Genomic DNA, 72,089 nt, shown 5'->3' with positions numbered 1-72,089 from the left:
CGATACTTTATGGGTTATTATCACTGTCGTTAAATTCACCCCTGGACCACATCGTCGATACTTTATGGGTTATTATCACTGTCGTTAAATTCACCCCTGGACCACATCGATACTTTATGGGTTATTATCACTGTCGTTAAATTCACCCCTGGACCACATCGTCGATACTTTATGGGTTATTATCACTGTCGTTTAATTCACCCCTGGACCACATCGTCGATACTTTATGGGTTATTATCACTGTCGTTAATTTCTCCCCCTGGACCACATCGTCGATACTTTATGGGTTATTATCACTGTCGTTAAATTCACCCCTGGACCACATCGTCGATACTTTATGGGTTATTATCACTGTCGTTAATTTCTCCCCTGGACCACATCGATACTTTATGGGTTATTATCACTGTCGTTAAATTCACCCCTGGACCACATCCTCGATACTTTATGGGTTATTATCACTGTCGTTAAATTCATCTCTGGACCACATCGATACTTTATGGGTTATTATCACTGTCGTTAAATTCACCCCTGGACTACATCCTCGATACTTTATGGGTTAGTATCACTGTTGTTACATTCATCCCTGGACCACATCCTCGATACTTCAATTAGCTATAGGGGTTACTATCACTGTCGTTATATCCACCTTAAACTATGTCATGGCCAAATTGAAGGTTCTGTGATTGACAATAAATGAGAAAGTAGTTTAAATGTTCAGCCATCGATCTAATCAATAAATTAATCTGTTAATCAATCTACTAATTAATTTATCACTCAATCTATTAACTAATCTACCAATCAATCTATTAATTCACCTACTAATCAATACCTTAATAATTCGATCTAAATTGATTTATCTACTAATCAATATCTTAATCAATCGATCTAAATTGATTTATCTACTAATCAATATCTTAAACAATCGATCTTAATTGATTGATCTACTAATCAATATCTTAATCAATCGATTTAAATTGATTTATCTACTAATCAATATCTTAAACAATCTTTCTAAATTGATTTATCTACTAATCAATATCTTAAACAATCGATTTAAATTGATTTATCTATTAATCCATCACTAAGTTGTTGTAGGGATGATCAATACTGTACATGACTTTAGATAATTTCGTGAGTAAGACTATTTAAAGTTATCCCATGACACAATGATTACAGGAACTCGATTCATTAAAACAACACATTCGTTGAATGTAAACCAGATACTTAAGTATCGGACATAGCTCTATATAACAACAAGGAAATCAACTGTTTTCATAAAAAAATCTGTTTTCATAAAAAAAAGCTATTTTCATAGATAATGAACATTTCATACAGAAATAGTTCGATCAGTCCATTCAACCATCTGATAACCACCATTAGTTCATCAATCAAATAAACAATTAATGGCCATCAATTAATTCGTAAATCAATTAATCCATCGAACAACAAATATACATACCTTTCATGAAGATGAACAGCTGATTGCATCGGTGTTCTGAAATACATGAACCTTTACTAAATTATTGCGTTTGATTATATAATGATTTCCCAGAATTGATCAACTTATCTTTAAGCTTATCAGGGTTTATTTGTGTAATGTTGACATGAAGTGGTGTACATATTACGGCATAAAATTGTTTTACGATATACAACATATACTGCACTATGACACGATTGTGTCATTCAATGTGCTCTAATTAGTTATAGCAAATGACTTCACCACTTTAAAACAACATTTGATAGACTTATATAGATAACGTCCTATAGTTTTTATAAAACTTTTATCTTGCATTGTCAGATTTAGCCATTTATCTAGTTTGTCAATACACATAATATCACAAAGTAATGTATGTAATCCAAGTGTTTTGTCAATGAGAGGCTTTACTTATAAACAGTACCGAGGTATCACAATCCATATTATCGTTATTGTAAACCCGGAAACACATTTCTCCATTTATCATTGCTTCGATATATCTCATATCTTCTATTTCTTCGTCATTGTACAACTCTTCTTAAACATTGTTATTCTGTCTGAGGGATTTCAGCCATCTTTTAACGATAGGCTCGCCTTCTTCCTGGTCTGATAATAAATCCTTTCCTATCCAAGATTTGTCTTAGACACAAAAAGAGGTTAGCTTTGAAAAAATAGCTGAAAATTGTGCATTTTGTAGCTCAAAATGTAGGGGTAGGGGTAGCATATGTTGTTATTCAGAGAAAAATTATGATAAATCATAACTATTAAATTTTTACTAAGAAGAGCACTGGAAAATAATTCTGCAAACATTGTATATATTAAACACCTCATTAGGAATGTATGGCTTTAATCTCCCGCGTAGATATCTATATGGTCAAAACGACAAAATTCCCATAAAAATCCTATTCTTTGTCAATTAGGCATGTTTGAGTGACAATTGCTCAAAAACTATGATGCTATGAACTCCTATAAAGGACCTCTTTCACGAACAATGGAAATTTGCCCACGAACCGATTTTATCAAAACTAAATGTTATATGTAGCAACATGTAAACCCTTGAAATACGTTTAAAAAGTTCAAAAGGTCTCAGGGGTCTGTGCTGTGGCCAAATTAAAGTTGCCCAGTAGAGGTGCATGACAGGGTTCCCTTTTTTATCCTAAAAGGTATCAAATGTCGTCAAACTGTATTATATTCTCAAGAGTATAAATATTTACATGTTATGATCACAAATATGAAGGCAAAATGTAACAAATAAAATTTTGGCTACATTTTTAAGACAGAAAATGGCGAAATTTTGAGTTTTCTTTTCGGCCATGTCAATTAATAGCAAAGGTGATTCACCCACTTCCAGTTTGAGTGCACCAAAAATATTTCTAAAAAGTTGGATCATTACCTGAAGAAGATATTGTGAAAATTTCAGAAAAATCGTGGACCGGTATTTGTCGTTTAAAGGTCCTAGTGAGGCAAGGTCTATTTTTAGCAATATAATTACACCATGGTCGCACCACGGACCTTTTCAATCATAAAGAAACTAATTCTTAATCTTATTTAATTCTCATTAGTTACATTAAATATAAAGTAACAAATGTTTTTATAACCTATATATTGTAGAATAATCAAAATATTGAATCACAATTATACGGTATTTCAGAATTTTAGGGCATTATCCTTCACTTTTCAAGCTAGATGATTATTGCAACTGCATTTTCAGAAATATTTTTATTACAGCCGAAGGCATATAAAGTAAATAATAACAAAATTTAGAAAAAAAATGGGTTGGAGAAGATTATTATGTAAGAGAATAAAGATTTTACCAATTTTCACACATCCGGTATATTAGTACATATATGTATAATGTTGTTTTTCAAAATATTGTGCTTTTAAAATGTTGGCAATGGCACCAAATTACACCATGTCAAGTTTTTGTGAGAAAAAAAAAACAAAGACAAATTGATATATATTTTTTTCGTTCAAAATTGTATTAATTTTTATGTATTTAATATTTCTTAGCAGTTTAAGATTTAGATTGTTCAGAACATTTTGTGATCAATCAACTGAAGTTTGATTTCGAGTTGTTGTTTTTTTATTTTCTTCAAAATTCTTCATTAATTCTATAAAGGTTAACTAAACAATTTTCAGTTTAAAAACTAACAGCACCTTTATGCTTAATGAAATAGTCAAAAGATTTCGAGGTCAACAGTTTTATTTTTTTTCATAATTAGCTTTGTGTATCGTAAAAACATCATGCTATAAATCAAAATGGCCTGAAGTTTTTTTGTTTTTTTTTGTAATTTTATTTTTTTCAATCAATTTTATAAATGCATGGACATATATTGACATGTAACTCACTCACTCACTATCATTCGTCATTATTTTTATAGGAAGATATATATACCTTATATACATACATACTTGGTACACAACACATACACCTTTTCACAGACCATCACACACTTGCACACCCACATACACACATGAACATATAAACATATGATACAAATACAGACAGAAAGACATACAATAGAGACAGACACAGAGATATAGATATATATAGACACAACACATACACCTTTTCACACACCATCACACACTTGCACACCCACATACACATATGAACATATAAACATATGATACAAATACAGACAGAAAGACATACAATAGAGACAGGCACAGAGATATAGATAGACACAACACATACACCTTCAGTGGCGTAGGAAGATGAAACGTCATGGGGGGGCAAAGGTCCTCAATATTTTGTAAACCCTGGACCACATCGATACTTTATGGGTTATTATCACTGTTGTTACATTCATCCCTGGACCACATCCTCGATACTTCATGGGTTATTATCACTATCGTTAAATTCATCCCTGGACCACATCCTCGGTACTTTATGGGTTATTATCATTGTCGTTAAATTCATCCCTGGACCACATCGATACTTTATGGGTTATTATCACTGTCGTTAAATTCATCCCTGGACCACATCGGTACTTTATGTGTAATTATCACTGTCGTTAAATTCATCCCTGGACCACATCCTCGATACTTTATGGGTTATTATCACTGTTGTTACATTCATCCCTGGACCACATCCTCGATACTTTATAGGTTATTATCACTGTCGTTAAAGTCATCCCTGCACCACATCGGTACTTTATGGGTTATTATCACTGTCGTTAAATTCACCCCTGGACCACATCGATACTTTATGGGTTATTATCACTGTCGTTAAATTCACCCCTGGACCACATCCTCTGTACTTTATGGGTTATTATCACTGTCGTTAAATTTACCCCTGGACCACATCGATACTTTATGGGTTATTATCACTGTCGTTAAATTCATCCCCTGGACCACATCGGTACTTTATGGGTTATTATCACTTCGTTAAATTCACCCCTGGACCACATCCTCGATACTTTATGGGTTATTATCACTGTCGTTAAATTCACCCCTGGACCACATCTCGATACTTTATGGGTTATTATCACTGTCGTTAAATTCACCCCTGGACCACATCGATACTTTATGGGTTATTATCACTATCGTTAAAGTCATCCCTGGACCACATCGATACTTTATGGGTTATTATCACTGTCGTTAAATTCATCCCTGGACCACATCAATACTTTATGGGTTATTATCACTGTTGTTACATTCATCCCTGGACCACATCCTCGGTACTTTATGGGTTATTATCATTGTCGTTAAATTCATCCCTGGACCACATCGATACTTTATGGGTTATTATCACTGTCGTTAAATTCATCCCTGGACCACATCGGTACTTTATGTGTAATTATCACTGTCGTTAAATTCATCCCTGGACCACATCCTCGATACTTTATGGGTTATTATCACTGTTGTTACATTCATCCCTGGACCACATCCTCGATACTTTATAGGTTATTATCACTGTCGTTAAAGTCATCCCTGCACCAACATCGGTACTTTATGGGTTATTATCACTGTCGTTAAATTCACCCCTGGACCACATCGATACTTTATGGGTTATTATCACTGTCGTTAAATTCACCCCTGGACCACATCCTCTGTACTTTATGGGTTATTATCACTGTCGTTAAATTTATCCCTGGACCACATCGATACTTTATGGGTTATTATCACTGTCGTTAAATTCATCCCTGGACCACACATCGGTACTTTATGGGTTATTATCACTTCGTTAAATTCACCCCTGGACCACATCGATACTTTATGGGTTATTATCACTGTCGTTAAATTCATCCCTGGACCACATCGATACTTTATGGGTTATTATCACTGTCGTTAAATTCACCCCTGGACCACATCATCATCGTTATCCTGACCACATCGATACTTTATGGGTTATTATCACTGTCGTTAAATTCATCCCTGGACCACATCATACTTTATGGGTTATTATCACTGTCGTTAAATTCATCCTGGACCACATCCTCGATACTTTATGGGTTATTATCACTGTCGTTAAATTCATCCCCTGGACCACATCGATACTTTATGGGTTATTATCACTGTCGTTAAAGTCATCCCTGGACCACATCGATACTTTATGGGTTATTATCACTGTCGTTAAATTCATCCCTGGACCACATCGATACTTTATGGGTTATTATCACTGTCGTTAAATTCATTCTTCATCGTATCCTGGACCACATCCTTGATACTTTATGGGTTATTATCACTGTTGTTACATTCATCCCTGGACTACATCCTCGATATTTTATGGGTTATTATCACTGTCGTTAAATTCACCCTGGACCACATCCTCGATACTTCATGGGTTATTATCATTGTCGTTAAATTCACCCCTGGACCCTATCCTCGATACTTTATGGGTTATTATCACTGTCGTTAAATTCACCCTGGACCACATCCTCGATACTTTATGGGTTATTATCTGTCGTTAAATTCACCCTGGACCACATCCTCGATACGATATTTTATGGACACATCGGTTATTATTATCACTGTCGTTAAATTCACCCTGGACCACATCGATACTTTATGGGTTATTATCACTGTTGTTAAATTCATCCCTGGACCACATCCGATACTTTATGGTTATTATCACTGTTTAAATTCATCCCTGGGTTATATTTTATGGGTTATTATCACTGTCGTTAAATTCACCCCTGGACCACATCCGATACTTTATGGGTTATTATCACTGTTGTTACATTCATCCCTGGACCACATCCTCGATATTTTATGGGTTATTATCACTGTCGTTAAATTCACCCTGGACCACATCCTCGATACTTTATGGGTTATTATCACTGTCGTTAAATTCACCCCTGGACCACATCGGTACTTTATGGGTTATTATCACTGTTGTTAAATTCACCCCTGGACCACATCTCGATACTTTATGGGTTATTATCACTGTCGTTAAATTCACCCCTGGACCACATCCGATACTTTATGGGTTATTATCACTGTTGTTACATTCATCCCTGGACCACATCCTCGATATTTTATGGGTTTTATCATCGTTAATCACGTCGTTAATGGGTTATATCACCATCCCTGGACCACATCGTCGATACTTTATGGGTTATTATCACTGTCGTTAAATTCATCCCTGGACCACATCGATACTTTATGGGTTATTATCACTGTCGTTAAATTCACCCCTGGACCCACTCGATACTTTATGGGTTATTATCACTGTCGTTAAATCATCCCTGGACCACATCGATACTTTATGGGTTATTATCACTGTCGTTAAATTCACCCCTGGACCACATCCGATACTTTATGGGTTATTATCACTGTTGTTACATTCACCCCTGGACCACATCGTCGATACTTTATGGGTTATTATCACTGTCGTTAATTTCTCCCCTGGACCACATCGATACTTTATGGGTTATTATCACTGTCGTTAAATTCACCCCTGGACCACATCGTCGATACTTTATGGGTTATTATCACTGTCGTTAAATTCACCCCTGGACCACATCGTCGATACTTTATGGGTTATTATCACTGTCGTTAAATTCACCCCTGGACCACATCGTATACTTTATGGGTTATTATCACTGTCGTTAAATTCACCCCTGGACCACATCGTCGATACTTTATGGGTTATTATCACTGTCGTTAAATTCACCCCTGGACCACATCGTCGATACTTTATGGGTTATTATCAATGTCGTTAAATTCACCCCTGGACCACATCGATACTTTATGGGTTATTATCACTGTCGTTAAATTCACCCCTGGACCACATCGTCGATACTTTATGGGTTATTATCACTGTCGTTTAAATTCACCCCTGGACCACATCGTCGATACTTTATGGGTTATTATCACTGTCGTTAAATTCTCCCCTGGACCACATCGTCGATACTTTATGGGTTATTATCACTGTCGTTAAATTCACCCCTGGACCACATCGTCGATACTTTATGGGTTATTATCACTGTCGTTAATTTCTCCCCTGGACCACATCGATACTTTATGGGTTATTATCACTGTCGTTAAATTCACCCCTGGACCACATCCTCGATACTTTATGGGTTATTATCACTGTCGTTAAATTCATCTCTGGACCACATCGATACTTTATGGGTTATTATCACTGTCGTTAAATTCACCCCTGGACTACATCCTCGATACTTTATGGGTTAGTATCACTGTTGTTACATTCATCCCTGGACCACATCCTCGATACTTCAATTAGCTATAGGGGTTACTATCACTGTCGTTATATCCACCTTAAACTATGTCATGGCCAAATTGAAGGTTCTGTGATTGACAATAAATGAGAAAGTAGTTTAAATGTTCAGCCATCGATCTAATCAATAAATTAATCTGTTAATCAATCTACTAATTAATTTATCACTCAATCTATTAACTAATCTACCAATCAATCTATTAATTCACCTACTAATCAATACCTTAATAATTCGATCTAAATTGATTTATCTACTAATCAATATCTTAATCAATCGATCTAAATTGATTTATCTACTAATCAATATCTTAAACAATCGATCTTAATTGATTGATCTACTAATCAATATCTTAATCAATCGATTTAAATTGATTTATCTACTAATCAATATCTTAAACAATCTTTCTAAATTGATTTATCTACTAATCAATATCTTAAACAATCGATTTAAATTGATTTATCTATTAATCCATCACTAAGTTGTTGTAGGGATGATCAATACTGTACATGACTTTAGATAATTTCGTGAGTAAGACTATTTAAAGTTATACCCATGACACAATGATTACAGGAACTCGATTCATTAAAACAACACATTCGTTGAATGTAAACCAGATACTTAAGTATCGGACATAGCTCTATATAACAACAAGGAAATCAACTGTTTTCATAAAAAAATCTGTTTTCATAAAAAAAGCTATTTTCATAGATAATGAACATTTCATACAGAAATAGTTCGATCAGTCCATTCAACCATCTGATAACCACCATTAGTTCATCAATCAAATAAACAATTAATGGCCATCAATTAATTCGTAAATCAATTAATCCATCGAACAACAAATATACATACCTTTCATGAAGATGAACAGCTGATTGCATCGGTGTTCTGAAATACATGAACCTTTACTAAATTATTGCGTTTGATTATATAATGATTTCCCAGAATTGATCAACTTATCTTTAAGCTTATCAGGGTTTATTTGTGTAATGTTGACATGAAGTGGTGTACATATTACGGCATAAAATTGTTTTACGATATACAACATATACTGCACTATGACACGATTGTGTCATTCAATGTGCTCTAATTAGTTATAGCAAATGACTTCACCACTTTAAAACAACATATGATAGACTTATATAGATAACGTCCTATAGTTTTTATAAAACTTTTATCTTGCATTGTCAGATTTAGCCATTTATCTAGTTTGTCAATACACATAATATCACAAAGTAATGTATGTAATCCAAGTGTTTTGTCAATGAGAGGCTTTACTTATAAACAGTACCGAGGTATCACAATCCATATTATTTCGTTTTGGTATAACCCGGGAAAACTATTTCTCATTTTCATTGGACCACATCTCATATCCTTCTATATTTTCATATCACTGTCGTAAAAACATTGTTACACCCCATGGACGATACATCGTCGATACTTTATGGTTGATATTTCATCATCCAAGATGTCGTTAGTTAAAAAGAGGTTAGCTTTGACCATAGCTGAAAATTGTGCATTTTGTAACTCGATATGTTTATGGTTATTATCACTGTCGTTTGGTTATTCTGCAAACATTGTATATATTATACACCTGGACCACATTAATCGATACTTATGGGTTATTATCACTGTTGTTAAATTGTTTGAAATGACAATTAACCAAAAACTATGGGTTATGAACTCCAATAAAGTCGTTATTTCAAACATCCTTTGGATACGAATCGATTTTATCAAAACGATATCATTATTTTAAAAAGTTAAAAGGTTCTCTGTACATTATCAGAAGTGCAGTACCCCCCCCCGGTGGCCAAATTAAAGTTGCCCAGGATGTTTACTATCACTGTCGTTACAAATGTCTCACCTGTAATTATGGACCACATCCTTACGATTTATGGGTTATTTATTTATCACTGTCGTTAATTTTTAATTTCCATCCCTGGACCCAAAAATATGGCATCATCGATTTGTCCACTTTCGACGTACTTGGGTTATCCTATCACTGTCGTTAAAATTCACCATTCTTTACTTTAAATGGACTCACATTTGGACCACAATATACTTTTGATGGGTTATCACGATACTATCATCTCTGTCGTTTAATTCACCATTGGACCACATCCTATTTTATGGGTTATTATCACTGTCGTTTTAAATTCATCCATTATTTACCCTGGAAATATCATGTTTTGATACATCAAACTTTAAGTAATCAAAAAATGGCAATGTACTGTTTTATCACTGTCATTAATTACCTGGAACCACATGATACTTATGGGTTATTTATCACTGTTTTTTTGGGGGTTCTTATGTTCTTTATCAGTTATTATCACTTTTAAACCATTTTGGATATCAACTAACCGTACTTTATGGTTATTATTACTATTCGATTCCAAATTCACATGGACCACATCCAGATACTTTATGGGTTTTATCACTGTCGTTAAATTCACTGTCGTTATGCTTTATGGGGTTAAAAACATCATGTCGTAAATTATAATGGCCACATATTACTATACAGTTTAATGTTATTATTTCACACAAATCAATCACTGCTTAGAATGTAATCGATGTTTAATGGTTATCATGTATCATTCATACCTGACATGGTTTTACATGTTATATAACATGTACACATCTGGATCCACAATAAATAAATTTCAATATTATATAATCTCAGATTAAAAAAGATCATGTCAACAACATATCTTGTACATTTATTTATGGTTATGGTCGTTAAATTACATTGTCATGAATCGATACTTATGTGGGTTATATTATCACTTGGCGTACATTATGAACCCCTGGATATATTTTCATTATATCATGATACTTTATGGGTTATTTACACTGTTATTCTATGGACAATAACATCAAATTATAGGTAAATTAACTATTAAACACCTTGGACCAGTTACTCTTATTCATATCACCACTCAATACTTTACAGATTAAAATTGTCACATTCATCCCTATCGATGTATCAGTTTTGTCGTTAATTTCATTGTCGGATACTTTATGGTTTTTAGACTGTCGTCATTCATCCCTGGACCACATTTCAGATACTTTATGGGTTATTATCACTGTCGTTAAATTCCCAACACTTGATACCTGGGTTCCAAGATCACCAGGTAATATGGACCACATACTTTATGGGTTATTATCACTGTCGTTAAATTCACCCCTGGACACATCCTCGATACTTTAATGTACAATCACTGTCGTTAAATCATGGACCACAAAGATACTTTATGGGTTATTATCACTATAAATAATCACATCGATACTTTATGGAGTCATTTGTTAAATTCAAGGAAATCACTCGATCTTTTATTGGGTTATTATACAAAAAGGATTACCCCTGGACCACATCGATACTTTTATGGGTTATTATCACTGTCGTTAAATTATCCCTAACATGATACTTTATGGGTTATTATCATTGTCGTTAAATTCATTCATGGACACATTCTCTTTAGTAATTTTATCATGATTGTTATTCATTTGGACAGAGTACTCGATACTTCATATTATTACTGTCGTTAAATTCATCCCTGACCACATCGAATTTAAATATGGTTATTATCAATGTCGTTAAATTCAACCCTTGGACCACATGATACTTTATGGGTTATTATCACTTCGTTAAATTCACCCTGGACCACATCGATACTTTATGGGTTATGGTCAATGTACAATTCATCCCTGGACCACAATACTTTTATGCCAATTATCACATGCCAAATCAAGCCCTGGACCACATCGGTACTTTATGGGTTATTATCACTGTCGTTAAATTCACCCCTGGACCACATCATCGATACTTTATGGGTTATTATCACTGTTCGTTAAATTCATCCCTGGACCACATCGATACTTTATGGGTTATTATCACTGTCGTTAAATTCATCCCTGGACCACATCATTTTTTGGGTTATTATCACTGTCGTTAAAATTCAATTGCACTGGACCACATCCTCGATACTTATGGGTTATTATCACTGTCGTTAAATTATCATTTCCTGGAACCACATCCATTCATACTTTATATGTTATTATCACTGTCGTTAAATTCACCCTGGACCACAGTCGATACTTTATGGGTTATTTCACTGTCGTTAAATTCACCCCATGTTCCGATACTTTAGGTTATTATCACTGTCGTTAAATTCATCCCTACACATCTGATACATGGGTTATTATCACTGTCGTTAAATTCATCCCTGGACCACATCGATACTTTATGGGTTATTATCACTGTCGTTAAATTGTATTACACTCGAACTTTATGTTATTACATCACTGTCGTTAAATTCATTGGAAACATTATGATATGGGTTATTATCACTGTCGTTAAATTCACCCCTGGACCACATCCGATACTTTATCTTTATTATCACTGTCGTTAAATTCATTAACCACATCGATATTTATGGTTATTATTATCGTTACTGTCGTTAAATTCATACAGGACCACATCCTCATACTTTAAGGGTTATTATCACTGTCGTTCATCCCTGGACCACATCCTCGATACTTTAGGTATTTATCACTGTCGTTAAATTCATCTGAACATGATCTGCCATTGGTTATTAAAACATTTTAAATTCCAATCATTATCACTGTTATGTTAAATTCACTGGACCACATCATATATTTATTTATTATCACTGTCGTTAAATTCACCCCTGGACCACATCGTTACTTTAGGGTTATTTCATGTGGTTAAATTCAAGGCCACATCAGATACATGGGTTATTCCACTGTCGTTAAATTCACCCCTGGACACATCCTCGATACTTTATGGGTTATTATCACTGTTAAATTCACCCCTGGACCACATCCTCGATACTTTATGGGTTATTATCACTGTCGTTAAATTCACCCCTGGACCACATCCTCGATACTTTATGGGTTATTATCACTGTCGTTAAATTCATCCCTGGACCACATCCTCGATACTTTATGGTTATTATCACTGTCGTTAAATTCACCCTGGACCACATCCGAACTTTATTTATTATCATGTTGTTAAAATTCATCCCTGTCCTCGAAACTCAATGTTTTTATCATGTCTTAAAGTTAATGATAAACTACAAAATCGATTTTATGGGTTATTATACTGTCGTTAATGTATTCACACCACATCGATACTTTTGGGTTATTATCACTGTTTAACATTTTTCACCCCTGAACCATCCTCGATACTTTATGGGTTATCATCACTGTTGTTAAATTCACCCTGGACCACATCCATCGATACTTTATGGGTTATTATCACTGTCGTTAAATTCACCCTGGATCACCCGATACTTTATGGGTTATTATATCATGACCGTTTATGCATCACTGGACTAAACTTTGACGTTATTATCACTGTCGAAATACCCTGGAATCCTGATACTTTATGGGTTATTTTCCTCATTAATTCTTTCACCAAGTTTGGAAAGAGACACATCGATTATAACACATTTTTGTGGGTTATTATCACTGTGTTAAAATTATTTGGACAACACTTATTTTGGGTTATTATCACTGTCGTTAAATTCACCCCTGGAAACATCGATACTTTATGGGTTATTATACACTGTCGTTAAATTAATATCCATACATGGATTATCACTTTTTAAATTCATCCCTGGACCACATCCACCATACTTTATGGTTATTATCACTGTCGTTACATTTATTGGACCACATCGTCGATGACTTTATGGGTTATTATCACTTCAAATTCAAATTAAATCCGATACATTATGTTATTGTTTGTTAAATTTACCACATCGTCTACTTTATGGGTTATTATCATCATTTAATTAACATTCACATACGAATTCACTGCCTGGACACATCGATACTTTATGGGTTATTTCATGTCGTTGCAAATTCACTTGGACCATTCACGACTTTATGGGTTATTATCATGTCGTTACTTACCCCTGACACATCAGATACTTCATTATTATTATCACAGTCGTTAAAACCCCTGTCAACATGTAAATGGTGCATTAAACATGGATAAAAGAGACCCCTGGACAACATCGTTGATAGCATGTGTTATTATCACTGTCGTTAAATTCACCTTGGACCACATCATATACAATGGGTTATTATACTGTCGTTTAATTCCTTGGACACATATATACTTTATGGGTTATTATCACTGTCGTTTATTCACCCCTGGACCACATCCGATACTTTATTGTTATTATTAACTTTTTTAATCATCCCCTGATCACATCGTCATTATGATCATGGTTGTTCTAAAATTTGCATCCATGGACATATCATAAAATTTATGGGTTAATATATAAAAATTCAAACCACAATTAACTTTTTTGGTTAAATAATGTGTTTAATTTGTTATAATATACATTATCAATTTGTTGTCATTAACTGTAATGGACCAATTCGTATTGATGCAATTAATTTATAATGTCTATTTCAATTTATAATCTATTTGGCATTGAACTTTGATTGAATTTTATTAATAGTCATATTTATCACTTAATTCATTGATAACATTCAATTGATTTTATATAATCAATCCTTAATATTCATCTAAAATTGATTTATCTACAATTTCAGATTTTCATGCCAATTAAAGTTTAATTACAATCAACTAAACAATCGTCATAAATTTATGACTTAACCAATATCTTACAATCGTTAAATTTGATTTATCATAATCAATACCACATTTTCGATAATTACATTTGGTTATAATATATCGTTAAATTTAATCGAATCTGAATTTGATTTTTATTATTATTAAGTTGGTTAAATGATCACTGTGTAACACATTTAGATAAACAACTGGGTTCATATTCTCAGAATGGATTGATATGGTATCACCTAGACAACTGGTTAATTTTAACCAGACCTCCTGGTTTCCTCCCACTTGAAGATACCCCAACAGTTGTTATTATCATTGTTAAATTCTGTTTCAATAAATTTATTTTATTTAATAGACTATACAGAAATTCTTCATGTTTCAATTGACACCATTAGTTCATCAATCAAATAAACTTAATGGCATGTTAATGTAAGTCATAATCAACAATAACTTTCATAAGATGAAAAACTGATTGCTTGTTCAAATACATGAATCCAACTAAGATGGCTTGATTAAAATGATTTCCCAGAATTGGGTCAACTTATCATACAAGCATTAACAGGGTTTTATTTGTGTAAAATAACATGAAAACATATACTGAAAAATTGTTTTAATATAAAATATATGACAAAAACCGATTTTTTCATTCAATGTGAAATTAGTTATAGTTTTATTAGACATATTTTAAATATTTAATTAACTGAATTTGATTCTTGCATCACTCAGAAAGACATTATACATTTTAAAATTGACAAACAAAAAATGTATTATTGGTTAAATTGAGATTTTTTACCATAACAACCGAGGTTTCTGTAAATCCATATTGAAATTGTAAACTTGAAACATTTAAATCAAATGCTTCGATATTTCATATCAATTCTCGTCTTGACAAACAAATCTTAAACATTGTTAAATGATGAATAAATCAAAGTAACGATGGAATACTATTATATTTTTGTCTGATAATCAATTCCCATGGTATCCAAGATTTGTGAAAAACACAAAAAGAATTTAGCTTTAAAAAAATAGCTGAAATCGTGCATTTTTATCAAAATGAATTTATAGGGGTTATAATAAAAAAAAATGAAATCATAACTTTTAAATTTTTATAAAAATTATGGAAGAAGGCTGAAAATATTAAACAATTACAAAAATTCTATGGCTTTAATCACCCGCGTAGTTATTTAATGGCAACAATCACAAAAAACAGCAAAAAACAATATTTGTAGATACAAAATAACAATGTTAAGATGTTGTTGTTATATGCATACAATTAATATGATTTTCTGAATTTAAATACGATAGATTTTTTCAAAAAATAATTTTTGTATGTAGCAACATGTAAACCCTTGAAATACGTTTAAAAAGTTCAAAAATCTCATTTGTTTGTGGCCAAATTTAATTGCCCCCAAGGTGCAAATTCCCTGATCCTAAAAAAAAATTGTTAATGTCGTCAACATAAATGTATTTTATTTCATATAAAAAATATTTTTAGTTTGATTAAAATCATGAAAAAATGTAACAACAAAAAAATGTTTTTACAATTTTAAAAATGGGCGAAAATTTTGAATTTTCTTTTCGGCCATAATTTAATAGCTATTAAAATTCACTCCATTTGAGTGCACAAAAAAATATTTCTGAAAAAAGATTCAACCTGAATTGCATTTTTCTGAAATTTTATATGAATATAAATTATTGCGTTTGTTAAAATTGATTTCCAAAATTTTTTTTAACTTATCAGGTTTCACGGTTTTTTTGAGTCAAAAGAAACATGTAATTTTTAATTTATTTTAATTAAATAAGTAACAAATGCAATATATCATATATTGTGTCATTTTTTGGCAATTGAAAATTTAGTTATAGCAAATGACTTCAACTGAATTTTTCAAAATCATTTGATTTTAAATAGATTAATTGAACTATATTTTTTTTTTATAAAATTTTTATTAATTTGCATATGTCAGTAAATTTAACATATTTATCTAGGGTTGTCAATAACATTAATATCACAAAGTAATGTATTAATACCAAGTGTTTTTTGTCACAGATCCATTTACATTATGTATAATGTTTCGAGGTTCATGGCACCAAATTACATTTAAGTTTTTGTAAAAAAAAAAACACAAATTTATATTTTATTTTCTTCGATATATTATCATATCTTTTAATATTTCTTCAGTTTATTTAAACTACTTTAAAACATTTGTTATTCTGTCTCTGAACATTTCAGCAGTTTTCAATTTTTTGATTTTCGTTTCTTGATTAATTCTATAAAGGTTAACTAAACAATTTTCAGTTTAAAAACTAACAGCACCTTTATGCTTAATGAAATAGTCAAAAGATTTCGAGGTCAACAGTTTTATTTTTTTTTCATAATTAGCTTTGTGTATCGTAAAAACATCATGCTATAAATCAAAATGGCCTGAAGTTTTTTTGTTTTTTTTTTGTAATTTTATTTTTTTCAATCAATTTTATAAATGCATGGACATATATTGACATGTAACTCACTCACTCACTATCATTCGTCATTATTTTTATAGAAGATATATATACCTTATATACATACATACTTGGTACACAACACATACACCTTTTCACAGACCATCACACACTTGCACACCCACATACACACATGAACATATAAACATATGATACAAATACAGACAGAAAGACATACAATAGAGACAGACCACAGAGATATAGATAGACAGAACATATAAAAACATATGATACAAATACAGACAGAACAGACATACAATAGAGACAGGCACAGAGATATAGATAGACACAACACATACACCTTCAGTGGCGTAGGAAGATGAAACGTCATGGGGGGGCAAAGGTCCTCAATATTTTGTAAACCCCCCCCCCCCCCGCCACACCTACAGGAGGAGATTAATTCAACTCCCAACCATATAATATATGCTTTATGTTCATTTTTCATATATCACTAAATTTAATCCTTGTACACATTTATAAACAGTGGGGTCGCTAAAAGGAAATTAACGAATACGCAAATTGGCCTAATTAGCGTGTGAGCATCGAAGGCGCGAGATTTTGGTGTTTTATTAGGGTCTGACGGTGACCCCCGGGATTAGTAATATGTATTTTGATGATTTTTGCGATCGCCCGACAGCGCGAGATTTTGGTGTTTTGGGGGGTCCGGGGTCTCCCCCGGGAAAAAATTACGATTTAGAATGGCTTAGATGATTTTTACGATGCATTTTGATGAATTTGCGAGCGCCCAAAGGCGTGAGAATTTGGTGTTAGAGGGGTCCGGGGGTGTCCCCCGGGAAAAAAATACGATTTAGAATGGCTGAGATGAGTTTTACGATGCATTTTGATGAATTTGCGAGCGCCCAAAGGCGTGAGAATTTGGTGCTAGGGGGATCCGGGGGTCTCCCCCGGGAAAAAAAATTACGATTTAGAATGGCTGAGATGAGTTTTACGATGCATTTTGATGAATTTGCGAGCGCCCAAAGGCGTGAGAATTTGGTGCTAGGGGGGTCCGGGGTCTTCCCCGGGAAAAAAATACGATTAAGAATGGCTGAGATGAGTTTTACGATGCATTTCGATGAATTTGCGAGCGCCCAAAGGCGCGAGAATTTGGTGTTAGTGGGGTCCGGGGGTCTCCCCGGGGAAAAAATTACGATTTAGAATGGCTGAGATGAGTTTTACGATAAAAGTTTAATGATTATAAAGCGTTCTTAACATGGTAATTTTTCGATTTAAAGCTACCTGCATTTAGAAATGATAATTGTGTCGTCATAACATTATGCAACCCTACTTGATCTGAATATACCGGCTTTACACCATCGGCACATTGTTGTGTAACATAAAAAATGAATTATTTGTCTCGCTAAGACATATAAACAAATTGATCTTTTAAGAGACATTTTTTTAAATAGCACATAGAATCCCTTGATGGACATTTTTAGTCTAGTTTGTGTGTATTGAATTTTCACTATTTAAGGTTTGACATTATGTGCTTGAACGTTTTAGGAAATGCGCCGCGCAGCGGAAAATTTTCTAGAATGAAGTACGAAAAATGTGTAGGAGGACCCTTTTTTCTTTCAAATAAGTATTTTTAGAAAATTTCAGTCAGTCGGCGAAAATGGGGGGGGCAAAAAGACATGTTTTGCCCCCCCGTCCTGGGGAACGGGGGGCAGTTGCCCCCCCTGCCCCCCCACCCCCCCCCCCCCCCCCCCCCCCCCCGCTTCCTACGCCCCTGACCTTTTCACACACCATCACACACTTGCACTACCCACATACACACATGAACATATAAACATATGATACAAATACAGACAGAAAGACATACAATAGAGACAGACACAGAGATATAGATAGACACAACACATACACCCTTATCACACACCATCACACACTTGCACTACCACCCACATGAACACACAAATACATGAAAGACATACAATAAACATATGATACAAATACACCTTTTCACACTCCAACACACTTGCACTACCCATACACATAACATATAAACATATGATACAAATACAGACAGACACAGAGACAGATATAGATAGACACAACACATACACCTTTTACACACACCATCACACACTTGCACTTCCCACAATACATACACACATGAACATAACACAGAAATAAACATATGATACAAATACAGACAGAAAGACATACAATAGAGACAGACACAGAGATATAGATAGACACAACACATACACCTTTTCACACACATCACACACTTGCACACCCACATACACACATGAACATATAAACATATGATACAAATACAGACAGAAAGACATACAATAGAGACAGACACAGAGATATAGATAGACACAACACATACACCTTTTCACACACCATCACACACTTGCACACCCACATACACACATGAACATATAAACATATGATACAAATACAGACAGAAAGACATACAATAGAGACAGACACAGAGATATAGATAGACACAACACATACACCTTTTCACACACCATCACACACTTGCACACCCACATACACACATGAACATATAAACATATGATACAAATACAGACAGAAAGACATACAATAGAGACAGACACAGAGATATAGATAGACACAACACATACACCTTTTAACACCATCACACACTTGCACTACCCACATACACACATGAACATATAAACATATGATACAAATACAGACAGAAAGACATACAATAGAGACAGACACAGAGATATAGATAGACATAAAGATAAAGAAAAAAAATAGAGAAAAAGAGAGAGATGGGGAATGGATAAATTATTGTCATTATATACTATTAAAATATAAGTAAAAATGCAAATATTGTTTCAAATTTTGTTTCAAAGCCCAGGAGACAAAATATGTTCGAACATATGAGAGAGATAAACAGAGAGGAGAAAGAAAATAAATCAAATATACATTAATTATAGCAGAACAATTTTTTCCCATTTTTGCCATTCCTTTCGAAATTTTACTACATAAACATTACCTTTGTTATAAGGCAAACATTTTTGAACATTATGATAGTCTTGAATAGCATTAATTAGAGAATTTAAATTTAAATATATAGTGTTTCACTATAATGAGTATTTCATTATCAATTCTACTATTTACATTTTGAAGGAAAAGTCCAAAAAGGAAAGATTCTTTATTGAAACTAAAAGGAAGAAAAAGAGTGTCTAAAAGAGTTTCAAGACTCACAAGAAGTTTTTGCACCTCTTGACATTCCCAAAGCAAGTGTGTGATAGTTTCATATTTCGAGTTGCAAAGTGTACACATAGGCGACGGAACAATTCGAGCTTTAAATAAAAAAGAATTAGTTGCCAAAATACTATGATTAACTCTATATTGAAACCACTAAAATTTTGTGTTTTTGTAATCATAAATGGAAGCTTAAAAACATTTTTCCATGATATATTACTCAAATCGAAAATTGAATTCCATTTCCTGATGGTACAATATTGGTTTTTATCAGACTATTATAAAAATACTTTGGAACCTTTAGATTTGCTAAACATTTGCTCATAATATATTGGAATAAATGGACAAGGTATTTCTGTTTTAGGAAAACCTGGATTGCGATTAAATTGTTTTACTGCTGATATTAATAACACTGTGATACTGAAGGAAGTTAGTCTCTATTTGATATTTTTGAGTAAATTCTTCAAAGTATAAAATCTACCAGAATCATAGTCTCTTATTAAATCCTTTATATTTATAACTCCCTTTTTATACCAGTCTCTAATGAAAATTGACTTTCTGTCAATACGAATTTTGTCATTATACCATAGTGGGGTCTTCAGATAAACATCCTGATCAAATACATTTTTTTACAGGCTTTCAAAACATCTAACCAGAACTTGTTTTTACATTTATGTTCACATTTTTTATATAGTCTGAGCCAGTTTGAATCAGCAAATCTATGTTGACATAAGTTTTCATAATGGCTTGCCATTTTGATGAACATTGGAATAATCTTCTTATCCAACCTAATTTAAGAGAATCTATAAAAGTTTGGATATCAATCATTCTTAACCCACCATTAATATAATCCTGAACAACTACTTCTCTTCTCACTTTATCTACTTTAATATTCCATAGAAAATCATACAATATAGAATTCAATTTCCCAATAAATTTTCCATTTGTGTTTGGTAATGATATAAACAGATGATTAAACTGTGAGACTAAAATAGATTTAATTACATTTATTTTGCCAATCGGTGTTAAAAATCTTTTCCAGGATCTTATGAGTGATTTTAATTTTGTAAGTTTTTTATCAAAGTTTAACTGAGGAATCACATGCAAGTTAATATTGAATTCAATACCTAGCAAAGTGAAGGTTTCCCTACCCCATTGTAGATCAAGTTCAGGAAGAAATTTATTTATGGGGAATATTTTGCATTGAAATTGTCACCTTCATACATCGGTTTTGGAACTCCCTGGACATTGTTTTTCCCCATTTTTTTTGATGCGCTTAATATACTGATAGTAGATTTTTTCAAGCATTTTCAGCCCTAAAAAGTACATGCGCAAATTATACCAGTTTTTACGGTATATGATATTGGAATATATCCCAAATTTTTATCATATTATTTGCCAATAACACTGTTATGATATCAGAAATATCTGATGGTCTACAACAAATGTTACATGAATTTTAACAATATTGCATAACATGGAAATTAGAACTTAATATCAGAAAGATAAAAATTGTGATATTCTCAAGACGTAAATCGGTACAACAACACTAGTTGATGTTATGGAATACATAATTAGATTTATAAGAATTGTTTACATTTCTAGGTACAGAAAATAATGTTAATGGTAACGTTTTTAAAGAAAGGGAAAAAACCTGCTGAACAAACAATTAAATCAGTGTTTGTTATTTATAAGAAATAAAGGAATGCATTTCTTCCTGTTCATCTTAAACTGAAAATATTTGATTCACTTGTAATGACAGTCTTATTATACTCATCAGAGATATGGGGATTTGAAAATAAAAAATGTAGAAAAAATTCATTTGTAATTTTGTAAAAACAATACTGAAGTTAAGAAAGTGTACAAACAATTTCATGGTCTATGGTGAGCTAACAAGTTATCCGGTTTGAATTGAAGTTCGAATAGAATGTATATCAATCAACTTGCTGTTTTACAAAAGAATAATTACAAAACTTGTTAAAAGTAGACCAATTGACCAATTTATTCAAAAATCACATGGTGAGATTGATAAGTCTTCTAGAGGACAGACATATTCTATATTTAAGACATTTTGACATAGAAAAGTTTGCCTCTTGTCTTTCTCTGCTGCAAAACAATACTTGTTAACTGATACTGTGGTCCCAGGAACTTGATGACAATAGTCATTAAGAATGGATATTTTCATTAACATCAAATTAACAAGGAAAATACTAAAGGTGTTATAAAATAATTTGACATATATCATCATAGGAAATATTAGAATGGGCTTTCAAGATTTTAGTATGCGTCTCTTATTTTACACCTTGGTGTCCAAGGAATCCTCAAAAGCCCAAACTGGAAGGAACACCAGCCAAATTTATTTCTTATTGTACAAAACTACAGTAATATTGACCTTAGAAATATATTCCCCCTATCCTCGAGACCGAGCCATTTAGTACTTTCAGTACTTTGATTTTTCAATTGAGATTTCTTATTAACAATCCTAATAATTCATACAACTTTGATCTTCAATGAATATCTCAAATATGGTCCTCGGCATTCCTCTGGCAAAAGGGGTGTAGAGAGGCAGTATAGGAAAGGTAGGTATTTATTTTTTATTCATTTTCGGACCTTCCAGGTCAAGGAGGTGGAAGAGAGGTGAAGGAAAGTCAAGAGTATTCAGAAAAACACATTGACCTACTATTAATTCCTGCATGCAACTGCCCAATGCAGGTTTTGAACTTGTAACACAGGTGGTGGTAATTTGACGACTCAATTTATATAGCCATATATAAGGCCACTATTTCCCAAGTAGGGGTTTAAAATCAATTACAAAATGGAAGGCCTTATAGCTATAATATACTGACCATTTTTTTTATTAATTAAAAACATCTTCATAACAGCTAAGTTTATACCCAGTATAAATTAAGGAGTTGATTAGACTACATATTTGTACCCGCAGTCTCCATTTTAGACCGGCGATACAGATTTCATTTCTTGTACATTTCTTCAAAAACAATAAAACATACATTTAGGAAGCTCTTCATTTCTTCGAGAATAAAACCTTTAGGAATATTATGATCAATGACTAGAAGATTACATGGTACAAAAAAAAATATTTAGATTCTAAATACAAGGCAAATTAAATTTTGAAATGCAAATCTCTGAACTTCAAATTGCACAGAATAATTTCCAGATAAGAATTATCAAATGTCACTTGATAATAGTTAGCTTTTTTAAACAAAATTTAAATAACATTTTTTGTCATCATATACATATATCATGACTTTTTGTAATTTCCACATGGATCAATTGAGAATCACACTACAGTCATACCTGTTTGAATGACTTCATAATAGAGGACATGTAGCTCTGTGATATTCATGATTAATCAGACAAATTTGGAATGAATGTATTCTCATTCTGCATGATGACATACTTATGTAGCTTAATAATTAGGATACACTGCATAATCAAATTGGATATATCTCACTCAGATTGCATGGTAAATAAATCTAATTAATACATGTATACAAATATTTCAAAATAAAAATGAATTTGATATAGTCTACTTCAGTAGAAGGCCTTATTGTTTTTTATCTCTACATTTTCCCAGTTTTAATTTTAATTTGCTGGTTAGAAAATTGAAAAAATATGCTATAAAAGTAAGCCAAGCAGGTTGTGTCCGTATTTGTTTACATTCAGCAATCAGACATTACGTAAACAAACACACATGCCTGTGTTTCCCGCACTGAATAATCACGTGACTAACGCATATGTGTCACAAAAGAATGCCGTAGACACACTCTCTAAACAAAAGAACTGTCGCTTCCGACAAGTTTTGTTGTTAATACTCTATTTAGTAAACAGTTAACATGCATTATGTTGTTTTATTTGGATAATGCTTCACGTAATATAAATAATATTAGATCGACATCACAGACCTGTACGACAACTTTGTCTAGTGTATAAAGAACATTTTCCGGCATGTCGTGAAAACTAACGATCGAGATTCTAAAAGATAACAGAGAACTTCCACTTCATTTGGCATAAGTCTGATGAGGATTGTCATTATATCATTGCTTAAATAATATCGGTACAACATAGGCGTACTGTACGGTATTTATCGTGGTAGGCCCTACGAGTATGTATTGAGTATGGAATAGTGCGTCAGATCCAAGCTATCAACCGATTTCACTTCATAAGTTTCCTAGTTTTACACACGTGTTACAAAGACCTCGCTCATGGCCGTTCATGATTGTTTTGTTAATTTTAATTGCTTTATATATAATTGCTGAACATTATTTCATATTTACGTAATAATATCGCCAAAAATCTTGTCTTTAGTGTGACCTTCTTTCAACCGGAAATTGCGCAGATACGTACACATATGCAAATGACGGGCAGAAATATAAATAAGCGAATTCAATTTATGCAAATTGTTTTGACCAGGCCACCGGTCGTCATCATAATTTATGCAAATTGTTTTGACCATTTTACGTAAATAGCGACTTTATCCAGGCAGGCCAATTCTTTATACATTGTTTCTGATATTAGCTTGTCGTAATATAAAATGCATTTTATGTCGGCGAAAAGATGCCCAATTTTTTTGCCCAAACCCTGCCCCTTTTTCAAATCCTAGGAACACGTGGACTTTACAAAACTTATTAATATCTTATTTCCCAAATTAAATCATCATTATAGATATTTGTTAATTCAACAGATGTGTTTATGGAAGTTAGATATGAATACAGAGGAAGATAAATTAATAAAAATCGCATTAAATGAGAGGTCAACCGCATTTAAATGAGTACAAATGTAGGTCAGCCATACACATGCCATTGTGTTTAAAAACAAATAAAATGTATGATTTCCAATTTTAATTCTAAAAATAGTGTCTTCTGATAATTATAATAATGCTTGATAGCCTCTCTGTAGAACTGGTACATATAATTAGATGGTATTTGCATTAATGACTATATAATGCTGTTTTATCATCGTTAATTAGGCTGTTTGAGCAATAATGGTACATATTTTCCTAATATATGAGATACATGTAAGTGTTGTTATAATAAATTAATCGAAATAGTGAATTCTTACGTTAGCAGTGTTTTGAATTATGGATGTGAAATATGGGGATTTCATAAAGCTCCTGACATTGAAAATGTACAAAGCAGTTTCTTTAAAAGAGTACTTGGTGTGTAGAAAAACATAAATAATGCTATGGTAAATATTGAACTTAGAAGAGTTTCTTTATCTATTATCAGGGAAATTAGAAATCGAAGAAAATAATCATAGCTGGATTTTTCAGTCTAGATTGGAATTAAACAATTGTGGTTGGGGCTATATATATATACATATACATGAATATGATTTGAAATCGTTTCTTAAATCTGATTCTTATCGATTTAAACTCAAATTAGAAGATCTTTTTAGACAGGAATGTATACGTTTGATAAATGATTCATCTAAAGGAAATTCATACAAACATATTATTTTTGTCAACCTTATTCAAATAATTTTCTAGACATTAAAGTTAAGAGAAACATATCTAAATTCCGATTATCTGCCCATGATTTGAATATAGATAGGGGAAGATACAGGAATATACCTAAGAATCAAAGAATATGTTAATTTTGTAATGATGATATTGAAGATGAATTCCATTTCGTTATAAAATGTAAGGTGTATGAAGTTTAAATTTTATAAAAACCATATTATGTCAGAAATCCTAGCTTGTTAAAATAAATTCAATTATTAAATACACAAAATGTAAAGGAATTAAATAATTTGGGTACAATAATTTCTTTTGCTTAGAAAGAGAAAATTGCTGTCAGGTTGAGACCAACAATTGTTACTGTCTCTCTCTCTCTCTATTCTACAAAAGATGTAGAATTTAACGTTTTGTTTTTTTATTTTATTTTATCTCATTTACTACATTTGCAGTAAAGAACTGTACATGTATTAAAATATGCACTGTAAAAAATGTGATGAAAAACATTTCTAGTGCTGCTTGCTGATGAACTTAGGTGGAAATAATTTCAAAATATTTTATTCTCACTATATAGTTACTTTTAATCTGATTTATATTTATTTGTGAATTAAATAACTAAAAAAATAGTAGCTATGTTCAAAATGTCATTACTTTTTTGTCCATTCTGATATATATTTATTAAAAATGAAATTTATTTAACTAATGTATTTAAAAGTATAGTAGTAGCTATGTTTAAAATAAAATTACTTTTTGTGTCCATTCTAATATATTCATTAAAAATGAATACTTAAATATCCAGCGTTTTTTCTCTTAAAGATGCTCCACCGCTGACAAATGGTATTTTTTCACTCTAAAAAACAGGAGCAGACGATTTAGTATTTTTCTTCTGTTACAAAAGTTACTTACTTTACACCATTACCACCATTGAAAAGTTTGAGCTTCTAATTTTACTTCAAGTTAAAAATATGAAAAATAATTAATTGCATCCCGAAAAAATTCCGTGACACTATATCCTATATGGAATTAAGTACTGATTGCGCATGCACTAAAGGCGAAATAAATTATTTTATATTATTTTTTGTGTTAATTAGGCATATTTGTACACGATTAAACACCAATTATTGTTCAAATGATTAATATCATTTATGCTCTGTCGGCGGTGGAGCATCTTTAACATAAAGTACAAACCCGTAAAAGTTGGAAGTTTTATGAAACAGTCTATAACCTTACCTGTAATTATCTGCTATTGTTCTATCTTTCACACCCAAAATACCTTACCTGTATACCTCAAAATTCAGAATGTTGGCTAAGTGAGAAGACACCCCCATGATTAATATCTACATTCATGTATTTGGTTGGCACATTTGCAGAACAGATGTTTTTATTATTGAAATATAGCTAGTCCTTTACTTTTCTTTTTGACATAAGTTCACTTTAATGACTGTCTGTGCTTAAAAGATATAATTTTTGTTTTTATTTGATTTTCAGAATTTACGTAACCAGGAGTCAGAAATAAATTTAGTTTTTTACAGTGGAGCTCTCGCCGACTTTTGGTGTTTATTCTCACATTATATCATTTTGTATTATAATCATTGTTATGATGTCATCACAATTAATAGTGAATCATAATGATATACTTTAGCATGGCTTTGAAATATTTTATTACTTCATAGTTTTACGAAATATTTTCCAGAGTTTTTAATGACTCAAGAAGAGAAAGTTCTCTGATAAGTTTTTTTTTCGGTTAGGTGCTGTTGTGCAAAAATCATAATCATACATGTCCATGTATGTTGATTTACTTGATAAAGAAACCAAGTTGTTTTACAAGTGAAATTGTTTTATTCTTTCATAGCATCGATCAACACTGATTATTGTTTTTCACAAAAAAAAAGTATCGTTGTCTTTGCGATTTTGACCTAAATACACTCACAGTCTTAAAGATTGAGTCCACGTCTAACATGTGAAAGGATTTTGGTGTCGTGGGCTCGGTGAAATTCCCTAACTAAAAAGCGGCTTTCGGGAAGGTTCATCTGGCTTGCTCACGTTTCCTTTTCTTCGTTACCTCGCACCTCTTGCCCTTTCTGCTGCATCGAACTCATGGTCCCTATAAACATCAATTATTAATTAATACAATAATTGTTAAACGAAAATAATTTAATGCAACTCAAATAAATATCATACCGTCCACATGAATGGATGTAATTATTATCATTTACAATTGTCCACTCCGTATCCAAATGTGTCCACTCCGTATCCAAAAAGTATACTCCGTATCCAAAGAGTATACTCCGTATTCAAAATTTCGAGTCCACTCCAGGGGCGTAGGAAGCGGGGGGGGGGGGGGGGGGGGGGGGGGGGGGGTCAACTGCCCCCCCCCCCCCCCCGTTCCCCAGGACGGGGGGCAAACATGTCTTTTTGCCCCCCCATTTTCGCCGACTGAAATTTTTTAATTCATTTTTTTTCTGTTACACAACAATGTACCGATGGTGTGAAGCCGGTATATTCAGATCGAGTAGGGTTCCATAATGTTATGACGACACAATTATCATTTCTAAATGAAGGTAGCTTTAAATCGAAAAATTACCATGTTAAGAACGCTTTATAATCATTAATCTTTATCGTAAAACTCATCTCAGCCATTCTAAATCGTAATTTTTTTCCCGGGGGGAGACCCCCCCGGACCCCCCAAACACCGAATTCTCGCGCCTTTGGGCGCTTGCAAATTTATCAAAATGCATCGTAAAACTCATCTAAGCTATTCTAAATTGTAATTTTTCCCGGGGGAGACCCCCGGACCCCCCAAACACCAAATTTCTCGTGCTTTCGGGCGATCGCAAAATCATCTAATTACATAAAACTCATCCCGGGGGTCACCCTCAGACCCCTAATAAAACACCAAAATCTTGCGCCTTCGACGCTCACACGCTAATTTGGCCAATTTGCGTATTCGTTAATTTCCTTTTAGCGACCCCACTGTCTATAAATGTGTACAAGGATTAAATTTAGTGATATATGAAAAATGTACATAAAGCATATATTATATGGTTTGGGAGTTGAATTAATCTCCTCCTGCAGGTGTGGCGGGGGGGGGGGGGTAACAAAATATTGAGGACCTTTGCCCCCCCCCCCCCCCCATGACGTTTCATCTTCCTACGCCACTGCACTCCGTGATTAAAAGATCGTAAATTTTCAGGGCCCACTCATGTCAATGCTAAATTGTTTAAACATCGATAACTAATTAATAAGTTGACCAAATGAGTTGTGCTTTGGCAGAATTAAGTAGAAACGCCATTTTGGGATATACGTGATGAAACATTCGGTATATAAGCATCAAAACGTCCGAAAATCGCATGTTTACAATGATTGTTACGCTTCGATTTTTAAATCGCAACTTACGCCTACTTCTGAGCAGTGATACAACCATAAAACGTAATGATGGATCCAGAGGAATGGATGTGTGTGTTCCTTGTCAAATTATCTCAAAATCTAGCCATGCTATGGAAAAATCGGCTCCTTATTTCTGCAGAAACCTCACTTTGTAACCGACACCTACCTTTTTCGTTCTGAACCGGCCGCCATCTTGAAGTGTCCACTTACCTAGGACATATTTGTGATCATAATATATTACTATTTTTACTCTTGAGAAAATAATACAAGTTGATGACATAAAACATTATTTTGTTACCTTTTTGGATAAAAAAGGGAACCCTACACCTCTACTTGGCAACTTTATTTTGGTCACAGCACCGGCCCCTGGGACCTTTTCAATTTTTTAAACGTATTTCAAGGGTTTGCATTTATGTTGCTAGAGCTACATATAACATTTAGTTTTAATTAGAAAAACTTCAGCTTGAATCTGCTAGAATAATTACTGGACTACCGTCTTACGCTAGCAGAAATTCACTGTATTTGGAAAGCGGTCTAGAACCACTTACTTCCCGTCGTTCCCGTAGAAAACTACAACTATTTTACAAAATAAATAACAAAATTACACCCAACTACCTCTATTCATTATTACCCCCACTAGTCTCAGAAAATTCTTCCTATAATCTTCGAAATGCTAACAACTTTACTTTACCTAATTTCCGTCTCCAGCTCTCAAATGCATCGTATTTTCCTTCCACTATTCGACTTTGGAACCAGCTAGATATAAATATTAAAAATAGTGTTTCATATAACATTTTTAAAAAGTCTCTGAATAATCTTACAAAAGTACCTATTTATTATTCTATTGGAAATAGAAAAGCAAATATATTGCATGCCAGATTAAGAAATAGATGTAGTACCCTTAACAATGATTTATTCCGCTCTAATTTAATAGATTACCAGCAATGCCAATGTGGGCATCCCATTGAGGATGCCCATCACTTCTTCTTTACATGTAATAATTACGCTGACCAGAGAATTCAATTATTTCGAACATTAAACAACTTCATTCCTTTAGATCTGCAGCTACTACTAACATGGAAGTCCAGATTTAACTATTGAAGATAACATTACAATATGTCAGAGCACTCAAGAGTATATAACTGAATGTAATAGGTTTTAACCCCCCCTCCCTCCTCCTTTACGTTCCCTATTTATAATATGAACTACATGTAATAAAAAAATGTTTCTTAATATCCTTCCGATGCTGGCGATCGAAGAGAAACGTAATTAAGAAAGCAACAGATTGACAGGAGAAAGATACCAAGGCACGGGATGTGATGAACTTTAAGTAAAGCAGCGAGACAAGAACAGAGATCAGTACAACTTCGGTCGTCAGCATCGGGAGTGATCACAAATACATACACTTCAATAAATTAAGTAATTATATACATTTATTTAAATAAACTCTCTCTTCCTCTCTGTCTCTGTCTCTCTCTCTCTCTCTCTCTCTCTCCCCCCCCCCCTCTCTCTCTCTCTCTCTCTCTCTCTAAAATCTTGTAAATATGTAAATATGTATATTTTGCCATTTTTGTATTCTTTGTTATAAAATTGATTATAATTCTGTAGGGAGAGGGCTTCATATAAGTTGGAAAACTTGTGCCCAATCCCATTGTATATAAAAATTACACAATAAAATATGTTTAAATCAAAAAATTTAGTTTTAATAAAATTGGTTCGTGGGCAAATGTCCATTGTTCGTGAAAGAGGTCCTTTCCAAAAATCTATGTGGAAAAAAAAGTTTAATACAAGAACATTTTGACTTCTCAAGTTGTACATCCTTACGAGGTTAACGCGGAAAATGTCAAGTATTTGAAACTATTAATATAGTTTGTTCTGTCGACTTTTAGTAAACTCTTGCTGCAATATTGTAGCTCAAAAGACTTTTTGACAGAAAATTGTGAATTTGACGTCTTGTGAGCGGTACGGTAGATATAAAGAATGGTACTTATGTTTGTTTTTGACAAAAATAATATGTAAATGCATGTAACGTTATACGCATTAAATAATTGGAAACCTATAAACAAAAAGTATAGAAAACTATGCCCGAGTGATTTTCGGAGGCACTGCTCCACTAAGACACATAGGGACATAGGCCTAGTGGCGGGATAATAAAAAATACAGAGTTATCTCCCCTCTTGGTCTCTCCTCCGTGAAAAACACGGAAATATTTCCTGTTGTTTTGGTATATCACGATCAAAATTGTGTTTTTTCTAGGACGTCGGATCAACATTTGTAGCGGTAAGTTCTCAAAGACGATGACATTATTAAAAAGAGCAAATGTTTTCTATGAAAGGTAACTGTGCAAAGTTGTGTACAGGAGCTCATAACTCGGTTTACATGACAGGTTGTTGTGGGCGGGTCGATTCGCCGTGAAACAAACTGACGAGAAAACTTGCGATCATGAATCACTGCTAATCATAGTCTTTGTATCTATTTCATTCAATATAGGGTTGTTCTGCTATCGTTTATTTCCTGTTTTTCTGATATCACCCGTACTGATCATTGTAACTATGCGATGATAATTAATGTGAAATTATTGATTTTATGGAATGTATTCATGTGATCGCTTACACACTGTAGTTCTAATACTTATGAGGGTTTCATACCTAATTGTGTTGATTTTGAATCAGGATTCGTCTTGTCCTAATCATATCATGCTGTCACTAATGCATGTGTTAAAGCTTAAATTAAGTGTCACAATTTTCCAAGGCCTTACACACATTGTATATCTAAGCATATAGATCTCGGACTCAATATTATATATTCCATTCACATTCCGTATTCGACCCAATTTTAAAGCGCACATGTCCATATAATTGAGCGCCCCTCCGCCTTTTGAGGCCTCAATTTCAATTGCCTGGGCATATATAATGTATACATAAATAAAGACCAAAACTATCAAAACTGCATAGGATTTGCACTTTGCTTTGTGCAGTTTTAATTTCGTCTTATTAAGCACCTGTAACAGGAGAGGAGAAAATGTGGCGGCCAGACCGGTATTCGAACCCGGGACCCTCCGAACACTAGCCGAGTGCTCTACCGACTGAGCTACCTGGTCACCGATGATCGACCCAGTCTAATCCCGCTACACTCCTCCCTCCTTTCTCAAAGTCTTCGCCCTCAAAGACATACGAGACCCTTCTAAACACCACCACTGTGGGTTATTTAGTTGGGCGCCAATTTTGCAACAGGAGAGGAGAAATGAAGCGGCCAGACTGGGATTCGAATCCTGGACTCTCCGAACACTAGCCGAGTGCTCTACCGACTGAGTTACCTGGTCACCGATGATCGACCCAGTCCAATTCCGCAACACAACTTTTCATTTTTCAATTTTTGAAACGCCCCCTGGGTGCTTATTGGGTCGAATATGGTAGGTCATTTGTAAAATATAATTTCCTGTTTTTGTTTGTAATAAAATAATATCAGTTGCTGATCTTGAATATGCACCAATTAAACCATATAGTATGAACTGGACCATTATTCGAATGGGTAAAGTTTGGTACAGATTTTTAAGATTTAAAGAATATAGTCCTACATTATATGCACAAACCTTAGATAATTTGCACATGTACATATTTGTATACATGTATGCATAGATTGGCCTGGGTGCTTTACTTTGTACCCTTTGATGAGAAGCTAATTATAAAATTTCTGTAGTGAACTTACATATATATATTTGTATGTTGATCAATCAAGCTATCAAAGATGCAAATAACTACATTGTATGGAAATCTTGTATTGGTTTTATTTTCGTAACACAGGGGTTTTATTATCTTTCTGGAGAGGTATGCAGTACTAGCTGTGCTCAGGGGGTACTAGCTCTCTCGAGCTCTATGCTATCCAATGTAATTTAGCCCAAATCAGACAGAATCACAGCCAGGTTTAACCAGCAAAAAATACCAGGTACTGCCTGATATTGAAAATATACTGTATAAAATCTTATGTATCTGGAATATTTTTATAATATTTAGTATAATAGTACTCTAGATCGTCCTGAACAAGCTAAACTAGATATTGCTATAATATTGTGTTTATTCATCAATATAATTGTTACAGATCCTGTACATGTATATATGTACATGTCAACTTGCTAGAAGTTTTCATAAAAAAGACCATTTCAGCAGCACATGCACATAGTACTGTTTCTATTTATAACAGTAAAACTCTCACATTTTGTTTAAGTTATGCCTTAACTCAAACACTAAAACTATATCTATAATCTGTATGCGATATGCAACAAATAAGTTGTATTGTTAATACATGTGTATATGCACACATAGATTGTGATCAACACATGTTATTCCAAGTCATTGTGTTTGCACATTTATGTATATTATTGTAGTATCAAATTAAACCTACACTAATACAAATCCACACATGTATCATTTACTACTTCACTATGCCTGTACACAACTGTGTGTTACAGCCTGCATGTCTATGCATGGTTGGGCATATAATGACTGAAGTCTATGATGTTATTTTGCTAATATCAGCAAATTAACTTCCAAAGCTCACTGTAGATATATAGCTTCATGTTATCATATAGAAACAATGAAATGAATGATATGAAGGTTCTGTATTGTATACACGATATATACAATATATTAATTGATTCATAGGGTCAACATTCTAATATAATATTTTCATGAATGAAATAATTCAAATATCCAACCTTCAGGATCGATCAGCTCAATGGGTATATACATATATAAAGATGTACATACAGGCTATATATGAGGTTGGGCCTTAGAATAGATTTTATGATGTTTGGGCCAGCCAGGATAAATACTTGATTCTGAGTAGTATATTGTGTCCCTATGTGTGGATACTTGATACTAGTACTACAGGCTAGAAAAGGGGTCTATATAACCCTGAGCCTGGAAGTAGTTCTGACAAGTAGCATTAATATTCCCTGATCATGGACAGTTAGTGATGTCTGTTTATGACAGGTAGTAGAGATCCAAACAGTATAGCTGTACTTATACTGACAAAGAAACAACTCTAAAATAATATCAACTTACCACAGTACATGTAATTCTGTTTCACAAAAACACTCTTTCTAAAAACATTTAGCTGTTTTAAGTTGAATTATGTCACATACATTTGTAATTTTTGTCAATGCTACATACAGTAAAACATGGATATAACAAACAAGGATATAACAAAATATTAAAGTAATTTTCATTCTCATGTAGGTTTCCTATAATATGTTTGTAAAATATGTATTACATTTATGCTTTTGATGATGTATCTTCATTAATGCATGGTTCCCAGAGGTTTATTAAATAAATTACTGTGTCTCACCACACATACATGTACCTGGTCATTGGCTGTATGTCACGATAGATTCTAGCTACTGTTGTAGCGGAAAAGATATCACCTTCTGACTGACTGAAAAAGATTTACCAAAATAAAAACCAAACAGTCTGTTCTCTGATGGCAAGTTTCAGTTGTAAACAGGACCAGTATAACCTATACTCTATCAGGTATACAGCCAGTGTGTAGGAGATGGTGGCCCATAGCCAATGTATGTCACACATAATTAAAGATGTCTCTCTACTGTTGTAGCCTTCAAAGTTATGCATACTTTCCTGGGGGTGTATATATGCTGGTCATGAAAGTTGTTAAGTTTATTGTTACATCCTTGGAGATTCTGAATATATAGCTGTGTCTAATGTACAGTAAACACAGAATTACTTTATATGATTTCTAAATTGTTGTATACTTTCAATAATGTTCATGAATCAGTATACCGGTAAACTTGAACAGCTTTTGGGGATCTAAATCATAATGGACAGTATTGACATTATAACAGTCACACTGGCCTCAATTCTTTCCTAATTATTAAATTGATATATTAAATATTGTACCAATGCGCAATTATGTCCCCTCTAATTTTTTCTTGAATTGTGCATTTGGCATATCAAAATGTTCAGAAAATGTTTTTTGATGTTATGATAATGCATTTCAGTTGATTAAGGACTTTGTAAGTAAGAATTAGTGTGTTAAGGTGGTTCGATACAGTTAGGCCTAAACATTTTCCCTCGTTTGATTTTCTCTAAAATATGCCCACTGAAAGATTGGTTGATAAACTGTTTATTAAGGTTTTTATTAGGTCATCTGACCTGAAAGGTCAGAATGACCTATTTTCATCATGCACCGTCCGCCGTCGTGCGCATTTTGCAGTGCGTAAACTTTTCATTTAAACGACTTTTTCTCACAAACTGAAAGGCCCAGGGTACTCATATTGGGCCTGTGGCATGCTTGGAAAATGGATGAAGGGCTACCAAGTTTGTTCAAATAATGATTTTAGCCTATTTAACCCCTGTGACCTTGAATAAAATTCAAGGTCACAGGGGTTAAATAGACTAAAATCATTAAACCACTTCTTGTGAATAACTATGAGGCATAGTCACCTGCTATTGGGCTTGTGGCATACTGTCATGCAAAAAAGGCTAAAATCTTTAAACCACTTCTTGTGAATAACTAAGATGCCTAGAGACCTGATATTGGGCCTGTGGCATGCTAAGATGAAGGGCTACCAAGTTTGTTCAAATGAATGACCTTGACATTTATTCAAGGTCACAGGGGTCGAAAAGGCCTAAGTCTTTTAAACGACTTTTCCTCAAAAACAAAAGGCCCAGGATACTCATATTTCAAGGTCACAGGGGTTAAATATAGGCTAAAATCATTAAACCACTTCTTGTGAATAACTAAGAGGCATAGACACTTGATATTGGGCCTGTGATATACTGGCATGAAGGGCTACCAAGTTTGTTGGAATGAATGACTTTGACATATATTCAAGGTTACAGGGGTCAAAAATGCTAAAATCTTTAAACGACTTCTTCTCAAGAACCAAAAGGCCAAGGGTACTCATATTGGGCATGCGGCATGCTGGAATGAAGGGCTACCAAGTTTGTTCAAATGAATGACCTTGACCTTCATTCAAGGCCACAGGGGTCAAATAGGTTTAAGTCATTAAATGACTTGTATATATAACTAAGACCCTGTGTACTGTTAGTCGGCCTGTAGCATGCTTGGTTAAAGGGATATAAAGTTTGTTCAAATGAATGACCTTGACCTTCATTCAAGGTCACAGGGGTTAAAATATGTTACAAATGTTAAACATACAACATACAACTTAATGTGTATTTCAGTTCTACTAGATATTGTATTAACAGTCAGATGACCGTTAAGGCCCATTGGGCCTCTTGTTTCAAAAAATTGTGTTGTTTAATTTTCTTGATTTTTTTTGTCCACATATAATTAAAAAGTTGTATGAAAGGCACACATGTTTTTGTTTTAATGAAGATTTCATTACAGGTGTCTTGGTAGTATTATATAAAGTCAAAGCTGGCAACTCCGTCACGTACCCTACGACACCCCACTTCAATTTAAGTGATTAAAAAGCACACTTATTCCAACTAACATGTTATATATTATACACAACCGTATTTCGTAAACCTTGCGCCTGTCAACAAAACAATATATATATTAACAGATCTATGTAAAGTATACTTTCTAAAATATGTTTCTGATCATACTGTCTGTACACAGAACAGACTGATATTTTTCTGACATAACCGCTGTAGATCGTGTCTTGATATTTTTCTGACATAACCGCTGTAGATCGTGTCTTGTAAAGTTGTAACAATAGCAAAATTTGAAGTGTAAGTCATATGCATGCACCACGAGATCCACCTTATTATGCATTTGGACTAGGCCTAACACAGGTACTTGACACTTTATTAGTATCATCTTCGAAACCAAAACACACACACGTATATATATACCAACTACACTGTATACTATATCGAACATTGCTTGGAAATTTCTCTGGCTTAATACTACGGAGTGTACAATGTATCGCCTGCTTACACTACGGAGTGTACAATGTATCGCCTGCTTACACTACGGAGTGTACAATGTATCATCTGCTTACACTACGGAGTGTACAATGTATCGCCTGCTTACACTACGGAGTGTACAATGTATCGCCTGCTTACACTACGGAGTGTACAATGTATCGCCTGCTTACACTACGGAGTGTACAATGTATCAATCTGCTTACACTACGGAGTGTACAATGTATCATCTGCTTACACTACGGAGTGTACAATGTATCATCTGCTTACACTACGGAGTGTACAATGTATCATCTGCTTACACTACGGAGTGTACAATGTATCATCTGCTTACACTACGGAGTGTACAATGTATCATCTGCCAACGAGTGTACATGTATCTACACTACGGAGTGTACATGTTCTTGCTTACACTACGGAGTGTACAATGTATCATCTGCTTACACTACGGAGTGTACAATGTATCTCTGCTTACACTACGGAGTGTACATGTATCTGTCATTGCTTACACTACGGAGTGTACAATGTATCACACTACGGAGTGTACAATGTATCGCCTGCTTACACTACGGAGTGTACAATGTATCGCCTGCTTACACTACGGAGTGTACAATGTATCATCTGCTTACACTACGGAGTGTACAATGTATCGCCTGCTTACACTACGGAGTGTACAATGTATCGCCTGCTTACACTACGGAGTGTACAATGTATCGCCTGCTTACACTACGGAGTGTACAATGTATCGCCTGCTTACACTACGGAGTGTACAATGTATCGCCTGCTTACACTACGGAGTGTACAATGTATCGCCTGCTTACACTACGGAGTGTACAATGTATCATCTGCTTACACTACGGAGTGTACAATGTATCGTCTGCTTGACTAATAAACTAGGGCCATTATAATGATATTTTTCAGTACCATAATTATAACGGCTCCAAAACAACTTTATGATATGATTATGACAGTATGCAGTTGGGTATATCAGTAGTTAATTTTAAAATTTGTCTACACCGACCTATATATACCATATTTTAGCAACGTATTTATATAAATATATTTTTATTTTGTTGAGGTTATGAGGATATAATGATAATGGATCCGGAGCACGTGTAAATTATGTAACCCCTGCGAAGCCCGGTTTACATAAAATTTACATGGGCTCTATTATCATTATACTCTCATAATATAACCTCAACAAAAGAAAAATCTATTCCTTATATTTACAGTTTTTCATGTAAATGGATATTATTCATTCTCACGACAGTTGCATATTTTTTTTATTAAAATACCCATATTTTTTCTCTCAGGTCATCGTCAATGACTTAGATTGAACAGCTGGTTGGAATCGACTTATTCATATGTTCCAACCAAAAGTGGGGTCATGACCCCACGTTGCTATGCCAGTGACTATTCCCGTAACAATAGAATTGCCGCATGTGTTGTGCTATCATTATACACTGATAATTATAATACTAGAAAGCATGGTTATTAAGTCCATGTCAGTGCAAACTGTAAATATCATGGTATTGATGCTGAGATGACCCCTGCGACCACATGTCATTTTGTAACCCTATGACCTTTCAACCCTGTATGCTAATTAGGAGATTTTGAATCAGGATAGCTAATAGTTTGGAAAATCGGTAGAAATTGATGATGTTTTCTCGGATTTCTCCAGTTGTGTATAACTGTTGGCATTGATTGATACGTTAAATAAAAGATAAACATTTCTGAAATATGGTCGTGTATAATTTTTAACATGTTACTTGGAATAAATGTGCTTTTTAATCACTTAAAGTGAAGTGGAGTGCCGTAGGATACATGACAGAGTTGCCAACCCTATTCTATATTATTACCAAGACAAGCTGTCAGATTATCATTTTAGTCTGCAAATGCCCGTGGTTGTATGGGTTACGATGAAAGAATATAAAAAAAGATTGACCACAGAATTTTTGAGAAATTAGCCTTTCTATACCCCTACCCCCTTACAAATGACTTTTTCACAATTAGATAATTAGATATTAATTGAATATTTGTGTAAATTGTGTAAAGTGTATTGGTCTTAAGATACAAATTTTTATAACCGTTAATATTCTACAAAGCTAAGAAATGGCACAAATAAGCCATCATTTTACCTGGATATAATATTTGAAAAATAATTATTGAAAATTCCATGTAATGATTCCACTTCATTGACCCTTTTGACAATCCATGATTTATATTGTTTTAACGGGAAACTATTTGATCAAAATCTATCTTTCTGTCGTCAAGATATCTTCGCTTCAATAATCGTTATAGGCAAATAATCAAACATAAATTTGAATTTGGCGTCAAAATTGTAGCCTTGAAAAGTGTCTATGTGACAACGATCGAAGTTGATAAAAGTCGATAAAATCAATGTCATCATACACAACTTTATGTCTTTGTGTGCATTTGGAGGAGATATCTGCATATCTAATACATAATAGATATATATTTATTATCCGGATTAAACTAAAACATATTTTTGGATCCTCAAGATTACCTGTACTGTAAGTAGCCATATGTACATATAACTTATGATACATGTAGACTACGTCTAAGAAAAAATCTCTTATTCTAAATTTTTTACTTGTTTTTTGCAAGTAGATATACCAGAATAGCAAGTGAAAAAAAAATGCACTTGCTTATTTTAGCAAGTAGTTTTAAACATGGACAACTGTAAAAATGACATAATGAATGTGAAAAATTGTTCTAATGGAAAATATGGGGACCCAGTTCTTATTATAATGTTGTTGATATACCTATACTCCTCACATCATCATGAAAAATAAATGATTTCATATTTAACAAAACTCTTATTTGAATACTGATATATTTAATTGTAAGTAAAAAAAAAAAAATTAGCAAGTACAAATATAGGGCACTCGCTATTTTTAGCACGTGACAAAAAATATAAAATTTGAGCCCTTTGAGCATAGATACATTTACCTAGAGAATTTGAATGAGCATCTTCCTGAGATCATATCCTTATATATAGGTAACCAATCCCTGCCATGGAAATGGTTGAATAGGAGCTTGAGGGGGACATGTATTGTTCCTACCAATATCTGGTCCATCTAGATTTTATATGGATCGAGGAAGGGACAATTACCATTTTGGTATGTATTTGTGTTTGAATAAGAAGGATTCAGTATAAAGTCTCATACATTGCATGCACCTGATAGATTGATATTTGTTACAATGCAAATGATGAAGCTGAGAAGTTATCGTGGAGATTGAACTGGTTGAGGTGGCTGTAACACCAAACCTGTGTGGGAGGAGGATAGCTGTCATATATCGCATGTAATTTATCAAGTACCATGTCAGCCCTTGATATACCAGCAAGCCTTTCACCAGTGTTTAGTATCCATCATTTTCCTTGAGAGAAGCTTGTAACAGCATCTGTAGTTGTAGGATTTACTCTTACATTTGTGTGATTTAGTATAAACTACAAGACACTTCTTTGTTGGTGGCACTATAAGTATTACTTTTATTTATATATAATTTACTAGATCATGATCACCTGAGAATCACCTTTTGTGATTGCATTATTCATCAATTTACATTTTCAACTTCTCAAAAATCATAGGCTCATAGAGACTGATATTAGACATGTAGCATGCTGGATGAAAGCTAAGGTTACCAAAATGACCAAACAAATAACCAAGGGTCATATAAGTCAAATGTTTTCACACCAATAAATAGTTCCAGAGGCTTGATATTGGGTCGACAACTTGTTGGGATGAATGCAGGACTATCCAATTTATTAAAATGAATAACCATACATGTAACTTCATTCAAGGTCACAGTTAGGGATCAAATTGGGTACAATTAATGACTTCTCTCAATATTGGGTGTAATTGTAGCACATGCATATATGTTAGGTCTAAGGATGACAGACTACCAAGAGTGTTCATGTGAATGACCTTGACCTTAATTCATTGAAGGTCACAGTGATCAAATAGGCTAGAATCTTTTAATGCTTTCTCATTATATGTGAGAAACTTATAGGAGATTGTGATGCTGGGCCTGTAGAAGAGTTGGATAGATGAATGGTGTTGACCTTATCATTGAAGTCATTGGGGTCATATACTGTATAGTAAATAAAAATATAAACACCTGTCTTGGTACTACATTATTCACCATGGTCACTGGGTAGCAATTGCAAGTGATGAGCAACAGACTTAAAAGACCTTTGCTCATTATTATAGACTGCAGACTAAATGTGCATGCTGTAAAAACAATTGATTACACTTATAAGTAAAAAGTATAAAATATGTTTTTGTCTTATTTACAGATCCAGACCAATAAAAGATCAGCATGTCAACAGACTACAGTACTCCAGCACCTGGTCAGTATAAGGTGACCACAGAGACCACAACAAGTTCAGGATCACCACCACAGGAAGGCATTGGATTGGACAAGGATTGGCTCAAGAGCTTGCCATCATACCTCAAGATTGCAGAGATGGTAATAATAAAAACAGCTTTTTATACCTGTTAATTTGAGGTTATATAGTGTTACTGATGTCTGTCCTATCATGCTTTGTTATTTGGTTATATAGTGTTACCAATGTCTGTCCTATCATGCTTTGTTATTTGGTTATATAGTGTTACCAATGTCTGTCCTATCATGCTTTGTTATTTGGTTATATAGTGTTACCGATGTCTGTCCTATCGTGCTTTGTTATTTGGTTATATAGTGGTATCGATGTCTGTCCTATCGTGCTTTGTTATTTGGTTATATAGTGGTACCGATGTCTGTCCTATCATGCTTTGTTATTTTGTGGTATAGTGTTACCAATGTCTGTCCTATCATGCTTTGTTATTTGGTTATATAGCGGTACCGATGTCTGTCCTATTGTGCTTTGTTATTTGGTTATATAGTGTTACTGATGTCTATCCTATCATGCTTTGTTACTTGGTTATATAGTGTTACTGATGTCTGTCCTATCATGCTTTGTTATTTGGTTCTATAGTGTTACCGATGTCTGTCCTATCATGCTTTGTTATTTGGTTATATAGTGTTACCATTGTCTGTCCTATCATGCTTTGTTATTTTGTGGTAGAGTGTTACCAATGTCTGTCCTATCATGCTTTGTTACTAGGTTATATAGTGTAACCAATGTCTGTCCTATCATGCTTTGTTATTTGGTTATATAGTGTTACCGATGTCTGTCCTATCGTGCTTTGTTATTTGGTTATATAGTGGTACCGATGTCTGTCCTATCATGCTTTGTTATTTTGTGGTATAGTGTTACCAATGTCTGTCCTATCATGCTTTGTTATTTGGTTATATAGCGGTACTGATGTCTGTCCTATTGTGCTTTGTTATTTGGTTATATAGTGTTACTGATGTCTGTCCTATCATGCTTTGTTATTTGGTTATATAGTGTTACTGATGTCTGTCCTATCGTGCTTTGTTATTTGGTTATATAGTGTTACTGATGTCTGTCCTATCGTGCTTTGTTATTTGGTTATATAGTGTTACTGATGTCTGTCCTATCATGCTTTGTTATTTGGTTATATAGTGTTACAATGTCTGTCCTATCATGCTTTGTTATTTGGTTATATAGTGTTACCGATGTCTGTCCTATCATGCTTTGTTATTTGGTTATATAGTGTTACTGATGTCTGTCCTATCGTGCTTTGTTATTTGGTTATATAGTGTTACCGATGTCTGTCCTATCATGCTTTGTTATTTGGTTATATAGTGTTACTGATGTCTGTCCTATCGTGCTTTGTTATTTGGGTTATATAGTGTTACTGATGTCTGTCCTATCGTGCTTTGTTATTTGGTTATATAGTGTTACTGATGTCTGTCCTATCGTGCTTTGTTATTTGGTTATATAGTGTTACCGATGTCTGTCCTATCGTGCTTTGTTATTTTGTGATATAGTGTTACCAATGTCTGTCCTATCATGCTTTGTTACTTGGTTATATAGTGTTACCGATGTCTGTCCTATCATGCTTTGTTATTTGGTTATATAGTGTTACCGATGTCTGTCCTATCGTGCTTTGTTATTTTGTGATATAGTGTTACCAATGTCTGTCATATCATGCTTTGTTACTTGGTTATATAGTGTTACCAATGTCTGTCCTATCGTGCTTTGTTATTTTGTGATATAGTGTTACCAATGTCTGTCCTATCATGCTTTGTTACTTGGTTATATAGTGTTACTGATGTCTGTCCTATCGTGCTTTGTTATTTGGTTATATAGTGTTACCAATGTCTGTCCTATCATGCTTTGTTATTTGGTTATATAGTGTTACCGATGTCTGTCCATCATGCTTTGTTACTTGGTTATATAGTGTTACCAATGTCTGTCCTATCGTGCTTTGTTATTTGGTTATATAGTGTTACTGATGTCTGTCCTATCATGCTTTGTTATTTGGTTATATAGTGTTACTGATGTCTGTCCTATCGTGCTTTGTTATTTGGTTATATAGTGTTACTGATGTCTGTCCTATCATGCTTTGTTATTTGGTTATATAGTGTTACTGATGTCTGTCCTATCATGCTTTGTTATTTGGTTATATAGTGTTACTGATGTCTGTCCTATCATGCTTTGTTACTTGGTTATATAGTGTTACCGATGTCTGTCCTATCGTGCTTTGTTACTTGGTTATATAGTGTTACTGATGTCTGTCCTATCATGCTTTGTTACTTGGTTATATAGTGTTACCGATATCTGTACTATCGTGCTTTGTTATTTGGTTATATAGTGTTACTGATGTCTGTCCTATGGTGCTTTGTTACTTGGTTATAAAGTGTTTCCGATGTCTGTCCTATCATGCTTTCTTACTTGGTTATTAGGTGTTACCGATGTCTGTCCTATCGTGCTTTGTTATTTGGTTATATAGTGTTACTGATGTCTGTCCTATCGTGCTTTGTTATTTGGTTATATAGTGTTACTGATGTCTGTCCTATCATGCTTTGTTATTTGGTTATATAGTGTTACTGATGTCTGTCCTATCATGCTTTCTTACTTGGTTATTAGGTGTTACCGATGTCTGTCCTATCGTGCTTTGTTATTTGGTTATATAGTGTTACTGATGTCTGTCCTATCGTGCTTTGTTATTTGGTTATATAGTGGTACCGATATCTGTCCTATCATGCTTTGTTATTTGGTTATATAGTGTTACTGATGTCTGTCCTATCATGCTTTCTTACTTGGTTATTAGGTGTTACCGATGTCTGTCCTATCGTGCTTTGTTATTTGGTTATATAGTGTTACTGATGTCTGTCCTATCGTGCTTTGTTATTTGGTTATATAGTGTTACTGATGTCTGTCCTATCGTGCTTTGTTATTTGATTATATAGTGGTACCGATATCTGTCCTATCATGCTTTGTTATTTGGTTATATAGTGTTACTGATGTCTGTCCTATCGTGCTTTGTTATTTGGTTATATAGTGTTACTGATGTCTGTCCTATCGTGCTTTGTTATTTGGTTATATAGTGTTACCGATATCTGTCCTATCATGCTTTGTTATTTGGTTATATAGTGTTACTGATGTCTGTCCTATCATGCTTTATTATTTGGTTATATAGTGTTACTGATGTCTGTCCTATCATGCTTTATTATTTGGTTATATAGTGTTACTGATGTCTGTCCTATCGTGCTTTGTTAGGTCATCTGATCCGAAGGGTCAGGATGACCTATAGTCATCGTGATTTGTCCGACGTCGTCCGCCGTTACGGTGTTTTCAGTCTCCGATCTCAATGAAAATTGGTCTATAGGGGTTTTAATTGATGCCGAACAACATGCAAACATTTTTGTAAAGATTTTAGTATTCCAAGGTGGCCGCTGGCCCACTTCCTGTTTTAAGGTTTCAGTCTCCAATCTCAATGAAAATTGGTCTATAGGGGTTTTAATTGATGCCGAACAACATGCAAACATTTTCGTAAAGATTTTGAAATTCCAAGATAGTCGCTGGCCCACTTCCTGTTTTAAGGTTTCAGTCTCCAATCTCAATGAAAATTGGTCTATAGGGATTTTAATTGATGCCGAACAACATGCAAACATTTTCGTAAAGATTTTGGTATTCCAAGATGGCTGCTGTCCCACTTCCTGTTTTAAGGTTTCAGTCTCCGATCTCAATAAAAATTGGTCTATAGAGGTTTAAATTGATGCTGAACAACATGCAAACATTTTCGTAAAGATTTCGGTATTTCAAGATGGCCGCTGGCCCACTTCCTGTTCTAAGGTTTCAGTCTCCGATCTCAATGAAAATTGGTCTGTAGGGGTTTTAATTGATTCAGAAGGGGGAACTTTAGGTAAGGACAATCATATTTTATAAAGGACCGAGGTAAGACCCATGGGGATAGTATGACCGGGGTCCAAAATGGGAGCTTTGCTGCAATTTGGCTTTAAAATCTGACTCCTCCTTATATTAATCCTTGAATGGGTTTCGACCATATTTGGATGAAGGGCTACCAAGTTTGTTCAACAAATGACATTTACCTTTTTCAGAAACTTACATATTCAACTAAGGAGTTCCTTGTATTGTTTATATTAATCGTTAACCAATACTTTATACTGTGACTTTGTTGTTTTGTGCCATGAGTCAGATGACCGTTAAGGCCCATGGGCCTCTTGTTACTTGGTTATATAGTGTTACTGATATCTGTCCTATCATGCTTTGTTATTTGGTTATATAGTGTTACTGATGTCTATCCTATCATGCTTTGTTACTTGGTTATATAGTGTTACTGATGTCTGTCCTATCATGCTTTGTTATTTGGTTATATAGTGTTACCGATATCTGTCCTATCATGCTTTGTTATTTGGTTATATAGTGTTACCGATATCTGTCCTATCATGCTTTGTTATTTGGTTATATAGTGTTACTGATGTCTGTCCTATCGTGCTTTGTTATTTGGTTATATAGTGTTACTGATGTCTGTCCTATCATGCTTTGTTATTTGGTTATATAGTGTTACCGATATCTGTCCTATCATGCTTTGTTATTTGGTTATATAGTGTTACCGATGTCTGTCCTATCATGCTTTGTTATTTGGTTATATAGTGTTACCGATATCTGTCCTATCATGCTTTGTTATTTGGTTATATAGTGTTACTGATGTCTGTCCTATCATGCTTTGTTACTTGGTTATATAGTGTTACCGATGTCTGTCCTATCATGCTTTGTTATTTGGTTATATAGTGTTACTGATGTCTGTCCTATCATGCTTTGTTACTTGGTTATATAGTGTTTACGATATCTGTCCTATCATGCTTTGTTATTTGGTTATATAGTGTTACTGATGTCTGTCCTATCATGCTTTGTTATTTGGTTATATAGTGTTACTGATATCTGTCCTATCATGCTTTGTTATTTGGTTATATAGTGTTACGATGTCTGTCCTATCATGCTTTGTTATTTGGTTATATAGTGTTACTGATGTCTGTCCTATCGTGCTTTGTTATTTGGTTATATAGTGTTACTGATGTCTGTCCTATCATGCTTTGTTATTTGGTTATATAGTGTTACTGATGTCTGTCCTATCATGCTTTGTTATTTGGTTATATAGTGTTACTGATGTCTGTCCTATCTGCTTTGTTATTTGGTTATATAGTGTTACTGATGTCTGTCCTATCATGCTTTGTTATTTGGTTATATAGTGTTACCGATATCTGTCCTATCATGCTTTGTTATTTGGTTATATAGTGTTACGATGTCTGTCCTATCATGCTTTGTTATTTGGTTATATAGTGTTACGATATCTGTCCTATCATGCTTTGTTATTTGGTTATATAGTGTTACTGATATCTGTCCTATCATGCTTTGTTATTTGGTTTAAATATAGTGTTACTTGTTATATGTGTTAGTATCTGTCCTATCTGCTTTGTTATTTGGTTATATAGTGTTACTGATGTCTGTCCTATCATGCTTTGTTATTTGGTTATATAGTGTTACTGATGTCTGTCCTATCGTGCTTTGTTATTTGGTTATATAGTGTTACCAATGTCTGTCCTATCATGCTTTGTTATTTGGTTATATAGTGTTACCGATGTCTGTCCTATCATGCTTTGTTATTTGGGGACATTTTCCTTACAGACTCTCTAGTTATTATATAACAATAAAAAGTATTTGTCAATACATGTAAGCTTATAAATAATGTATGATTCCAATACCATTATAAACATGTTTTACTGTTGAATCTGTGCTTTAACCATATAAACACAATAATACCTGATGATATATCTTCTACTTACAGGTACTGGATCTGATCCTGTTCATCTGTGCTAGTGCTAATATCTACTTCTCTAACTCCGGTGGTGGCTGGGTTCAGTTTGTGGCAATATCTGCCCTCATTACTACACTTCTATTCTTCCTCTTCCATCTTCTCCGAGTCATTGGCCGCCTACCCGGTCCCTGGGGTTTGATTGTGAGTATGTTATAATTGGTATACAACTGTACAAGGATCATTATTAAATATGTCTGTATTGATGGTTTGACTGTTAAGATGATATGACAAGTATTACTAGATCAGTATCATACACCTTCAACAACAAAACCAGTTGGCAAATGAACCTATAATTGAAGCATAATGTATTTCCAAGGTTGAGCGTAGGTTATCTCCCTTAAGTTATCCACCTTCATCTATTGCATGTTTATACCTGATATCATTGGCATATTTGACTTTGTAGACCACTGTACTTGAAAAGCTTATGAATACTGGGTACCACTTGTCGAAGCTGGATTAGGCCCTGATTTCTCAAAACTAATATTGTTGGCTTATTTAAGCAAAATTAAAACTTACCATATTCCACCTAGTAAGCTCAGCGTTCTTTCCCTTTGAGGTTTCAATTTCACTTACCGGTACTTCGAATTAAATGCAGAGTCAAAATATGAAAACTGTGTAAGTTTTTTAGCCCACCATTCATGATCAAGTCACCTTTCCTCTTTGGTTGTCCGTCCGTCCTTCATTCCGTCTATTAACAATTCTTGTTACCTCTATTACTACTGACGGGATCTTCCTAAAACTTCATACAATCGTATGTAGCTTCCCTTAGGGTCCTAATTGAGCATATTACATTTTGGGATGGATCAGTCAACAGCCATCTTGGATTTTGATAATTGAAGTTTGTTACCATTATTTCTCAGAAAGTACTGAAGGACTAGTACTTTTTTTTCAAATTTTATACAAATTTTGTAGTTGAAATTTGAAAAGCAGAGAAATGATCCCTCTTTCCGTTGTCAGACATAGATCATTCTTTGGTGAGTGCCAAGGTCCCTCTAACATCTCTTTGTTATTAATTTCTCTCCTTTTTTTAATTGATTCATAGCTTACTTTGTGCAATATTTTTTATGAAATGCTTGTCAAAATGTTTTTCTGTTATAAGTGCACTCTTTTTGTACCTGGGTGTTTATTGAGGTGAATACATTAAGTCACTTTGTTATGTAATTTACATGAACATTTTTTTACTTTTGTCTATTTTATAACTTTGGGAAATTGGGACAGAAGAATTGTAATGTGTGTTTTATTTTTCCAGGAGTTTATCTATTACATTGTGTATGATGTATTGATACTGATTGCGGCCATTGTAGCAGCTGCTCTCACCGGAACAGTAAATCCTAATGGCAATGGTGCTATTATAGCATCGGCAGTAAGTAGTCTACCTTGGGGACAACATGTATAATAACTATTGAGGCGACAGAAAAAGGGTTTGGGCAATTTTATTTTTAGGCTGGACAGATTTTCAAACATTTAAGATATAGGGATGGATCATGATCATGTGGTATATCAGATAACCTTGAGATGATATGTTTAAGTGCAAACTGATTATTAACTCATTTTGTCTTGATCCAAATTAAAAGTCAAACTTATAAAATTGGTGTATGCCATTCACTATTGGATCAATTCCATCACTTTTAATTGAAGCATAAGCATGAAACAGATACATCTGTCCTCTTAACAAATTTCAGGTAATTCTTCTTTTAAGAATATCATTTCAAATTGTAAAAATCTATAATGTTAAGAAGTTTAACCCTATTTAGTAAATGGTGTATAGCAGAAGCACTAAATAGTATTTAATGATACAATGATGAATTTATTTTCAGCTGTTTGGCTTTGTGACACTAATAGTATACTGTGTAGACACCTTCTTCATGTACCGTAACTGGAAGGCTGGCCAATTCACGACTGGAGGTGGTACTACTACATCACATACCACCACAGCATCCTCATCCACGTACGAAACACGTACCCAGTACTAGGTCAGACACCCAGATGTCCGAGACCGTTGGTGTAGAAACATTTTTGCTGATTTTGTTTTCAAGCTGCATCAGAACATTTCATTAGCATGTTGATTACTGCTTAACAAATTGAAACAATCTAATAAATAAGTTGTCTAAGGAACAAATTACCAGGCTTTGTATGTAGTTAACCAATATTTTATTTTTGGCTTATTACTTTCAAATTAGCTGAATTAAAGGTAAGTTTTTGTCATTTTTCTGTATGCAGTTATTTAGATAGATGTTTCAGTTTTGTATCATTTTTGTTTGTAATGAAGTAAATTATCTTTAGAAATGTAAATGTGCCAGCTTGATAACGATCTTCATCAGTATGGAGTTATTGATATCACTTTGGGTTGAATATTTATTGATAAAGGAATAGGACATAGAGTTATTTCCCTTGGACCACTGATACAAAATAAGAAAATTGACAATACATAATCTGGAAGATTTGGTGGATTGTCTGATTCAAGCTTCACCTTAATGGTGACCATTTGTCCAATAGTAACCTAATTACCCCTTAGATGTGTTGTACCTTAGGTGGGTGTTTACTCTAGAACGGGATTGTGTGAGCTGACACTGTGTGGTCTTTGGAACTATTAGTCTAGTGTAACATGGTGCACCTGTTTCTCACTACGTGCACTGAGACTACCGTATACATGTACATTGTATACCAAACATGCCATGATAGATGGAGATCTGTGTTAACTGTGGGTGTTTTATATTAACAAATCTGGTTGTGTGTGAATGAATTTTGTTTCCAAAATCTGAATTTGAAAAATGCTGTTAAAACTTTAAAGTTTTAAATGTCAAAAATGACTATTTCTATACAGTGTGTATCACTCTATATTGGGTATGTTACTACCCTGATAAGCCTATAGAATTTGTATGAAGGAATATTTAATAAGACCATCTCTTCTGCCCTAGTTCTATGCAAGTACTGAAAGAAGCAAATGCAGCATCTTCTCCCCCTGATTATACCTAAAACAATACAAAGATTATATTTCTTTTTAGATTATATATAAAGTGTGAGTAAACGTACATGCACATGCAATTCCATTTTTCCTGCAAGTGCATTAACTTAATGTAAATGTAACAATCATCATGTTAAAAAATTTAACTTCATTATTTGAAGCATCTAATTGTTTAACCATAAAAGGATCTGAAACTTATTTTTAGCAAAATTTGAATAAATATTTAGTGCATGCTTTGGTATTAGGTTTTTATGATTAATTTATCTTTGTAATTTTATTATGAATTATTATATATATGACCGTTATACAGTGTATGTTAATTTGAGGACAGTTATCAAAGAATACTCGTGTTATTGCTGGAGAAATGATCTTGTAGTGAAATATATGATTGTTATTTTAAAATTTTAGCATGTCTTATTCTGTACGTCTGGGACTGACCTACCGTAAGTCATTATCTCTATCACCTGGTAATTTTGGTGTGCTTTATTAATCTGTACAATAATTATGGTAGATCTGACAGTAAGTCTGAGGTACATGAACCTGTTTGTACTTACATGGTGTTTAGATATATGTAAAAAAAAAAAATTTGTCTACATGAAATTGCAACCAATACAATTTTATATAGAACTTAGGTATTACCTACAAGCATGCATACTCACAACTGATTAGCTACATCAGCTTTGATTCTTTTGATATTTTGGGGAAACAATAAGTAACAAAACAATGTTTGATAAAACATATAACAGTTAATAAAGTATGTGTGATATTTGTATATTATTCAAAGTTTCAGTTTCAAACTGTACACATTGTATGGACTATTATCAATGTCAAAGGTTATATTTCTGGTCCTTTCTGAAGTTTTATTAACTTAAAAGTATTGGTATATGTTAATTGGTATAAACCTCCGACAGAGAGATATATGTTTATGACTTTATCATTGTTACTGTTTCATGTAACATAGTAAAGTATTAATTTGCTGCTAATTTCTGCAGTATAATATTATCTCAAGAACAATTTTAAATTCAAAATCTCTACAAACTTTCCTGAATGCTCTTATATATCATTCAGTAAATCAAACATTTTTGAAAAAAAACATGAGTGATCAGGCAACAACTATTTTGTTTGTAGTGTCCTTGTGCCATTGACCTTTGGTATCTACAGTAACTGAATCACTCGTATTTCATTTATGGCAGCTTTGTGTTGTGGTAGTCTATTGGTGTGTCAGTGTTATCTTGTCTGTTGTCTTCTAGTTCGTGTCAAACAGTACCTCTATAAGGATTCTATAAGTGGAAATATTACACACAAGGATGTTCATCTGTGATGCCTTTAAATAATATGCAGTTAAACAAGTATACTTGTGGAAAAAAATCAGGAAATGATTATAACTTCAGAAATATGTTAAATTTATAACCAACATAGTGTCCTACTACAACTCATTCACTTTGATATGTTAATAGCACCAAGTCTTTTCATTATCTGAAATTATTAGACAATATGTTGATAAAACGTATTTTTAGTATTTATTTCCCTTATAATTGGCGAATACATTGAAGTAAAGGGTAATTTCAAGACCAACAACAGCTGTCCACGAGAGAACTTTTTCAAAGTCAATGAAAAGTAACGATAGATTAAATTTAAACATTACCGTAATTTACTGCACAAAGGGTGTGCAAAAGTAAGTGGATTAACAATAGCCCCATACCACATAACATAAATAGGAAAGATATTTCTTGAATTATTAGTGCAGATCATCAATGTAAAGGAAATAACAGAAGGTGTATCTAACAGAGTCTGAGGCCTTAACTATTCTTTTTTAAATCAATCCCTCTGCTAATTGTGGTGGTGTGTGCTGATAAAGTGTGCGACTCATTCCTGTCACCTCTCATTGTACAAACATATGTACATATATACATCCTATTTAATAGGCTACCATCATGTTTAATGCTTTAAATAGAACATTGGATGTGTATACATACAGATACAAACCGACCAGCTTATCTGTAGTAAACTTCCATGTTAAATTAGACATTTAGAAAAACACTTGCATACATTATTTATCTTCACACTTTATAAGTGCCACTTTAAAAAGGACAAAATTAAACAAACGGATGGCTTTAAGAAACCGTTTTTCCAGCAGACATACATGAATTAAGGTTATTATCCCAGCAGAACATGCAGCTTAATACTTGTATTTTATGTACTGACAATATTCCTAGTATTATACCAAGTAGTATATGTATTTTTACAATTTGATGGTGGTGGAGTCTCTGAAATTAAAACTTCACGTAACAATTTTGGAACAGTCTTTATTTTTCTATTTTTCAACTTTCTATTGTATATTTCAAGCACTGTGCATGAAATAATTTCAAAATGAATGACTTTCTTATTTATTCACCTTAGGAAATACAATAATGACAGATTTAGATATTTCTTAGTATCAAAATCACTTGTAACTTGTTATTCGTATGAAGACCAATGTCAAACTATAAGGACTATACATTGTATATAGATATTTTAAGTAATAGCAGGGAAATCAAATATTCCAGTATCCACTAGGAATCAGTATTGGCTGGGTGTTTTTTATGGGTTTTTTTTGTGAAGGACTACCATATGCACTTTTGGACCTTTTTGGCTCTGAAATTCAATGAATTTTATTTATCCATACATAGTTAAAATAATTTTAGAATGAAATTACAAAATCTTAAGGTTTGTGAAAATATACTCCTTTGCACATTCTGGACGTTATTTTTGGCAATATGACATCACAAATATGGCCAAATTCCAATTTCCCGTCATTTTTTGTTAATTGCCCACCCTTTTCAGCATAAATGCTTCATGGAAACTATGAGTGCATGCATGTGCAATCATGAAATATGTGTAATGGTGTTCAACGCATTCTGTAAAAATTTCATGATGGTACATGCATGTGCTCATATTTATTTTCAATGAAAACCGCTCCAAAATCACACATTTTGTCATGATTTTAGGGTAAAATGGCAGAATCCCCCAGTTTGATGACATCATCACGTAAATGTGTAATAATACACAATTTTGGTGCATGTGTTATATAAAGATAAATTACAGTTGCTGCAAGGAATGTTGTGATTTGTAGCCATATATGCCTAATAGTGCATATAGTCCTTTGTTTCACTTTTAAGGGCACTGCAACATGATTGAATTTTGTTCTCAAGTAATTTAATGTTTTGTAATGCTAAAGAGTATGTTACCTAACTATGTTAGATAATATGGATCTGTATACTCATTCACTTTTGTACCAAAACATGGTATTTGTTTTTTATTATCTTTTATTTTATAATAAGGATATATGTTATATGCATTAAGTATTTAAATAAACTAGTCCGGCATGATTGATGTTAGGAAATAATGGTAGGACTCAAATTGTATCTATACTGTCCTGTTTAGTGTGTGTATATAATATATTGTATATAGGCAAATGTATCATATTAAAACAAATTAGTGAAAACCAAGAAATTGATTTCTGTATTTATTTGTTTCCGAATATTCTTTGACAAGTCTACAAAATGAAATGTTAGCGTGACCAATTTATTCCCAATAGCCATCTCAAAGCAATTTTGTCCTATCATTCCTAGCTATTTCCTTTCACCTCTACACAATGTATATGTTTCAAAGTAAACATAGTCATGTGTTCAGTACGTATTTGTATCATCTGCATTGTTCTAAGACACTTTCTAATGAAACTTTGTTCTATTGACACTTTGTTTTATTGACACTTTGTTCTAAAAACACTTTGTCTTGGAACTTTGTTCTAATGTCACTTTGTCTTGGGACTTTGTTCTAATGTCACTTTGTCTTGGAACTTTGTTCTAATGACACTTCGTCTTGGAACTTTGTTCTAATGACACTTTGTCTTGGGACTTTGTTCTGATGACAGTTTGTCTTGGAACTTTGTTCTTATGACACTTTGTCTTGGAACTTTGTTCTAATGACTTTTTGTCTTGGGACTTTGTTCTGATGACACTTTGTCTTGGGACTTTGTGTTCTAATGACACTTCATCTTGGAACTTTGTTCTAATGACACTTTGTCTTGGAACTTTGTTCTGATGACACTTTGTCTTGTGACTTTGTTCTAATGACACTTTGTCTTGGGACTTTGTTCTAATGTCACTTTGTCTTGGGACTTTGTTCTAATGACACTTTGTCTTGGGACTTTGTTCTAATGACACTTTGTCTTGGGACTTTGTTCTGATGACACTTTGTCTTGGAACTTTGTTCTAATGACACTTTGTCTTGGGACTTTGTTCTAATGACACTTTGTCTTGGGACTTTGTTCTAATGACACTTTGTCTTGGGACTTTGTTCTAATGACACTTCATCTTGGAACTTTGTTCTAATGACACTTCATCTTGGAACTTTGTTCTAATGACACTTTGTCTTGGGACTTTGTTCTAATGACACTTTGTCTTGGGACTTTGTTCTAATGTCACTTTGTCTTGGGACTTTGTTCTAATGTCACTTTGTCTTGGAACTTTGTTCTAATGACACTTTGTCTTGGGACTTTGTTCTAATGACACTTTGTCTTGGGACTTTGTTCTGATGACACTTTGTCTTGTGACTTTGTTCTAATGACACTTTGTCTTGGGACTTTGTTCTAATGTCACTTTGTCTTGGAACTTTGTTCTAATGTCACTTTGTCTTGGAACTTTGTTCTAATGACACTTTGTCTTGGAACTTTGTTCTAATGACACTTTGTCTTGGGACTTTGTTCTAATGACACTTTGTCTTGGGACTTTGTGTTCTAATGACACTTCATCTTGGAACTTTGTTCTAATGACACTTTGTCTTGGGACTTTGTTCTGATGACACTTTGTCTTGGGACTTTGTTCTTATTACATTTTGTCTTTGTTATAATGACACTTTGTCTTGGGACCATGCATTGCGTATCTATGATGAAACTTGCATTTTGAATCTGAAATGAAGTTACCAGTGTGTGGATAGCTTACAATCAGACAGAAATGAACATGTACAGGAAACTTTCCTGAATGAGAACACCTGATCTCACAGTGGTACTACCTGTATTAGATTTTATGTTGACATTATAAACCTACTTATTTTTGTCAAAATCTAATTTTTGTGCCAAAACAATCATCAACAGGTTAGCGCAACGATGAATTCGCACATTCATTATGATGGCTATGCAATATTTAATAACAATACAATTAGCATAATCACATTTCAGGCAGCAGTTTTGGCACAATATTTACATTTACTTGTCACTTCTACTATATAAACTAGCCAATGCAAAGTGAAGTATACGAGGGTATAACTGACATTCAAAACGTGACCTTTATGACGTCACTAATGTTGATTTGGTCACGTCAATTGATCACCGTCAAAATGGCTGTTCCATCTCTTGGATTAAATCATCGTTGATAAAAAGTTTCCCTGGTCTAGCTTAAGCAATGTTAATGCAGAAACCCCAAAATGACCTAATAATGTAAATATAAGTATTAAACGATCTTCCTATGGCATCTATATAGACCATAGATGCCAAAGGAAGATAGTTTAATGCTTAAAAAAGCACTAAAATAAGAAGACTGCTGGATGTTTACAGTACTCCAAATCATCAGTTTTTATTCTCATCGTCCCCGTGGTTGAATACATGGTAACACCACGGATCATTGATTTATTGATCTTCAGCATTTCTCCATAGATTTGTAGTATTGTCCAGTCTCTTAGCTGCAGTATTGAAGCTCAAAAGACTTCTAAACAGAATTGGTGCTGTCTTTAAGCATAGTAGGCTGGGTAGGGATGTTCGTTCTAACTGCCTCTATATTCTTAAATCAAATTTCGTTTTCTTTCATATTCCACTGAAGGTTTCTGTAAAATAATAATGGTGTATCTATAGGTCGTGAGCTTTGATTTATTGTCATTTTCATGAACAATTAAGAATCAACAGAAACTAAAAACTGTTTGGATTTAATGTAGTATTTTTTTAATGTACTCTCAACAAAATATTAACAATATCAACAACGTTCAGTAACTACAAAAAGCTTTAAGTAGAAAAACAAATCTACAATATAAGGCTACAGTTCTCATACCACTAAAACAAATCTGCAATATCTGGCTCTAGGTCTAGTGCATTATTGTACTCTCCAAACAAATCTACAATATCTGGCTCTAGGTCTAGTGCATTATTGTACTCTCCAAACAAATCTACAAAATCTGGCTCTAGGTCTAGTGTATTATTGTACTCTCCAAACAAATCTACAATATCTGGCTCTAGGTCTAGTGCATTATTGTACTCTACAAACAAATCTACAATATCTGGCTCTAGGTCTAGTGCATTATTGTACTCTACAAACAAATCTACAATATCTGGCTCTAGGTCTAGTGCATTATTGTACTCTACAAACAAATCTACAATATCTGGCTCTAGGTCTAGTGCATTATTGTACTCTCCAAACAAATCTACAATATCTGGCTCTAGGTCTAGTGCATTATTGTACTCTACAAACAAATCTACAATATCTGGCTCTAGGTCTAGTGCATTATTGTACTCTACAAACAAATCTACAATATCTGGCTCACAGCCTGGAATGATGTTCTACTCTCCAAAGTTGTACTAAAATATGTGGCTTATGGCCTGGGAATATATTCTACTCTCCTGAGCAATTCTTAAATATCTAGCACTTGGTTATAAATAAGTACATGTGTTGATCTACTCTTTAATTAAAACCATTTTATAATGTTCTACTCCCAAAATCATTTCTACATGACTCTGTCTAATGGAAATTTCTCTCCAATATAATTCTACACAACTATCCGTCTCTTGGTCCAAAACCTAAGTTATGAACGTCATATTTACAATACCGTCGTCCATTGATTCTTGTACCACACAAGGTGAATCTGACATGTAGTCTAGCTTACAATACCATGTTGTACTCTTGCCCTTAGCCTAGGTTTCTAACATTTGTCCTAAGCCTTTCTTACTTCGCCCTAAGCCTTTATTATATATTTGTCAAAAGTCTTTCTTACATTTGAACTTTGTTTAGATTTCTTACATTTATCCTCAGCCTTTCTTACGTTTGCCCTCATCTCAGTGATGTATTCATAAAACAAAATGCCTTTCAAGAAGTGCAATATGCTGCAATCAGTCAAGTGTCATGAACCCTCCCTCCTTTCCGAAGTAATGATTTTCTTCTTCTAGCCAAACACAGGTAGCCTTGTTCGAAGCACACATCTCAATTAGGCTATAACTTTGTAACAACCCTGAAAATACCATCAGTTAAGAATACTCCTTGCTTTTGAAAAGTAGGGTTGTACCACTTTACCTATAAAGCTATAGGAAATTGGAAAGGGTAGCTTGCCCTTTTCCTCTACATACCTATATATCCCTTCCAAGAATATTGAACATGCCTTCTTCAATCTTGTTTAACCAAAGGTGCAAAATTATTCCAACCTCTTCTTAGTAAAATCTTTGCTGTCATAGCAGCATGAACAACAATTAAAATGTGACCAAGAATTTAACACTTGTCCCTTTTGAAACTTATCAAGACCTCAGTTTTGAATCAAGCTTACCTCCCAACCTTATAACAAGCTTGAAAACCTTCAGCCTTTATAAAGCATGCCCTCAGTCTATCAATCTTGCCCTCAGCTTTTATCTAGTTTGCCCTCAAACCTTTATTAAGCTTGCCCTCAGCCTTGTATCAAGTTTGCCCTAAAACCATTATTTAGCTTGCCCTCAAAGCTTGCCCTCAGTCTTCATCAAGCTTGCTCTTTGCCCTTACATCAAACTTGCCCTCAAAACTTTATCAAACTTCCCCTCTGCCTTGTATTCAACTTGCCCTCACACTTAATATGACCCTGCCCTCCTTATCCAATAAATAACATGTTTGCTTACAGACAGCCTTAAAATCACTTTTAGCAGTATATCTAGCTTGCCCTCTATATACGAAAAAACCTTACAAAATGTTACATCAAGTGTATATATCCGAGATAAGGATCTGGAATGTTACAATTCAAAACTATTCGAAACAAAACAAGATAAATTACTTGTTGAATGGGAGACCATTCTCAATGGGACATCCAATCAAGTCACAGCCAACACTGATGATACTTTGTATCACTAACATTAAACAACCTTTGACACTTTTGTTACAGCTCTCGTATGATTACTGTACTATATATAGCTAGCCTGTTACCAGGAACATAATGTTGTACACATCAGAAATTGTATCTCGTACATTCTTGTCCCACTACATTTGTATAGTGCCAGGCACCAGAAAGCAATAAGCTATAAGTTATCTAAAACATGTAATTCTAATAAAATCACTCTACTTTATCTGCAGACATGTTAGTCAGCTCTATAAACTCCATTAATGTTTTTGTTTTAAATGTGGTACAGTAGTTCTAGACACACATTTCAAGTTACGTACAACTAATTCTATCTTTGATGAAAAGGGAAAAAAGTTATAACCAAAGTGAATTGTATTAGAATAAATTTATCTATGATTAGGTTTAAAAACGTCAATGTTTGAAGACAACTGCAATGTATGACCCCTAAATACTTGAAGTCTAAAGGAAAAACAACATCTTTACATAGAAACTGGAGTTAAAACGTTGTAATAGTCTGCTAAACCTGCCTATATATTAGGTTGGTTTTTTTATTTATTTTGCCTAGGTTGCAGGTTTATCGGACAAGTGTTGTAATTGTAGAAAAAAAAGTCTAAACTTATACATGGAAGAAGTGTACATGTAATCATTGTTATCTCAAAAAAGAGTAGAAATTGGAACATGTAATTAATAGAAAGTTGGTCTAACAAGACAAACCTGGAATGGCTAATACATAACATTACAAATATCATTATAACAACAGCTACACATTGAGTAAGTTCACAAAATATTAATTATAACTATACAATATACAAACCGGACACATCACGATAAAAATTAACTACTGAATTAATAATTTATAATTTATTTGAATGCACTGAGGCTGGTAGAATTAAAACATACAGGATATTCTTAGCACTACTCGATTACCTGGTAGGTACAACATTATATCACAGACTTTATTGTGACCAGACCAAAATTGTACCTTCAGTTTATTGATATACATACAAAAGGAGGGGTAGAAATATGAGGACTTTCTACATATGTATATAGGTCAGCTTATTTCCAAAACAATTGTCTGGAGTTTAATTCTAGCAATAAAGTACCTAGATAGATGAGATTTCAGTTGAGTATACATCACCTGGCCAGGTGCTACTACATCTTATAAGGCCTCCAGCCATGTGTACGTATTATAGCGGTCATCCATCACAGGGTCACAGAAACACCAGGCTATACATGTTACACTGAGCTTGTGAAGCATCTCCAAACTATTTCAAGTTTCTTTGGATAACAATGGGTTTGGTCAGCTTTTGTTTAAACAACAACAGAAGCTAATTGTATTTATAATTAGTTCATTTCAGGATGACTACCCCTGAATAACATCTCATCATTTTAGGATGTTTTGATCTATTTATCCTTTCCTGTGTGTGTTTCGGGAGGCTGCAGTATACTTGTGTTATTGTCATCAACAGTTTTATAGTGTTATAGCTCGCCAATACTCGGTAAGACACCAACAGAACATATATATACTCCACCCTACTTTGAATTCCATACTCCTGTAATATTAACTATTCCTACTCCCTTCATTCAAACTGTTAAGCAGATAAAGAGAACTTTAATCATTTACATCTGTAAAGGACAAATTTCCTACCAAATTTAAATCTTACAGTCCTAATATTGGGGTAATTATAAAGTATGTTACAAAATGAATTGAATGTAAATTTATAAGTATATAAGTTTTCCCATTACTGCATACATACTTACTAAAGATGTATAGTATTTCTGATTCATTACGATGTATGAAAAGCACTTAAATTATACACTAATTGATGGTTAGCAGAAATATGTCAAAATGACTGATGTACATGTAGCCGAAGTCTAAAACCTTTACAGGATAGAGCACTGAAATGTTTTATATGTACATCATACAAAAAATGTGACTTCATATGCATCTTAACAGTCTGATGTACATGTCTAATCTATACCTGTTGTACAACAATTAACAAAAAAAAATTAAATACATTAAAAAAAAATCAATGCAATGATTTGTATCATCATTTTGTCAATACATTATGTACCAGTAAATGTATTACGGATGTCACTATTGCTATATATATCTACTTTCAATTTGAATGAAAAATCATGACTAAACAAAGCAATTAGACTGATAAATTACAAGAGCTTACAGTACTGATACATGTAAATTCCAGTAAGTAAGTTCTTGATAAAGCAGAACACTTCAATATATACATTGTATAAAATATCTAAACATTGATGATATTATTTTTTAATTTCATGGGGGTATAAAAGAAATAAAAATTTTTTTTAGCAAACTGTGTGAATCCGCGAAGCAAGTTAATTCTCAAAGAAATTTACAGCAATATACATGTAAATTGGGCTGCCTGTGTTATCAGTGGTCTATCTTATCAGTTCTAAAAGAGTGAAAAAGTCACAAAAGTATTCATTTAAAATTATGTGCCGTAACTGGTCGAAAATATTGACATGTTATTTTTACTTCAGTAATCTAATGAATATCATAAGGTTTGAGAATTAAGCTGTGAAAATCATTCAAATACCTTCAGGTGCCTTATAAGCGTTACTTTTTAGTTACAACACAGAAATTATGTACCGTATTCAACCCAATAAGCAGCCATGTCCCTGTAAGCACCCCTCCACCTTTCTGAGGCCTCGATTTCAATCGTCCATGCATAAATAAAGACCAAAACTACACAAAACTTTCTAGATTTGCAATAATTTCATCTTATACCCGGTAAGCACCTTTTCAATTTTTCATTTTTTTAATGCCCTGGGCGCTTATTGGGTCGAATAGGTACTGTAAAATGTCTGATGTATATGTTAAGATGGAAACATACCTGCAAAAATCACTTACTAATAACACATTAAAAATGTTGAAGGAACTTGTAGACCACAATTTGGCTTGATGGTCTGATCGTATGTACTCATTTCACGTCACTGTAGATGTCAAAAATCATTTTCAGCTCTTATCTGTACTTGTAAAATTAAAACCTGTGCATTGAAGGTACTATAATTCTCAAAATGTTGGTTACTGTTGGTGTTAAATAACATATCAAAAGCTGTTCTTGATTCGTGAGTATGAAAAATACGGCACATATAACTTTAAACATTCATACTAAAAGTTGGCATCATTAAAACATGTAACAATCTAATGTTTGGACAATATATATATCCTTATTGAAAACTATGTTTTGTGTCGGTATAACATAACAGTAGATTATGAATTCATATATCACAAAAGTTTTACAAATATTTTCCATACATGATACATGTAAACATTCAGTCTAATTTCAAACTTTAGAATGATTTATAATTTAAGCATCTCCATATATACAGAAATGAGGATTTATCAGTTTGTGACATGAAATAAGTATATAAAATATTTCATCCAAAAGATGGTCATCAATGAAACAATTTTCATGAATTCAATCCATTAAATCGATTCAAAAAGACAGAGATGTTATATTCATTGCCAGAAAGGAATGAACTTATGGGAGAAAATCTAATTTGCATGAGGACTTTGTGTCAAATGTAGCATATTGTAGATCAGACACGAGGCATTTCTACTTCAACACAATCCATAACAAAGAAATGTAGAAATGTTTAAATCCCTGATCATTCCATGCAATCATATCAGTATAGCATGATAATTGTAAAGTATATGAATGTAATATCATAATGCAACCTTGTCTTCTTACCGTGACACCAACTGTTGACATTCCGAATCAGATACAAAATTATGTAATCTTTAGACAAATACCGTATTTTCCCTAATGAGGGCGCCGGGCGCGGGTAAATGACTGAGGGGGGCGCGGTTATTTGAGACCATTTTTAGATGTTTTTTTCCGAAACAGACTATAGTCATCTTGCTTTTAGTTTCGTATTTTTCTGAAACTTATGATAACCAACTTTCGTTTTGAAGTCAAGTAAGTATTGAAATTACATAATAATGAAGAAATGTATGCACTAGAAGTATTAAACATTGGTTAAATATGTCTGTTTCACGGAATTTTTGTATTTCATGCTAGCCTGTTTGTTTACCTTGCGTACACAAAATGGCGGACGGTGCTTTCGATCGCTACTTTCGTTTTGTGGCAGATGGGGAATACCGACAAGAGCACACAATAAAATGCTTATAAATGATAATATTACTGTTAGTTAGGAACCTTTATCATAGATATACAGTAAGTATTCATAAAACCTGTACAGACATCGCTAAAATGTTGATGCCAGTTAGTCTTCATCCATACACGTGTGTGGGACATTCAAGTGACACGTTTTGTTTTGAACATGGCGTTCTAGCTATTTCTATGTGTAAATACTTGGCAAGTTATTCAGTGCAATAAATTTATTGTTTATACAAGCTGATTAGATATCTGTTAGGCATCAGATTGATGTAAAACTATATTTCATTAGCGTCTGCAGAGACAAATCGTCACAATCTGGCACAAAAATTGTATGAAATTAGTTGATTTTTTTCAGCAAAAAACGTGGGGGCGCCCTTATTAGAGGAGGCGCTCTTAATAGGGAAAATACGGTAATTATGCTTTCATTAAAACACTGGCACTTCCAAACTACTGATGACAGACCATGATATGCTGCATGTGCTAATTATAGTAAAATATGTGCCATCATAGTTGAGGATTTTTAACAAGCCTCTGTGATTATAACATGCATCAATACAAACATCAACATCATACTAGCTAAATACACAGATTCATAGTACAAAACGATATGGGTAAAGTACAATTACAGATTTACCGTCAATTAGACCCACGTACATGTACACCTTCCAGTGATTAGGCATCACATAAGTCATGTCAAAATATGACCTCACAATTACTGGAATATGTTACCAAAGTTGTTTTGTTATCTCGAAACTTAAGTATTGTAAGATGTTAATCAAGCATCTATATACCTCTGTGAGATTCTTAAACAAAATGTTAATGCTTAATTGTGTATCAAATTACAAATAGATCATTACCTAATTAGCCTAATCAGAAATGGAGTAGACATATGATATCACTCTATATATCACTGTACTTTACAAGTCTAAGTAACAGTCGACGTCTAAGTAAGTCGCTGTAACTTGTTTCACAATTGATATCAATAAATTAAGTTAACAATACAAAGACTATAGAATGACAATGTTAACACGGTGGCAGTAGTATTACCCTGTAATAACCAATAGCAAGTTATAATAAATACTTAGTACTAATACCAAATAATGGACTTCAATAGAAGTGCCTTATTTATTATCTATACTGAAGATTTATATTGTTACAGAAGGAAAAACAGTTGTCCATTTGGGTAAAACTAGCTCAATTACAATCATTAATACTGAAGAAACTTCTGTACACAACTAATGATCAGTACTAACATGTGCTTTGACAGCTAAAAAAAGATTTTATGCATAATAGGAATGTATATGTGTATATTACTTCTATTCATTAGAATTCTTCGAATACGTCAAATTGGATAGCATGAATTATTAGCTTATTATAAATTACTTCAGATTTCAATTCACAGAAATCTGATACACATGAAGAAAACAGTGTTACTCTTATGACTAAAATCATGTTATAAAATAACACAAGTCTGACCTCCTATTTAAAAGATGCTCCACCGCTGACAGAGCATAAAGGATATATACTGTTCTCATCATCATGTGGTGTTTAATCGGGTGTATGTCTAATAAACATAAAAAAAATTATTTTGCTCATTCCATACAGGACATAGTGCCACAAAATGTTTTTGGATGCAATTAATTTTTTACGTAATTAATTTAATATTTTTAATATTTTCATCTTGAAGTAAAATTAGAAGCTCAAACTTTTCAATGGTGTAAAGTAAGTAAATTTCGTAACTGAAGAAAATTTCTAACTCATCTGCTCCTGTTTGTGATAGAGAAAAAATACCATTTGTCAGCGGTGGAGAATCTTTAATAAATTATGTCACATCTTCTAAGTTGTTGTGTATCTCATGGAGATCTAAGCACATATCTCATTGTTTAGATAGTCACGGCGTATGACAGTCTTGACACACCCAAAACACCAGCGAGCGGAAGGCATTTCCAGATTTTCCATTGACTCAATCTCCAGAATTTTCCTACTCAGATCAATCACCTTGACATTCTTCAGGATATTGTTGTCAGGTGTCTTTCCTCCCACGAGTAAAATTTTACCCCTATACTGAATAACCTCGAAGTGATGCTGGCTGAAGTTAGGAAGTCGACACCTAAGTTTGCCCAGAGCCTGAATTGAAGTTTCAGAGGAAGTAGAAGAGCATGCTTCGGTATCAGAAACACTTGTGTCTGAGTTAGAGGAATCAAGTCGACCACCTGGAGAAGATGTGCGAGGAAAACTGTTCAAGGATGTGGGGTCTTTGAACTGAAGTACCCGTCCATCAGGAGCTAATACATACACATTCGTATCCAGGGATACAGTCCTAGTCAGTCTACAGGTAAAGGGCAGGTCACCAATGATTGTACACGTCCTCATGCGGGAGTCGAAACACTGGACAGAGTTAGAGTCCTTGTCCGATTCTGTGATTCCACCAAATACAAATACCTTCTCCCCAATAACCGAGGCAGAGGTAGATCTCACGCCCAGGACCAGGTCTCCAGCATTGGTCCATTTCTCTGTCTGAAGACTAAACTCTTCAATACTGGTAATTGCTGGAGCACGTCCATCCCTACCGCCAATCACAAAAATGGAATTGTTGACTGCCACCATGACGTGTCCACAGCGGCCATTACACAGTGAAGCACAGACTTCCCATTGGTTTTTGTGTGTTTTGTACTCGGCCATCCCCTGTAGTTTCAGCCATCCCCCTGATATAAACAACCTGTCCCCATATGTACAAGCTGCAAACTCGTACCCAGGGTCATATGGGAGGGAGGGCAGATAGAACCAGCGATGCTGCTGAAAGCTGAAGCACAGAACTTCCTTGGTTGTTTGGTAGCGGGGTGTGGTCGATAGTAGTCCCCCTATCACCACCAACACATCATCCTTTGTGCTATTCTGTCGACAGCATGCCTGGGAGGATGTGAAGTCTTGTCGACGAGAAACACAAGTGTGGTACTTGAGAGCATCTAACAGAGATCGCATACACCTGGGGTCAGTCTTGATGTAGGGATTTCTGTCCATGAGATTGAAAAGGTAGTCACTGGAGACAAGGGGTAAGTGAAGGCTACCCAAGATCTCATACAGTTTCTCCTGCCTCACCTCCCTACTGTTGTCAATCCACTGCATGGCCATATCACAGACAAACTCCTCACTGGGTGAGTTCAGGTCGTCACTACTTATGATGCTGACAAGTTCATCAGCATCGAGATTTGGAAAGTCTTCTGTAGTAGATATCACAGGGAAATTCTCTAAGATAGTTGTCCACACTTTGTCTGCTAGTTTCATTCTATTGTGTGCTTTAGCAATCTTCCATATTCCTATGCAATTTTCATAAGATGCTTGGGCTAGAAGGAACTCCTCACAGCGCTCTTGTAGACATGGTATCTGCATCAGGGAAGCTGCCTGGAAAACCTTTTCAACATTAAGTTCACAGACAACATTCTTACCAGTGTAGATGTACTTTAGGACATTATCAAACACGTCCTGATCTATATCGTGCAGTGTCACAAGGTTGTCCAGGTTCTCACGCATGTCATGTGAAAACATGGCCTCAAAGTACGGTGATACAGCACCCAGGATGACTTTATGGCACAGGAAACGTTGACTGCCGACTTCCACTGTAACGTCAGAATGCTGGCCACTGGCTAGCATGGCCTCCATTCCAAATGATAAGGTGGACAGGTATTTCAATTTGCCTTCCATAACCTGTCAATATAAAAAAAAAATTAGTTTACCAATTTATGGGCATGTTGGATTGTGATTACAATGAAACGGAATACACATGTCCAGAGATACCAACAGGCCTAGGATAGCAGCTGTGATCCAGTAGAGTTATGACAGTGTCCAGAGATACCAACAGGCCTAGGGTAGCAGCTGTGATCCAGTAGAGTTATGACAGTGTCCAGAGACACAACATATAACTATAACTACACATTTACATTTATGTACTGTATTACCTGTTACTTACTATACTTACCGGTACATGTTACAAAACAAATAGCAAACCAGGATCCTGCCATAAAAATCATCTCATATATACATACCCAAACAAAAACATTTGCATTTCAAATGACTTAAAAATACCATGGTTATAATACAAAAGGGGACAAGTAGTGTTCTGCACATTTAAAGTAGAATTGATAGACAAATAACCCAGTAAGTTATATGGGCATGCACTTAAGGTACCACAGTTTAACTTTTACATCTGCTTAATGTAAAGTCAATTAGCTATGCCTTGAGTATCATGTTGGGTGTCACTCCGTTCCTTGGACCATGACTGGGCACATTTGGTTGTACATAAGTTTTATTAGCATCACGTAATTTCTTTCAATTGGTGTAAAAATAGCAATGTTGACTTGAGCTCAAACAAAACAAATGTTTAGCGTCTGACTGGGTGTTAACTTTTTATGTTACTAATTTTATGTATGACACATGTGTACACAGGTCGGCCTTGTATATTCAAAACCTTACATGGGAGAGGACATTTATAAATTGTAATAACTTGTGCCCAATCCTGCTGTAAGCTTTTAAAAGTTGTAATAACTTGTGCCCAATCCTGTTGTAAGCTTATAAAAGTTGTAATAACTTGTGCCCAATCCTGCTGTAAGCTTTTAAAAGTTGTAATAACTTATGCCCAATCCTGTTGTAAATTTGACACATTAAAATATGTTTATAAACTTAAGCCTCACATATTAATAGATAACTCGTCTACTGCAGTAGTAAGTACATACCAGCTACATTGAACAATATTAATTTAGTGTAAAACAGGAAATCTGTATCTTGGTGTGAACGCGTACGTAACTCTGATCTGCTCTAGATCTTCCCTTATTTAATAGTCTAACTTTAACTATCAAAATTCAAGATGTCCGCCGGTCGGCCATCTTGTTGACTGCTCTGTCCCAAAAATGCAATATGCACAACTAGGGTCCTAGGGGAACTTACATATGAAATTTGAGAAAGATCCCTTCAGGACTTTCTGAGAAATAGCGGTAACAAACTTTAACTATCAAAATTCAAGATGTCTGCCGGTCGGCCATCTTGTAGACCGATCAGTCCCAAAATGCAATATGCACAACTAGGGTCCAAGGGGAACATACATATGAAATTTGAGCAAGATCCATTCAGTACTTTCTGAGAAATAGCGGTAACAAACTTTAACTATCAAAATCCAAGATGGCTGCCAGTCGGCCATCTTGTTGACCGATTGGTCCCAAAATGCAATATGCACAACTAGGGCCCTAGGGAAACCTACATGTGAAATTAAAAAAAGATCTCTTCAGCACTTTCTGAGAAATAGCTGTAACAAGAATTGTTAACGGACGGACGGAAGGACGGACGGACCACGGACCACGGACGAAAGGCGATTTGAATAGCCCACCATCTGATGATGGTGGGCTAAAAAGATAGGAAAAGCTTTTTCTTAAACATACACCAAACCTCAAAATGTAGGTCGCAGTGACCTGGTTTTAAGGCACACTGCCTTAAGCTGACCTATATTATATTATCTCTGCTATCTCTTATAGGAAATTGAGTAAATATATGTCGGAGACTTGGTATGTACAAGACACTAGCTCACCAAGGTGTAAGCATAGGTATTAAATTCGTCTGACAATGTATGTCAATATATAATCATTTTACTCACCTTGATTATATATACTGTACATATCTTGACAGAGGAATTTGATACCTATGGGTGTAGGTGGCATTATTACATTGTGATTCACATGTGAAAAACTCGCAAGCTCATGTAATATGGAATACATACCAATGTTATAAGAATCTGCACACAGTTGTGAAACTTTGTTAGCTCTATGGGATAGAGGAGAATTTCACTTCGACTCCTCCAGAAGAGGGGTAGGGGCACTTATAGGGAGAGTGGCACTAATTACAGGAAAATGGTAACAGTTAATACCAAGGACGTAAATGAGGAGGATAAGTCAATCGCTGTTTTGGAGGCATACGTCGTAGGTGCATTTGTGTTTGTGCACTGACCGTAACGTTGGGCAACGACTGATTTTCCTTTGATATCTAGATCTGCTAATGCAACCGTTGATGTAACTTGAGGGTGCAGGGGTTACCGTCTTACTTTCTGACAGGACCTTCATTTCATGAGATGTACTCCCTCCATCATGAAATTTATTAAGATTTATATTGGTGTTTCATTTGATTTGATAATTAAGACAAGTATTTGTTGAGAAAAATGTTTTTTATTCTAGGTTCTTTGGCATCTCACGCAGTGTTTAGAAATGTAAAGAGACAAATACTTGGTTATTACACATGTACACATTCTCATCCATCAGAGTTACTTCCCTTCCTTTCACTCTGTCAGTATCTTGTTTTATTGATTCAGTAAGTTATAGCGATAGCTTGACTGCCAATGGGGGCCGAGAATGACATGTACATGACTGCATGTACATGTATGGAAAAACCCTCAGAGGTCATCTTGGTTTGTACATATTAAATATGATTTTTGTCACTCAAATAAAGGAGGCTATGTAGCATGCTTCTTTGGCTCAGTTAGTTCTACAGAGATCAGGTTATTAAGATTGTCCTGTTAGAGACCCGGTTAGATTCCTGGTCGAGGCACTCGACAGGAATGTGTATTTTTCCCTATTCCTCGACATAACTAAAATATGTTTGAAAATACAAAGTAAGGATCGAATACATACAGCAAAAGTTTAACTTGTGGATTGTATTATAGTTATTTACTGACTGTATATATGCATTTGTCGATCCCAAACCCTCAAGTGCCATATGAGAAAGATCTGGCTATATATACAGTACCTGTATATATCAAGGATTTATAAGTGAGAAGGATTCGTGTCTGTCTCTTTACATTACTAAACACCACGCGAGACGCCTATGAACCGGGAATAAAAACCGTTTTTCTCAACAAATACTTGTCTTATCGAGTCAAACGAAACACCATTGTAAAGTTTATTAAATTTCACGACGTTTATAACTTGCTTTAAAGACGGAATGTTTAGGGGATATGTCTTAAATTTTTGTTAAAAAAATCGACAGCTCATGAAATGACAGCACCGCTTCAGAAAGTAAGACGGTAACCCTCGCACCCGCAAGCTACATCAAAGGCTGCGCCGGCGGATATCAAAGGAAAATCAGTCCTCGTCCAACGTCACGGTCAGTGCACAAACACAAAAGCGCCTGCCTTGGACTTCCCCAAAACCCAGTGTGACTTATCCTTCTCATATACGTCCTTGTATATATTGATCATGTGAATTTACCAGCTGGACAAACAGATTGTGCAATGCAAATAGTCGATCGTGTACCAGAGCATTGATCAGCTTAATTTGTATTGGGCTCAATTTACTTTGTGATCTAGATCTCAGTATATTACCACCTGTTGTTCACGGTTCAACGACCACGACAACACGATATAGGTATACAGTGTAATGAGGGTTACTAAAGACGTAAAACTTACATCAGTACATTTTACAGCATATATATGTCTCTAGATTTATAGAGACCTTCAACGATAGTAGGCCTATCATATTTTGCTATAATTGCTATCATTATACATGATACAAAATAATTATCAACACAGACATTTATACGAAGCCTAGAACTATCAAGGAAGGAAAACACATTCTTGTTATCTTTGATATCGGCCAGTAATCAGCTGTTCCTTTGTCGGTAACAATGGACACGAGTACTGAACTATACTATATATATATACCTGTACGTTTGAATCCTGAGGTTCCATCAGCACAATCAACTCGTTCGCAATGGGACGGCATCACAATTCATCGTCTTAGCTGTCATCTTGTGGATTCCTAATGAAATTTTAATGAGGAACGAGGAACTACAACTCCGCACATTTCCGTACGTTTCCAAAACACCACCTGTGTGCATCAAACGCTTGTAAAAGAAATGTTACGTGCAAACGCAGCAGAGGCCACGATGGAGTCTATTTGGCGGGAAATTTATTTTTTCATTTTAACAAAGAACTAAGGCCTAATTATATATGTATGGTTTGGGCCGTTTTTGGTCCCAAATCCATGGATTTTTTTAAATAAGTTTTAAGAAATTAAGTTGTGGCATATGAAATGTTTCGTACCAGATCTACATGTACATACCTGATTCGTAATGGAAGTTTACTAATTTTGCAGCTTTAGTTGGACATACCAATGGATCCGAAATATGATATTCCTTGTCTAAGAAATAATACAGCACCATCTTGAACAAAGTTATTGTTTACTGAGAATGTGTAGGTACTGAAGGTGCATCTTCGGGAGAAATTTAAAGTTAGCTCAAGGATGCGCTAGATGAAAAACTTGAAAACAAACAATCACTTTCATATATATAGGCTAATTGGTGCAGAACTTAGATATGTTTAGGATAACATAGCGGCAATAGCTGCAAAGATACACAACCATCATATCTATTGCATCAAGGTATTTAAAATTGAACTACGACTCTAATTTGGGAGCCAAAAAGGGCACAAGTCATGCATATACTCAAGGTAGTCCTTTCCCATAATTTATGTAGGCTATTTGTGTTTACTTTGTTTGTTTTTAATTACAAAGTAATTTTACAATATTGGCTTGAAAACTATTTGCTTTAAAAGACGACAATATGTAATTGCTCCCAAATTAGAGTCGTAGTTCAATTTTAAATACCTTGATGCAATAGATATGATGGTTGTGTATCTTTGCAGCTATTGCCGCTATATTATATCTAAGTCTCTGATTATACTGGTTTTTTTATTACACTGAAATTTACATCATATGCTATCTAAATCTCAGTCCAGACTGATCCGAACATCATTTTGATATCGCTATCAAATTGGACTGATTATCTAATCTAAAGTTAGATATATTCTTGTTTGAATTTTTGAAGTGGTGTAAATGGAATGTTTTGAAACTGAAAATATCTACATCATAAAGCTAGAATAACCATTTACTCGAAAAACTCAAATTGTAGATCTAACGTATACGTATACATGTTTTATACATGTATAGTACTAGGCTTACCTTGTGTAGCCGCGGACTACTCCGACATCACAAGACCACGTGACCACCTAGCTCATTATCTCTGAACCGTAGTCGACACTACCCGTAAATCACGACCAAAACCAACCGATAGCGCTAAAAGCTAGGCGATTCGTTGGGTGGGACTTAATTTTTCATTCATCCAAAGCAATATCCTGACGTATTATCAAAAAAAAAAAAAAATTGGCTGCACAAATCCTTTAAGGATTTTGAAATAATGAATTTAAATCTACACTTATACTGTAATTTAGAAACATATATCAGAAATATCATTGATGTATTTCTGCTTTTTAGTAAACGTTATGGATAAAGTTTCAAAGGCAACAATATAGA

The 72,089-nt window shown here is 34.1% G+C and overlaps 3 protein-coding genes across 5 annotated transcripts; 1 reads left to right on the top strand and 2 right to left on the bottom strand.

Moving 5' to 3' along the window:
• Window positions 1-31,513: 31,513 nt before the first annotated feature.
• On the top strand, window positions 31,514-53,980 carry LOC138316174 (MARVEL domain-containing protein 1-like). Of its 2 annotated transcripts, XM_069257737.1 has the most exons (6): window positions 31,523-31,616; window positions 40,269-40,389; window positions 41,568-41,740; window positions 47,494-47,664; window positions 48,773-48,886; window positions 49,341-53,980. In XM_069257737.1, exons 3-6 carry the CDS (start codon window positions 41,591-41,593, stop codon window positions 49,494-49,496), a joined length of 591 nt encoding a protein of 196 aa, XP_069113838.1. In that variant the 5' UTR covers window positions 31,523-31,616; window positions 40,269-40,389; window positions 41,568-41,590; the 3' UTR covers window positions 49,497-53,980. The 2 variants fall into 2 exon arrangements, with proteins under 2 accessions (XP_069113837.1, XP_069113838.1); XM_069257736.1 differs by lacking the exon at window positions 40,269-40,389 and having other exon boundaries at window positions 31,514-31,616.
• Window positions 53,981-56,439: 2,459 nt separating this feature from the next.
• On the bottom strand, window positions 56,440-71,350 carry LOC138316172 (kelch-like protein 24a). 2 transcript variants are annotated; one of them, XM_069257729.1, is made up of 2 exons: window positions 70,442-71,350; window positions 56,440-66,450 (listed from the first exon to the last, which is right to left on the bottom strand). In XM_069257729.1, the coding sequence occupies exons 1-2, from the start codon at window positions 70,466-70,468 to the stop codon at window positions 64,609-64,611; spliced, it is 1,869 nt and encodes a 622-aa protein (XP_069113830.1). In that variant the 5' UTR covers window positions 70,469-71,350; the 3' UTR covers window positions 56,440-64,608. The 2 variants fall into 2 exon arrangements, with proteins under 2 accessions (XP_069113830.1, XP_069113831.1); XM_069257730.1 differs by lacking the exon at window positions 70,442-71,350 and adding an exon at window positions 66,545-66,675.
• On the bottom strand, window positions 56,571-57,565 carry LOC138316767 (UDP-N-acetylglucosamine--peptide N-acetylglucosaminyltransferase-like). The gene is made up of 2 exons (XM_069258424.1): window positions 57,532-57,565; window positions 56,571-57,061 (listed from the first exon to the last, which is right to left on the bottom strand). The coding sequence occupies exons 1-2, from the start codon at window positions 57,563-57,565 to the stop codon at window positions 56,571-56,573; spliced, it is 525 nt and encodes a 174-aa protein (XP_069114525.1).
• Window positions 71,351-72,089: the final 739 nt, after the last annotated feature.

This window comes from Argopecten irradians, chromosome 2, assembly GCF_041381155.1.
Source record: "Argopecten irradians isolate NY chromosome 2, Ai_NY, whole genome shotgun sequence".
NCBI lineage: Eukaryota > Metazoa > Mollusca > Bivalvia > Pectinida > Pectinidae > Argopecten > Argopecten irradians.
This window is presented reverse-complemented; position numbering and strand designations above follow the sequence as displayed.

Excerpts from the sequence above, each read along its gene's own strand:
- LOC138316172 (XM_069257729.1), bottom strand. The coding sequence starts at position 70,468 with ATGGAACCTCAGGATTCAAACGTACAG. Across the intron at positions 66,451-70,441 it reads CTCAGGATTCAAACGTACAG|GTTATGGAAGGCAAATTGAA; the intron begins GTATATATATAT and ends TTATATTGACAG.
- LOC138316174 (XM_069257736.1), top strand. The coding sequence starts at position 41,591 with ATGTCAACAGACTACAGTACTCCAGCACCTGGTCAGTATAAGGTGACC. Across the intron at positions 41,741-47,493 it reads ACCTCAAGATTGCAGAGATG|GTACTGGATCTGATCCTGTT; the intron begins GTAATAATAAAA and ends TTCTACTTACAG. Across the intron at positions 48,887-49,340 it reads GTGCTATTATAGCATCGGCA|CTGTTTGGCTTTGTGACACT; the intron begins GTAAGTAGTCTA and ends ATTTATTTTCAG.
- LOC138316767 (XM_069258424.1), bottom strand. The coding sequence starts at position 57,565 with ATGAGGGCAAACGTAAGAAAGGCTGAGGATAAAT. Across the intron at positions 57,062-57,531 it reads AAGAAAGGCTGAGGATAAAT|GCTGTGAGCCAGATATTGTA; the intron begins GTAAGAAATCTA and ends ACATCATTCCAG.